The sequence below is a fragment of the Gymnoscopelus microlampas genome (assembly GCF_963454915.1).
Source record: "Gymnoscopelus microlampas genome assembly, chromosome: 12".
Classification (NCBI taxonomy): Eukaryota; Metazoa; Chordata; class Actinopteri; order Myctophiformes; family Myctophidae; genus Gymnoscopelus; species Gymnoscopelus microlampas.
Window position 1 is genome coordinate 16933306 of NC_139949.1, and position 72089 is coordinate 17005394.

A 72089-nucleotide genomic window follows, 5' to 3' on the forward strand; every position below is an offset into this window, starting at 1 on the left:
GAACCTTACGGGCTCCTTGTTGTGATGAATGGACGTTTGCTTTCCTCCAAGATACCAACTCAAGTCACGCAAATTGCATTATCAACAACCGGGTGCACATGCCAACGTGCACAGCAGTACATATCGTATCCGAAAACGACCGTATTGCATTTTACTGCCCTGTGTTCTTATCCTAATGATTTGAAGAGACAGTTTTATGGTTTCTGTATCAGCGCTATGAAGGAATGCAATAAGGTTGGAGAGGCTTCAACCTGAGCTCGTTACGATTATGGACGGAGCAGCTGAGATAATCTGATTCACAAAGCTTCTTTTTTCCTTCTCCTTTTTCCTTTTCCTACAACACAGAAGGGGGCACCTTTTTCTTATTTCTACACAACATATCTAATGTAGTATATAAATGACATAGTTCAATGTCTCGGCTAAATATGATATTATTTTCTGTTTTGATGAGGTATATTATGAAATGCTAAATATGAATCAATTAGACAGAGGATCCAGTGTGTAAACGCCCACAGAAGATCCAGTTTGTAATAAAAGCCCTTTTATCAAGCAAGGCCTTATTAACTTCTCTTTTTATTTTGAAAAATACAATAAAAGATGGTGAAAAGTGCCATGCTAACATGATAGCAATGTGCAATCGTGCAGTGATATTCATACAGAGACATCTATGTGCACATGATTTTATCTTACAGATGAGGACATTCAAAATGCAGCCGTCTTCAGGTCTGTCCGTGTGCCACACTAGAGGAGAACTAATGAAGAATATCGGTAAGTCCCTAATCTGCAACCACTGACATACCAGTGAACAAGAAACTCATAGAAAAAAATTAAACAAAAAGACATGTACTGTACTGTACTGTAAGTGGCTTTTGTAACTTTAATGTTGCATGTTTAACATCAGTCATACAGATCAAAGACACATTCATGCAATGTGTACTAATTGTACTGTGCATTTCTGGTACATTTATTTGGCATTTACTACAGAACGACAACCAAAATGGAAATGGGGCTTGATATAATGCTTATAGTGGCTACTGTATTTTCCTAGAAGTCCTATTTAAAGTGATCCTAATAGGTGAACCACCCTATACTGCCATGATCCAGCCAAATACTTTTTTTTTACCTAGTCTTGCTTGCTTCTTTCTAGTTTGGACCACAATAGCGGTGCCAGCCCTATAAGCGAGAATGTCGCTGACTGATTAAATTACACCGGTTGGCCTAACAACGAGCGAGCAGTGTAGAGCAATCATCCCTCCAGGCTATAGAAGGTAGTCTATCCTAGTAACCAACCTTTTCATTTGATATGAGTGTTGGTACGATGGGCTATAATTGAATGTTATACGTACAGGTAGCTTAAATGAAACTGGACTTCTTAGTGTTGACTAATTTATTACAAGTTTCATATAGGCCAGTTCATAGTCCAGGGCAGGCACAGTGCATGGACTCTGCTGTGGTCAGCATGGACTACAATGAAGCTACAGTAAAGCAGACCTCAGCTTCCGTCCGCTGCTTGGATATTTCCACATGAAGCTCCACTATCTTTCGTGTAAAGGCATGGCTCCTCATAAAGTTGTTTATTGACCTGCACTATTGCAAGGAAAACCTGTTTCAGCTGTTCTGTCTTTAGACTTGGCGAATATAACGAGCTATTGGCCATTTTAACTTGCAACTACTCAAAAATAGAGCAGTCAAAATAACGTATATATAATGTGAGAACGTGATTCCTGTCCTGAAAAATAATCCATTGCATTTGTCAACAAACTCCGAAAATTGGAGATGGAAATTGGCCAGTGAAAATGTTAGGGTGTTGCATCTTGCACAATACAACATTGCATGTTGTTCCTGTCTATTTACTCAGCAATATCTGGAACATATTCGAGCAAAACATGTTATTAATTCAACATTCATGTCATACAACTCCATTCGTGTTCTCACATCTCTCTTCCTCATTGACATCGCCGTTACCATACTGTAGTAAACCAACACTGCAGTAACACACACACACACACACACACACACACACACACACACACACACACACACACACACACACACACACACACTATTTTGCAGAATCAATACGTCTGCCAATATTTTATAAGCAGTTTGAAAAAATAACAGATCTACAAGCACGTCACGAAGCATTGTGAGCTTTTTAGATTAGTTATTTGTTGTACGAGAATTGCCTTAATCTCTGTAGCTATGTATTATTATGTAGTAGTATTATTGTGTACATTGCGATGGTGGTCAAACATGTTTGAGAATATGGGGGTAATCTGACATGTTCGCTGTCTTCCTTCCTGCCAGATTTCTCTCAGTAAGCAGGGTTTTACTTTGAAATGTACAGAGTGTGAGGCTCAGAGAGAGCCGGGTGAGAAGTTATGGCAGTGGCTCACGCTGCAGCAAGTATCAATGATTTATTTATAACATAATTGCGTTTCCTGACCCTCATCGGCCCAGCGGGGATCTTCCCGGTTCTCTTGATTATACCCACTCCAGCTTTGAGTAGATGGAGCGAAAAATGACTCGGCCCGTGGCCCTACATGTCAAAATGTTACTGTAGTATACACTTCTACTGGAATCTTAAATGAATAGAACACAAAACTTTATTTACATTGCTTGCGGTTTTCAAAACCAAAGTTACAAAGTGCTTCACAATTAAGGACAACACATCATTTATTTAACACAATAATTGACCAAATCACAATACATAAAACATGTGGTCCAAACAAAACATGAGGCACTGTAAAACAAAACAAATCAGAAAACACAAAGCGATAAGCTGAACTCAAATCAAACCAGAAATGTAAACTCTGATAACAGCTTACTCAGCTAGCCTTACGGCCGATCTACACCAGACTTTTCAAAGCGAGCGTATGCATGGCGCGTACTGCGTGTTTGTTTAGATGCAATTTATATCAATGATACCGGCTACACAAGGCGAGCGGATACGCGAGTCCCGCATACGCACTCTTTAAAATAGGACTGGATCTAAAAGTGTGCATGTGCCTACAGTATATGCGCGTGTGGGCGAAAATTCTCTGGTGTATATCGGCCGTTAAGCACTTTAATAGTTATGCTCATAAGATTCTTGTTCCGGTCCACGAGTGGAATAAAACAAAATGTCTACTGAACAAAGCTGAAATACATCACATAACCAACACTGAGACGTACTGAAGGCATAGAAATGCACATACCTGCTCAGGAGGGGCGAAATCCCAAAACGGCGGTGGCGCCCGCCGTGCCTCCGCCGCGCTTCTCGACCTGCTACCTACTGTATACTCCTATACAAAATCTACTTTAGAATGAATTCTAGTGAAGATTAACCCCATGAACCCTAGCATCCCTATCCTGGGCATGTCATAATAGGTGAACATTTGAAATAAAATATCTGCTGAAAGTAGCGAATGCCCACAACGTAAGACCTTTTGTTAAGCTCACAATTACCCCCCTAAGTCTGTCAATTCCCCCCATGAGAAGCATTTAAGGGGAGTTCTACCGATCTTGAAAAATGGTACCCACTGACTTTCTATTTAGTAAGCGTCCAATACTCTTGCCAAATACAAGAGAGAGAGACCGTGTCCCCTGAGCTCTAATGTGACAATGCTTTCTTATACTGCTTTTTTAATGCATTAGGAAGGATGGAGACAATGATAAGGGGAAAAGAAACACTATGCTTCAGACTAGGGGTCTTCAACGTTTTTCAGCCCAAGGACCCCTTAGCTGAGAGAATGATGAAGTATTTTCAGACATTTAACCACTTAAACCGTCAATACTTAGTAAACTTGACCTTTCACTCTGTCTGCTCATTTTTCCCTCTACACCAATCTACACTATATTTGGCCAAAGTTCTCCTCAGAATAGGGATGCTAGGGTTAATAGAAAAAAACAAGAAATGACACAGTCATATATTATATCAGGTCGCACTAGTAGTTTTCTTTCAGTGATCCAGCACTCCAAAAATGCATGGGGAATGCAAGGCAGACGATCCAGAACAAACGTCCAGACATAATGTGCTCATATTTTAATAAATGTAATTAGCCTTATGTGTGGTGAATGGTCTGAATACTTTGCACTGTCTACTATTAATTCTAATTTCACATACAAACGTGGGCTTAGAAAAAACGAAACATCTCTGTGCTTTATTGTCATAAATTTCACCCTTTCTACCATATGAAGCTAGTCATATTTACACAATCATAATCATTGATGTAATTCACATGTAGCCTAAACCCTATATTCTCAGTAAAAATGGGTCCATTTTTGGTTCCATTTATACACTCTCATGTCCGTTGTCAGAGACTGAGTACACGTTGTACCTATCCGTCTGTCTCTGTCCCTTCTATGTCCATTCAGTATCTGTCTGTTTGTGTCCCTTTTTTGGTGACCTTGCCTCAGGTGTCAGGATGGCCAGAAAAGCCATTGACAGTCACCAAACACATTTATTTTAAAACCCCTGACACATTGTCAACATCTAACATGCTTTCTACTTTGTCCTCAATGTATTGATTGCCCCTATGCTTCACTATGCCTCAGGGTTATAAGCCAATAAACTACTCTTGCCATCAAGCCTTTTCTTCAAAGGGAAAAGACAGCTGCTATTACCTCATGTCTGTAACATGCACGCACGCACACACACACACACACACACACACACACACACACACACACACACACACACACACACACACACACACACACACACACACACACACACACACACACACACACACACACACCGATATAGCCAACATACTCCCTTACCTCTCACCACAGTGAGGGTAATTAAACCTTAGACCATGCTTGTCACTGAACTTAGCTGTTATTGTAACGGACAGGACATTGGTGCAGTTAATTGTTCTAGCCACTCGAGGTTCAGAGAGAGAGAGAGAGAGAGAGGGAGAGAGGGAGAGAGAGAAAGAGAGAGAGACTGGTAATATCTCCCCAGAATCCAATGCAATCCACCTTCAATTACCCACCTGAATTACAACGAACAAACCTCAGTGCCTTCCATTGAATTTTGACCTGCCTGCAGTGAAAGAGTACTCATACAAGTAGGACGGCATCTGCATTCCTTTTACAATGCAAATATCTAGAATATTGATTGGTGCAGATGAGTTGGGAGTAAGCACCTAGCAGGGTTTCACTGCTCACAGTAGGTGGATGGGAGAAGTGGTCTATACAAAATAGCATAATTTGCATACAGGCTGTTATGGCTGTTCAATTGTCCTGAAAGCACAAAGAGTACATCTAATGGAACAGGTGTATGCAGTATACCATTGTATGTACTTATATTTTACTGTGGCTTTCAGATTTTTTTTTAAAATTAGGCCACCAAAGTGATGGAATCGAGTAGAATCGTTTTTGGTTTTCTTTTCCAGTTTAAAAAATACATGCATTCATGTTTAGATGTTCTGTAGCAAATGGCATAGTGGCAGCAATGAAAACAATATGTCACAATACTGTAAGGAAGATTAATTGAAAAACTAAACCAAATATCTACATGTTATTCAGAACCCAGAGACATTATGGTGCCTTAAATGTCCGCAATACAATGGAGCTAAATAGAATACAGACTCCAAATGGGTACTTAAAGGGGAAATCCACCCATTTTCAATATTTAACTATGTCATTAATATAGCATAAAGGAGTTGTGTGGAAATAAGAAAAAAGTTCCCCCCTTTCTGTGTTGCCTTGAACTGGAGGATTGATTGTGGGTTTAACATTGCAAATTACAACGTGATGACTCATCATGTTGTAATTTGCAATGTTAAACCCACAATCAATCCTCCAGTTCAAGGCAACACAGAAAGGGGGGAACTTTTTTCTTATTTCCACACAACTCCTTTATGCTATATTAATGACATAGTTAAATATTGAAAATGGGTGGATTTCCCCTTTAACTCATTCTGTGCCACAATCCGTCAAATCCGTCACGTGGCCTGACACCGCGTGCGCCACAATCGGTCAAATCCGTCATAACATTTTTTTTTTCAAAACATTTTTTTTTTCAAAATAAAAGTTTTTTTTTTTTTGGAAAAACATGTTCAGAACCCAATATATGATGATTTGAAGATTTGCTGCTCCATCCACTCCTTGTTTAACCTATAACTTAAAAAGGCTGTATCTCGCTTCCTAAGCACTTTTTTTTTACAATGAATTTTGGCTGTGGCACTCAGAGCCAAAATTCCATAAATAAGCTTGGCACTGAATGAGCAAAGAGTACGGATGAAATGGCACTATACTGCACATTCAGATCAGGGCCCTCAGTCGTCAACATTGCATAGAAAATGTTCTAGAAATTACTCCTATGTAAAGTAGAGAAGAATTTCCAATTATCAATTCATTATTTTTCATTGTCTCCGCCAGGCCCGGAGACTATGTTTTCACTATGTTTACAGGTGACCTAGGCGGCCGCCTAGCGGCAGTTTGGAGAGGCGGCAAAAAAAGTCAAAAAAAAAAAAAAAAGATAATAAATCGGTAAAATCAGAATTAAATAACATAACCTTAACCTAAACCTAACCCTAAAACCGAAATAAAGTAGCCAAAAACGTATCATAATCCGCCCAAAACCCGAAAAAAATTGGGACCGCCACATCAGAGGAATCTCGCCTAGAGCGCTTATCAGCCTAGAACCGGCCCTGGCTGTCCGTCCGTCCGTGTGTGTGTGTGTCTGTGACTAGCTAAGCTCTGGCACAGATGGACCGATCGTCGTCAAACTTTATTGTGTTTATTACGATCCCCATTAGCTGCTTTATAACAGCAGCTAATCTTCCTGGGGTACACACATCACATCAACCCAGATTACAAGACACTGACATTAACATTATGTCATTCAGACTATGTTCCCTACTACTGAACCTCCATTTCCTCAGATCCCAGAAACACTGTGATTGGAGAAATAATAATAAAACAAAAATAAAATGAAGTAAAATCTGCCATCAGTAGCATTCCTACCATACCAAACAAAAACAAGAAAAACCTAATCACCATCTTTGCATGAATACTTCCATAGGCCAAGGAAGACTGTGGTGTAGAAGGATAAAAGGAGAGGTCAACAAAGTATGTAGGGTTTATTTGGTTAACAGTTCCCCTGTTCCACCATAAAGTGTGGTGCATAAGCATGGTCAGTGTTATTCTAAAACGCAAACATTCTCGCAAGTACACACTTATAAATCCCATAGTTTGCTTGGACAAGGACATGATCGTACAAAGGGTTCACACACATTTGTGTTTGTACGGAACATTGATAAATGAGACCTTTGCATGTTATTCATCAACATGCAAAGATCTCTGAAACATATCACTGTGACATTGTAAATAAAGGTTAATGCCGTACAAAAATAAATTCTGCTTTTGCTGAATGTAGCGTGCCGCTAGCTAGCACGCCGCTAGCTAGTGCATTAGTGCCAGTAGTTTAATTTGCTGACTGTGGAGCCGATTCCCAAGAGCGCTCACAGATAATGCACAGAATGCACACAAAAGCCCTTTAAGATACATATTTACAAATAGTGCAAATAGTGTTCAATCAGACCGTTTCCTTCCAATAAAGTGAAATGAGTTCACGTTCTGTCATTTTTACTGGAGTACTTACTCCAGTGACCTCTAACTGCCCCTCCAACGTGCACGATTGCACACACACACACACACACACACACACACACACACACACACACACACACACACACACACACACACACACACACACACACACACACACACACACACACACGTTTGGAGATTTCAGATTGGAGTCGTGACCCGGGGACAACGCATGGCTTCGTGTGAGCCGTCATAGTTATGATTGTGTCCTCTTTTTTAATTGGTTTTAAATGAACGGCATCCATTTTAATTAGCTTCCCATATACGCCACTCACAACGTCTCGTTTTCCCTCCCAAATAGGTGTCTGTGGTTTTATCTCTTCTATGCTTTGCCTTTTAATGATTCTTTTTTTGTGTTAGTAATCTCCCTTTCACTTTAACGGTCTGATACAGGTGTGGTGCAGAGAGTTGTGTGCACTGTATGTGTCTGTGTGCCTTTAATGGAGGAATGGTGGGGAAATAACACGTTTGTTTGTAAGTTTTTACATGGCAAACATAATTAACGTTTCCACGCAGAAGTACAGAGTAGATAGATCCTTAAATATCTGCATGTTGCAGCTAATGAGTCCTCTTAAGGAGATGAGGAAATAGCGGTTCATCTGTCGCTGGCAGGGCTTAAACTGCTTTGCTCAGCACTCTAATGAGCCTTGCTTTTTTGTGAAGGTTTTGTTTGTATTGTATGACGGCAAAAACATCTGTTTTAGCGTGGTATAGGAGTTTTTGTTTGGTATTTTTTGTGTCCCTTTTGAAATGCCATTTGCTACGACCAATTCGATCAATTCACATAGATGTTTAATTAGTGTAACTCAGATACACCTGTTCTCTTAGACGACTTGTTTAATCAATTAGTTGATTGGTTTTATTATTATTAAAATATGAATCCCTATAGGCCTTTTTACGGAATTACCGTTAACAAACAGCCACACACCGCATTAACCCATTAAGACCGGGAACGCATCTGTGTGTCATTTTTGGATTTCTTTGGCTATTCAAAAATAGTAGATCTACAAGCTCATAGCGCGGCACCGAGTGCCGCGCTATGAGCTTGTAGATCTGCTATTTTTTTTTAATTGTGAAAATGTGTGCACATCTTGGAATAATATATATTCTTAAAGCGAACATTTGTAAAATATTTAGTTCCAGGGACCCCCAGAAGCAAAGATGTGAGTTACAAATTACAAAAAAAAATAATTGCGCAAATGTTCATGATTTAAAAAAAAAAAACAGATCTACAAGCTTGTATATCTGCTATTTTTGAATAGCCCAAAGAAATCTAAAAAATGTCACACGGATGCGTTCCCGGTCTTAAAGGGTTAAAAGGCAACCCGTGTGTGCTGCCTGAATGTCACGCACACCTTGCACAGTGGAGTGACTCACACAATGTGTGATGGTATCAAATAGCTTTGCCACAAGTAATACATTTAAATCAATCCTCGGCGAGCCTATTTGCAGCCTTGTGCATTATTCATCATGTTGCTATCATTTTTATTTAGCCTATTTAAGAATGTATTCCCGGTTTTCAGGAAAATCCCATCGGCCGTGCGCGCGCGCGCGCGTGTGTGTGTGTGTGCGTGCGAGTTTGCATGTGTGTTCAGGTGTAGATGGAAGTTCCTCGCTTGAGCACTTCAGTAAAGGCCTCACGCCACAGCGAATACGAGGAAATCATTGTGCTCCTGCATAAATGTAACATTACTGCATCCAATCCATTTGGAATCTAAATTACTCTGGGAGTTGTGAACCACGGCAATGCCATTGCACACACTGCATAATGACATGGAGATTGCATATTGAACATTGTGGCTTTGCTTTCCTCTGGTTCTGGCGCACTCCATTCTAACCAGACCCAACTTAAATCATTAATCATTCATTTAGTGACACATTAGAAGGGCGGTAAATTCTCTTACATGTTAGAACTTCAAAAGAAGCTCATTTGCATACAACCATCTATCATCTATTCTTTATTTAAAATCTTAGCAATTTGTTTCACTAAGATAATTTACCTTTTAAAATGGTAAATAGCACCTTTTATCCATTCCGAAGTGCTTTACAATGTGTGTTATACACACGCACGCGCAGTGTGTGCGCGCGCGCGCGCACACACACACACACACACACACACACACACACACACACACACACACACCCATAGTATGGATACAACCAGAAGCAGGAACCTTCTCGTTTACGACTATAGTATCTCATTTCTCCGTTCCCCTTTTTTTTAATTCTCTTTTGTGCTCTCTCTCTCTTTCTTTTGTTCTATCTCTTTCCTAGTTTGAGGGTCACAGACTTGTGCACTCGGCCGATAACTCCCACCACAGCCACAGTTGGCAAAATAAAATGCTATAAAAGCCAATGTTCGTGTTCTTGTCCCTTTTCATCATGCCTGCCTTTTTAGGACGTCGACACCTGCTGTACCAATTCTGCCAGTGTCAAACTTTCAAATCCATCAATTGCACTGCCGATAAACGTCAAAGTTTACCACACTCAGACTAGAGGCCTGTCTTTAACAGAAATATAGATAATAGACGTTTTAAATCATATCACTTCCGAATTGCTTTGACCTCATACAAAGAGACCACTCCCAGCTACTCTGGCCTTTTCTCAGTTACAGAAGACGTAGGCTGCAGCAACGCTCCTGTTTTCTGATCTAAAGGGGCGTGTTTAACATCTCCGGCGAGAACAGCCGTGTGATCCCATTGGTTCACCGATCTGTCCGTCAGCCCCCGCCCCGTCAACACAACATTACGAACGACGCCCACTGCACTCTGGTTGGTTGGGGAAATGAAACACTTCCTATATCGGTTACACCGACGCGCTGCTCCAGGCTTTTATTTTTTAGCAAAACTAAACAATAATAGCCTGGAGATCGAGGCTACAGAAGACGTTATTGATGAAAACATGTTAAAACTTGCATGAAAAGAAAAGGACTCGGGACAATAGATCACCAAACACAGTATACAACTAATGCAATCTTTCCAGAAGGTGATGGAAAGGTTGTGAAATATATTGGAATGTGATGTGACCTTTTGCTTTTTGAATGTCCCTGTAATCATACTGGTCTCTGGTGTTGACTTAATAAACAAACACACTGGTTATACAACAGTATGAAAGTGCATCACTGCAGTTCATGACGGAGTTGGACAGAAGTTTGATTGAATTTGAATTTTATTATTACATTTTGTCCATCCCAAAAATTGCTGCCTTTTTATTCTAGGCTGTTACAAGCCTTCCCTAAAACACCCTGGCCTACATTCTGCATGACTCAACTCTTCTCCTTCCTGGCTCCCAAGCTGTGGAATAAACTCCCTCTTCAGCCTCCACCTCACTCCCTAGCACTCCTCTCTCCTTGTATCCCTTCTTGTCATCAAAATATATATTTTTCCCCTGGAATCCTTGGATTATGCCACACCATTTTGCATTTTCTTCACAACACACGTTTTTGCTAGAATTGCTACTATACAGATGTTGTCCAAAGCTCACCCAAATTGGCGTGCACATTATCTCTGGAGTCCATTAAGACCTGAGGCGATTCTTTAAAAAAATCTAAATCATAACAGTTTTTGGAAAAAAATCTAAAACATTTTTTTTTTCAAGATTTTTCAAAAATTGCAGATCTACAAGCTCATAGCGCGGCACTCGGTGCCGCGCTATGAGCTTGTATATCTGCTATTTTTGAATAGCCAAAGAAATCCAAAGTGACACTGATGCGTTCAAGGTCTTAATGTGATTAAGATGTATGAGTCCGAAGTTTGCGGGAATGGCCGGTTTTGCACAAAATGCTACAAATTATGAACAGTGTCAGCTTGTCATGAAACTCCCAGTAGTCCAAGGAAGAACCTCCACCCCCACATTTTCCAACCTGCCTCATGGTAGCGCTATGCCAACCTGCTTCACATTTTTGCATATAACTCTCGTTGTTTAGATAGATGCTTGTTTTGTCGTTTTCCTGGTATCGTAGTTTCACCGGGGCACATTGTTCTCTTCCACTCTCCCTACGTGACTATTTAGTTTACCTTGTTTGTTGACTGTAGGGTTCATGCTTTCTCTGCTTTCTCTGATCGTGCACGTGTACGTTGTCAGTCGCTCTGGGTAAGAGCGTCTGCTCTTGATAAGTGCTAAATGCCTCAATGGCATTTGTAATTGTAATTCGACCGTAGCTTTCCACCTATCATCAACGACTGACAGCGTGTGACGGCAAGACATGAATTGTACAAGTAATACGAGGCTGCTTGAAAGTGTAATGGTTTTCCTTCAAATAGAAAAGAATCTGTAAGTGTGTGAGTCTTGATTGTTTACAGTGTTGGTATGAATGGAGTTCCTGTGAGCTAATTGTCCATGTACCAGTGGTCAAATACATGGTGTATGGATTGTAGCCGGCTACACGGATGACTAATCCTCACAAGGCTGTTTTCTGTAGCAATGGGCTTGTGAAGTTATCGATACAGCATGGCATACACATTCCCCATCGTCACGTCTCCTCCATAGCCTGACAGAGGCCTGATATATACTTTGACGTAGGCCTGTGTCGCTCGCCGCTGCAAGCTTGTAGATCGCCTGTTTTCGGCAAGCAACTGATTAAGCACGAAGCGGGCGGGTTCTCTGCGACTGTGAGACATATAGAAGACAAGCCGCCCAGTCGCCTACAAATGAGTCTGTGAGTCTCTGTTTTGGTGTCTGGGGCTTATCTCTCAAACCGCTTGACTAATCAGCGCCGTGTTTCTTGTGCACGCTGCCAGTATGCCAATGAAGTCTTTCCATAATGTTTTATATTTTGTCAAACATATAACTTTGTTCAAATGGCAGTCGGATCAATGAGAAACATACGTGAAATGAACAGAGTGTGACACGAGCACATTGTTTATTATCTTCAAGGAGACGCTGAACAAAGGAGAAGGATGAAGTAACAGAGAGATGGAACTGAAAAATATATAGAGAATTTCTGCTAGTGGTGTAACCATAGTTACTTTGGACACTGAAAGGAGTGCATGCGTGCGTGTAGCCTCAGTAGGAGGGCTGACACGATCATATCCCAGCAACAGTGACTTTCTGTGTTATTTCGGTTGTAATGTATCTGTCTGTCTGTCACTCACTCACTCACTCACTCACTCACTCACTCACTCACTCACTCACTCACTCACTCACTCACTCACTTTTGCTCAATCGGGTCGAATAGGAATCGTTATCCTGGAGATAATAAATCCAGTAGTATGTGTCATTTTCTTTCTTATCGCTCAGCTGTGGACTATTACAGCTACTTGTCTTGCCAACAACACCAGCAGCAGGAGACCATGGTTGTCTTCAGTGATCAAACGTGGACTGACACGGGCTCACTCTGAACGGTTTTTGTTTGTGTTGCTTTGTTTTTGTCTCGGCTCCTGTGTTCATGTGTTCCATGAGGTTGGGGAGAGGTGTATAGTCGGTGGCCTCGGGGTGTGTGGGAGGCAGGCCAGCATATGGCTGGTCACACAGTCTCACATCCCAAACTCAGCAGGAGGGAATCTGCTGTTAAGCGAGCCGGTAACTCTTGAGTTTCTAACATCACTACATCCACATCCAAGTGCTGCTGCTGCTGTTGTACCCTTTAGCGAGGCTTCTAATTGGCCACTGCACAGCCGCTGCTGTACTTTGGCTGGTGCTGTATAAGGCTGTGTGTGTGTGTGTGTGTGTGTGTGTGTGTGTGTGTGTGTGTGTGTGTGTGTGTGTGTGTGTGTGTGTGTGTGTGTGTGTGTGTGTGTGTGTGTGTGTGTGTGTGTGTGTGTGTGTGTGTGTGTGTGTGTGTGTGTGTGTGTGTGTGTGTGTGTGCGTGCGCGCGCGCGTGCGTGCGTGCGTGTTTTGACAATGACTTTGCTAGTGTTTGCAGGCAATCTGTCTCAGTAAATTCTATTCTATTTCCCAACTAGCCTTCACACTGACTGAACTTTTACTCTTGCTCTGCATATTAAACATGAATTTGCATTAGTTCATGGAGACCGCTCAACTCTGTGCTTTTGGTACTTAACTCTTTCACTGCCAGATATAAATAAATCACCCACTACCGGCGATGTTTGGTTTTCCTTTCACTGTGCTTCTGCGAGAAAACATGTTCAAGTCATCGGGACCCCCTGTTTGCTTGTCCAGGGAGAAAAAAAGAGAAAAAGATACAGCCGTTTCCCCAATTACGCTAAGCAGGAAGTTAATGGTGGTGGAGATCTTTCGATCACGTGATCTCGTGGATCTGTGTGACTTGACGATGAAAATGGTCATTCCTGTGTTAGCGTGGAAAACCACTGAAAACGAAAGAAGTCGTAAAAGTCGTCTTTGGCAGTCTGGGCCTTTGGGATTTTTTTTTGTAAAAGTTGTCCTTGGCAGCGAATGGGTTAAGGGTTTAGGTCAAAAATCTAGCTGCAGTGTTATGTTAAAAAACAAAATCCAAAGAATCATAATATAATCAAAACATAATGTTCAGTGCAGTGGTACTGTTCATCACTCTGTAGACCATTAATAGAATATTCTACCCTCACAAATATTAGTATCAGCAAGTTTAATCTACAGGGAGTTTTACATTTTCAGATTATGTCTCTCCAAAACTGAACATACTTTCAAGCTATTTTAGCTATTTTGTACGGCCAGAGGTGGAAGGAACTGGTGACAGAGTGGTCGTCTGTCATTGAAAATTAAATGAAAGGCAGACTGACCGACAGACAAACTGACTGATTAGCTACTTATGTGGCTGCCGCTAAAATGGCAGCATATTTTAGGTGGAAGGCTTATTGTTTGTCACAAATCCAGTGAATATGCTCCAGCACATCTATAAAACTATCCCTCCTAGCAAAAGATTAAATTGAAGTACCCTTGTCAAATCCATAAAGTCCCACTGTGCTTCAAATGTTATTACGACCACTCCACAGCCACAGTCTGGGACATTAGGTTTCAAATCCCCCGTCAGAGAGCTCACTTCAGTCCAGCGACTCTTAGGAAGGCCATAATAGCTTACAACTGCAGCACTACAACAAGATTTATTATTCATCATTTGTGGAATAGGAATGATAATTGAATGTAATGGAATTCAACTGAATGAAAAGAAAGCTATGGCACGGCAAGCGTACGGCTGTCTTTTCACTCCAAGATACATTTTGTGCTGAGGAGCGACAGCAATGTGCTGGAGAATTGTGCGCTAGTGTTCATTTTTATGAACAATACAAACAATGCGTACATAAGCGTGGGGCTGTATGCACTGTAAATTGGTTAATAAAAAGTTGATCAAGTTGGATGCAATAAGATTCGGATACAATAATGAGAGGAATAATATGAATTGTGCTCTTGGTTCTTGAAATGTACATAATTGCCCAGTGGGGGTGATTGTAAAATGTTTGTACTGTATAGCTCATTTGTAATGATCACTTGCATTTATCTTCCCTTGAGCCTTTTGATTAATACCAACTTTCAACTAAATTTACTGTTATGGCAAAACTTTGTTCATGAATCAAATTTCTCTTAGATCATTTACATCAGGGGTCTTCAACAGGGGGTCCGGGACCCCTAGGGGGTCCTCAGAGCTACTATAGGGGGTTCGCCAAATCTTTGTGCGATAGGATTTCTAGCAGATCTACAAGCAGATCTATAACAGATCTATAGCAGTTCTACAAGCCCACAATGTGTCGCTTCGCGACACATTGTGAGCTTGTAGATCGGCTATTTTCAAATGGCCAAAATGTATATAGGGCTGAAGTGTTTACTGTATGTTTTGTAATAATAATCAAAACCTACAAAGTAACTAATAATAACTCAAGTTCTCAAATGATTGTAATGGAGTAAAAGTATTGGAAATTGGAAATACTCAAGTAAAGTAAAAATACCTCAATATTGTACCTAAGTACAGTAGTTGAGTAAATGTACTGAGTTACTTTACACCACTGGACACGAATGCTGATAAACAGCTTACATTTGGGGAAAAGTGAAGAAGCAGCTCCCCACTCCCTGCATTTGCCAATGGTCAGTGCCCAGTGCCAGTGCATTTGTGTGACCGTCCATGCCCACTTCCATGCACCTTTGTTGGACACCAGCGTGAAAAGTTATCAGTTCTTCCTTGGACCACAACCAATGTTTCTACCACGTTTTTGTGCAAATCAGCTCATATTCCTGCTAACAGACAGGCAGATGGTTTGAAAACATTACCTCCTAAATGGAGGTAATTACCATAACATCCAGCTCTCCCTGCTCCCCTGCGGTACCTCCAACTGGCTTCCATATCCCACGTCAATCAAAAAAACTTCTCACGCAGCAGAGAAAAGTCCATTAAACTATCTGCATTCTCAGCCAAGTCACCATGCTTATCTTCAGTCCCAAAAGCAAATACACCTCAATACATTTAACAGTCGCCATATCTAATGGGCCCTGAGGGCCTTTAAGGTGTTTTCTGCACGTCATCAGTAACTCACCAGAGTATTTCGCCCCATACTGGTTTATTGAAGAGTTTGTTTAGAGGCTGTTCACAGTGAAGGTCAAGGTCAAATAACTGTGTCACTTTTTGGTTAAAAAATGTCCAGGGTCAAGGTCACAATGAATGTCAATGGCATAGCGTTGGCAGAGGTATGCACTGCACTCTACTCACTGAGTGTAGTCTGACTTTCTGGTCCCTGGAGGAGTAGGAATAGGCTCTATGCACAGCAGCCATATTGGGAATGAATTTGGCCCCTTCCTTGCTTCCTTCACAGGTGTTACCAATGATACTAATTAAGGCTCCGTTCCATTTAGTGTGGCATAGTGGTTGTCTTATTTTCAAGGACCCCCATAACTCTGAGAGTGTACAAATGGAACCAAATGGACCCTTACTGGTCCATTTGGTTCCATTTGTACACTCTCAGAGATACACACCCACCATAAGGGGTGTTTCTAGTGAGCCAACATGCACAATATCAGCACCTTGACCAGAATGGAACAGAGGAGCCTTCATTAGTATCATTGGTAACACCTGTGAAGGAAGTAAGAAGAGGCCTAATTTCTTTCCAATATGGCTGCTGTGCATAGAGCCTATTGCTTTTAGAGCTTCACCCGGCTGATGGCTGCTCAGATGGCTTAGGTGAGAACACAGGAAGGAGCAGTTAGGGGTTAAGTGTCTTGCACACAGGCACACTTTGACACATAGACTGGCTACCTTCCGATTAACACACAGCCTGTTCGAATCCCCAACTGGGTCATACCAAAGATCCAATGCCTCCCTATTTGGCACTCAGCATCAAGGGTTGGAATCGGGGGGTAAGTCCCTTCGACATACTAGTGTCATGTCCAGGGGGTGTGCTAGTACATAATGGCTTGGGGACGTAAATGAACATCAAGCCGCCTCACGCTACAGAAACAGGAGAAAGGCTCCCGCCCCATGGGCCACATGGCTCGGCGAGGCTTACTACTACATGTACAGTATAGTGATTGTGACACTATATGTATTAATGTTGGGACCCCTTCGAAAACTAGATGGTATATCTCTAGTACTACTACCAGTTGTGGGAAGTAACTAAGTACATTTACTTAAATACTGTACTTAAGTACAATTTTGAGGTATTGTATATATTATAATATTTCGACTATTTGAAAATAGACGATCTATGCGACGATCTAAGCTCACAATGCGCCGCGATGCGACGCATTGTAAGCTTGTAGATCGGCTATTTTCAAAAGATTGTTATACATTTGAAAACTTGAAATTGGACATTCTGCATAATGAGTACTTTTACTTTTGGTACTTTAAGTACATTTTGATGCCAATACTTGTGCGTTGTACTTTTAATAAAGTACATTTTGAATTACTTTTCTATATTGCAGTATTGATACTTTTACTTTAATAAAACCTTTGAGTACTTTTTCCACAGCTGACTACTACTGATATCACTGCTGTACTAGTGCCGCTAGTATTATCAATACAACTCTTCACCGGCGCACGTTCTTCATGCCTTATGCACACAGCACACACATGGATCTTTCAACCTTGCGACACTGAAATCATCACAGGTCATTTTTAGCATTTCATGCCCTATTAGCACTTTTTACAAGGTCAAGCTCGCAGCCTTTTGGCATTTTGAGCTGTGAGGACGCACATGCCCGCGTGGCACTGTCAATTTCCAACAGTTTAAATGTGCGAGAAGGGTCAGAAATAGCTACACGCCTGACATTGCTTTGGGCACTGAGGTTATAACACCAAGGTTGCCACAGTAGACAATAGCAATTACAGAAGGGAGTGATGTTCGGATGATGTGCCCTCTTTGTGACATGCGTGTTCGAGCATGTTGAATGTAGAGTGAGAGAATGTTTCACCACTTTCACCCTGGCGTTGTTGTTTTGGACATTTCTTTTCCAAAAAAGAAAAGTAAAAAGTTTTCCCTTTATATTGTGCGTGTCACGTTGGCCCTACCGTATATGCAGTCTGTTTCAGTATATCTCTGCTGTCCAGCACCAACCTGCTAACTCCAAAACGCTCATTTTTCAGGAAAAAAAATATATATATCAACTTTTCAGGAAATTAAGAAAAACGTATATTTTCAAAACAAAGCAGTACTGCCTCATCAAAGTTGGTATAGTGACTTTATATATTGTCAGATACTTCCATGTGTCATTATATTATCACCACTTTACCCAAATCCAGCTCAAATAGAATGAGGAGTTTTGTCACAGACGTAGTTTTTTTTACACAGACGTAAAGGGTGTTCAATAGTGTTGATTTATGAAAACAAACAAAAAAAGCTGAAAATGGAGTTAGCTGGTTGGTCCTGGACACCGACGATATGCTACCGGTATGCTGCTGATATATGTTGGCAATATGTCGCCGCACCAACGACATTTTCGACAAAGTGCGGTACAGATACTGAACATGGTCATTAACCCATTAAGACCTGGAACGCATCTGCGTCACTTTCGATTTCTTTGGCTATTCAAAAATAGCAGATCTACAAGCTCATAGCACGGCACCGAGTGCCGCGCTATGAGCTTGTAGATCTGCTATTTTTGACGAATCTTGGGAAAAAAAATGTGGGATTTACAAATGTTTTAAGAATCGCCTCAGGTCTTAACTCATTGAGTGCCATTAACGTGTTTCACGTGTTTTAGCGCTATGGTGCAACGTGCCATTAACGTGTTTCACGTGTTTTTGAAAAAATAAATACATTTGCAGCTCCATCCACTCCTTGTTTAACGTATAACTGAAAAAGGCTATATCTCGCTTCCTAAGCACTTTTTTTTTACTTTGAAAAAATAAAAAAATAAAAATCGTAATGGCCAGAAATAGATAATGATAATTTGGGCACTCAATGAGTTAATGGGTTAACAGGATTCTCATTCAGAATAGATATGGCATAATCTAAATGTTGGCAGTTTCAAAGATGAACTGTCAGTGGTTTTGGCATAATGCATGCTCAAACCTGCTGTGTGCCCACAGACTATTGTCATTGCGGGTAATACTCAGCGATGCAATCTGAATGGTGGAAGTGACAAGGCAATGGTAGCTGTTCAGTTCAAAGTGATGCTTGAAATATCATGCCTTACCTCCATCTTTCTGTCTGTCTGGGGCATGTGATGACAATGATTTACGGTTGTGTCTGTATATGAAAAAGCATAGGGCAATGGGGGAAGGGATTGGAATAACGGACAGTCAAATGAGAGTCTGTTATCCCCCCACTTTGAAAAGTAGTGTGGTATGTCGTCATCAACAAACATTACAGGACAAACATTACGTTTTAGTCTGACGTTATAGCCCGAAGGCCAATAATTCATTGTACAGATATAGCATAAATGGACCGTTATTCACTGGGGTCGCTCTGACTAAAATGATGCAATAGCGGACCTTTAGTATGTCCGCCTGGGCATGACTGTGTGAAGAACAATTTGATTGTCACACAGTCTAATGTTCACGTGCTGGTATGACTCGGCATGGAAATGTTTCACTTGCAATTGCACTAAAGCTTTTTCAGCAGCCCTGTCAGATATACTATCGATATGATTGTTGTCCTGAAAAGTAATCCATTTCATTTGTTGACAAACAATGGGAAAGTAGACCTTTTACAATTGGGCAAACTTGGAAATTGATCCAGGACACGAAACCGATAAGCCATCATGACTGAACTATGGAAAGGGTAAAGATCGCGGGCTGTCCATTAGAGGAAGGTGGGCAATGCAAGGCGGTGGGCAGTTTACAGTAGGCTTGTCTCTAAATGGACATAGCAATATTATAAACTTCACCAATTGGAACAAAACTACTTACTGAGGATGTTGGTGTGAATGAGCGATCTAATAACGGCATAGCTTGTGGATCTGAGATCACATGTGGACTGTATAGTGATTGATTGATTGATTGATTGATTGATTGATTGATTGATTGTTTGATTGACAGACTTTGGGATCTTTTTCAGATGGAACACTGTTCTGTTTCACAGTATGATCTGATGTCATTGTATTTACAGTTTTGAGAATGTTGACAATGCTTCCGAAAATGTGCCAAAGACACTTGAAATAACTAACACCATCTTCTCTCCAAAAGGTTAACATATTCTGCTTTAGCTTGTGCTCTAATATAGTCAAAAATCTGTCGCTCTCTCTATTTGTGTGCGTCAGTAGGAGCAAAAACTCTTCTCCGATGCGAATGAAACTACTTCACAGTGTTGTGTAACTACGTAATTTGCTGGGGGGAAAAAAATCTTCTGTACTCATCAATTATCAACTAGGATACAAGTTTGACATGGTGGCATTTCAGTGAGGAGCTGGCTTGTACAGCAGAGGGATAGGAGCATTGTTAATGACCAGTAGTAGATCCCAAACACCCAGTGGTGGAAAGTAACTAAGTACATTTACTTAAGTACTGTACTTAAGTACAATTTTGAGGTATTTGTACTTTACTTGAGTATTTCCAATTTCCAATACTTTTACTTCTACTCCACTACATCTCAGAGGCAAATATTGTACTTTTACTCCACTGCATTTAGTTGAAAACTTTAGTTACTAGTGACTTTTCAGATATAAACTATGATATAATGAAACATACATTAACCACTTCAGCCCTATTTTATACCTAGGCTATTTGAAAATAGCAGATCTACAAGCTCACAACGCGTCGCATCGCGACGCGTTGTGAGCTTGTAGATCGGCTATTTTCAAATATTTAGTACTTTCACTTTTGGTACTTTAAGTACATTTTGATGCCAATTCTTTTGGACTTTTACTGAAGTACATTTTTAATTCTGGACTTTTACTTGTAACGGAGTATTTTTTATAGTGCAGTATTGGTACTTTTCTTAAGTAAAGAATTTGAGTACTTTTTCCACCACTGCAAACACCGGACGAACAGCTTGTGTGCGATTTCCGCTCCATAGCCTCGCGGACGTGTATTACACAGAAAGACACACAGACAGGGGCGAATGCGCGATCCTCTGAGATAACTAGAAGTGTGCATTGAGCCATGAAATGCTACACTTGAGTGTCAGTTTTACATCATTAATGACCTCGTAAGTCTTGCGTTGCCTTTACATCATTATCTTACGCAATTTTATTTAATTTATTGATATAATATTTATGTTTGAAGCAGAGTGATAAGCACATCACATTCTCTGACATGCATGGTTATTTGAGATTGCGTCAACGAAAGGGAAACATGCAACGCTCGATGCAAAACAGTTTTGACCTTTATGTTTAACGTGTATGTTGACATTATGATTTTTAAAGCACGTTATGAATAAAAAAAGGACGTTTATGTATCTGACTGTGAAAAGCATAGCCATGTGCCGTAGTTAGAAACTTGAGGATGTGATACATTGATATGCCATCATTAAAATTGTGTTGCAGATTAAACTTGTACATAGATTTCATAGATAGCTTCACAGACTGATGACAGCACTATCACCATCAGTGTATGTTGGATTCATGCGTACTTCAGGCATTTAACCCGTAAACTAGACCTTTCACTTTGTACTTGGTCTGGTCTTTTTTTGTGTTATCCTTTTAGCCCTAAAAAAAAAATCATAAAATAATAACATGACCAGAGCTTCCGTGTTCAAAATGTTTGTTGGCCTTGTTTTTCATATGAACCACAAAGACAGACGGATAGCTCAGCTCCAAATATAATAGAGAGAGAGTGTGCGCGCGTGCGTGCGTGCGTGCGTGCGTGCGTGCGTGCGTGCGTGCGTGCGTGCGTGCGTGCGTGCGTGGGTGGGTGGGTGGGTGTCGGTGTGTGTGAGAGTGTGAGAGAGAGAGATCTCAAAGTTAACAGAGATCTGCACTCCCCCCTGCTGGCTGTCTTGTAGATCTGCTCGACTGGGTGAAAGGCAGCTAGAGAGAAAGAGGTAAAAATTGTGTGTTGAATTATATTCATCTCATTCACAATAGGCTATGGGCTTCATTTCAAACGTACTCAGTACATCGTGTGACCTCGAATTCACTTAATTCTCCATTTAGACGGTACGTCTAATTAAAGCGGAGATGTCAAAGGATGATATTGAAATAATTAAAACAAACAGAGTCTAAAAGCCCTGCTTGCACCTTCTAGAGCAGTGGTTCTCAATCCGTGGGTCCCACATGATTTTGGAGGGGTCCCCAGATGACAGTAAAGTGACAATTTAAGGACTCAAAAGTAAACTCAAGTAGACAAAGTCTTTAATACCTAAAAATAAACAAAAAGGCAAAGATAAAGAGCATTACTGCATCAAAAGTAATCAACAAACTATACTACAAAAACTGGCTTAATTAATTAAACATTGACTTAATTGTCAAATAATATAAGACACGCAAACATCTTGAAAATAGCAGATCTATTAGCTCAACGCGAGGCGTTGTGAGCTAATAGATCTGCTATTTTCACAATATTCATCTGTAGTCAAACTAAATGTATGCCTCAACTCCTACATTCCAATAAGTGCTTGTCAGGGTGGGGGGTCCCCGGTTCAAATATGATTCTTTTGGGGGGTCACGGCCTGAAAAGGTTGAGAACCACTGTTCTAGAGGCAGTGCTGCTCATACACCCACTTGGACTAAAGTGTACTGAACTGACAGAGTGCCATCCCTGTGCTCTCTATAGTGTAGCCAAAATAAAAAATACAATCCTGCAATCAATTAGAGGATGATGAGGTCTTGTGTACAAAGTTGAAACATTTTTGCCTGAGGGTGGCGCTAGAAAATGCTCCTCTTCCGGGGAGCATGAATGGGCTCTGCGAATTTCATGGCCCACCTATTAAATTAAGATAATTTGTTTGGGACCAGAAGTGCTAGACGGGCGGACCGGCATTGCTCAGAGCACTGCCATCTTTGATATCAATTTATGTCATTACATCACAGCGTCGTGGAAACATACTGCAGTGCAGAGCAAGTGAAATGGCTCGAGAGCAGCTTTCAAATGTGAACGTCTCATCCTTGCTTGATGAATAGATAAGAAGTTATTATGACAATGCGTTAACCCATTAAGTCCTGGAACGCGTCTGTGTCATTTTTTGATTTGAGCTAAAAAGCTGTATTTTACACTTTGGCTATTCAAAAATAGCAGATATACAAGCTCATAGCGCGGCACCGAGTGCCGCGCTATGAGCTTGTAGATCTGCTATTTTTGAAAAATCGTGAAAATGGGTGCAAATCTTTGAATATATATATTTTCAAAGTGAACATTTTTCGCTTTCACATTTTTTTATTTTTTTTTTATTCTTTGCTTCTGGGGGTCCCTGGAACAACATATTTTGAGATGGGGGTTGGCGGCGACCTCCAAAATACATATAATTTTGGAGGTCCTTGACATGAAAAAGTTTGACCACCACTGATATAGAAACATACATACGTTTTTCAGAAAACCGTTAGGATTTAGAAGACATTTTGTAGAATCGGAACCTCAGGCCTAAATGCGTTAAGAAATAATGATCCCCCTTTCACAGCCTATTGACCTTAGCGTGTATTCATGTGCCTGAAGGACATCTGGAAGATGCTTTCATCTTTTAGAACTCTCTTGCCGGAAGGGGGGAGTAAGTACTTGCCCCTGCAAGGTGACGGCTCCTTTCAGCGTTCTGTTCTCAAGGTGTTTGCGGTGGCAGTGTGTACTACTCTTAGGTAATACGTTTATTTAGTTCAAACGTATTGATTCAATTAGATCATGCAGCCTTGTCTTCTTTCGTTTTCCCGTGCCATCATCACCAGTATTTTCTAATTGAAAGGGAAGCCTGCCGTCTATCAGGCGCATTCTGTGATACACCGATAGTCGGGAATTGAGGCTATATGTAATTAGAGCAATTACACAGTTTTATAATAACATTACAAGGTTCAGAGCCATGGTAATATCATGCAGGGAGTGCTTTGAGACTGTCAGTGACATGGACTTCTATGCATTTCCAACAGTGTGGGCATGAATATCAATGGCCTCTGCTGACGAACTGCTAGGAGAGAGGGGGGCGCGGGGAGAAGGAATCTGAGCATTCCACTTGACACTTTGCTTCCATATTGCAATTTCCTTTTTGAGTTTTATCTGGAGGGAGTTGCCGCTTCGCCTTGATATTCTCTCTCTCTCTCGCTCGCTCGCTCGCTCGCTCTCTCTCTCTCTCTCTCTCTCTCTCTCTCTCTCTCTCTCGTCTATCTCTCTCTCTCTAGCGCTGTATGTCCTGGCTGGATTACTATGCAATTAACTGGTAAAGCATCATGCAAAGATCAGTCAGTCAGTAAGTCATATTGGCCTATTTATGTCACTTAACTCGGGGGATCCCAAACATTTCCATGCCAAGGACCGTCAATTAGCCATAGACTCTGGCTGCGGCCCACCCTGTTGTGAAATGGCTAAACAAAAAAAAATATATATCTGATCACACATGTTGCGTTGTGATCAGAAGAGAAGATTTGAGCAAAAATAAAAAATCTAAATTATCCCAAAAATCCCCCAAACATGGATAAAGTGGTTAAAATGATTGTGATGCTGTATTACCCAATTGAGGCCTGAGGTTCCGATTCTGCAAAATGTCTTCTAAATCCTAACAGTTTTCTGAAAAACGTATGTTTCTATATCAAACTTTTTCATGTCAAGGACCCTCAAAATGATATGAATTTGGCCGCAGACCCCCCATCTCAAAATATTTTGTACCCGGGACCCCCAGAAGCAAAGATTTGAGTTAATGTTTGCTTTAAAAGAATATATATATTCAAAGATTTGCACACATTTTCACGATTTTTCAAAAATAGCAGATCTACAAGCTCATAGCGCGGCACCGAGTGCCAAAGTGTAAAATAATGCTTTTTAGCTCAAATCAAAAAAGTGACACAGATGCTTCTTCAGGTCTTAATGGGTTAACACATTTTGCTGGGGACCCCCCTGGAACCCCTCCTGGGGGGTCCCCGTACCCCACTTTGAGAACCACTGCAGTGCACAGCCCAAAATTGCCTGAGTGCTGAAGCAGAGAGATAAAGGCCTACTTACTTGAGTAAAGTAAGAAAGTGCCAGAGGAGATGGACAAAAATGACAGGTGCATGTCCGTGTGACTGTAGGCCACATTTAATGGATAGAGTGAATTTCAAGCAACACTGTTCATTGCAGCCAACCAAAGAGTATGTCTGTAAGGGTTGAAAAGACTTAGGATAAATCATTTGATCAGAAAAGAGCAGATCCTCTTTGTTGTCGGGGAAAAACAAGCACCTGGCAGTGGCTACTCGTACGGCGAAACTACAGACCCCTTCCTTTTTCATGGAAAAAAACATACAGAAATACAAATACATCTTTTTGGACAGGAGCAAATCTATGGCGGCCTCCCAAATGAATCCTATGTATGGGAAACACAGACTAAGTTCCTGGGGGTGCATATTGCTGATGACCTCAAGTGGTCCACTAACACCTCAGTTCTCACCAAGAAAAGCCCATACTTATACTTCCTGCGGAGACTGAAAAAAGTGAATTCCCCTTCTTCTATTACATCATTCTTTAGAGGAACCTTTGATAGCATCCTGACGTACTGCATCACTGTCTGGTATAGGAACTGTATAGATGACGACAGTCCCTACAGAGGAGCAGCAGAGAAGATCACAGGTGTCCCTCTCCCCCATATCTGACAATTATGTACACAGACCGATAGGAATGCTCCGATGCATACCATTTTCTTCAGACCGAGTACGAGTACTTAATTTTGAGTATACTCGCCGATACCAAGTACCGATACGAGTACTTTTTGTTTTTGTTGAGTAACCATTTGTTTGACCCACTTTTACTCCAATTTACAACAATAATAAGACTGCTGGTGGCATTTGTATTTGAGAAGGACCCAGGGGTTGTAAGGAACGACCCACCTGCTGTCAAACAGAAAGCCTTTCTTGTTGAAGGTGTGGCCGTCAATGGGCCGCCTGTACTCCGGGTAGCCATGACCATGATGAGGCAGTCGAGTGGTGGCACAGAAGTTTTTGGGGAATTTCTTAGAACAGAGGCCATTGACCATGCAGGGGCTGTTGGGGTAGCCTGGACCACAGGGTCCATGGAGCATGGATTGACACACCAGCTGATGCAACTCTGGCTCCTTGTCCAGGTCAGGTATGTCTGCTCTAATGATGTGATCAATGTCATCTACAGTCAAAATCTCGTGTAGGAGTGCGTAGTAAAGTTTCCTGTTGTCTCTGTGTCGTTCTGTGTGCTCTGCGGGGGTAGGGGCTACGTGCAGTAGAGGGGGTAGGGGCTACGTGCAGTAGAGTTGCAAGGCAACAACACGTGGACGTGTGTGGCATTGGTAGCGTCGCTGAGGACACTGGCATTGGCCAGGGCATCCAGGTCCTTTATAGTGATGGCTGTGCCCCTGTCATTATGGTGATGTCAGATAGTGTCAGACATCTCCATATATGGAGCTGCCTATATCAGTTATGCCCAAATATGGGACCGTGATGGCTGTGCCCCTGTCATTATGGTGATGTCAGATAGTGTCAGACATCTCCATATATGGAGCTGCCTATATCAGTTATGCCCAAATATGTGGGTTCTCTGATGTCAGACCAAAATAAGCACCCGGAAGTGAATTTCGCGCTGGGGAAGAGATTTGCATAGTATTGGGGCATAATGCGTTTCATATTTATTGTACATCATGGAAGTAGAGTAACGGTATGGGAAGCAGCCGGTTCAGAGGCAGAATATTGAGGAATTTTGGGGTAAAATGTGGAGTTAGTTGGGCCATGTGTGTGCGTGGAGACCGCGCACACACACATGTGTAGCCCCATGAGTTTGGCCGTCAATTATAGGTGCAAGATACTGTTTATTTTATTCTTTTATACAGTTTCTTTAACTGTCAATTGAGCAGCACACCGGTACAGCCAAAACTGAATTGAGTTAAGTACAGTAAGGTCAAAAAGTTAAATAAATGCTTAGTTTTAGTATTTATTAATATATTTAATACATTAATTTACAAAAATAAAACAACTTTTAACCTGTAACTCTCACTGAGTTTTGGTGCAACCAAGGTCCACATAGAAATACATAAAAAATACTAAATAAACATGCTGTGCATTATAAATGGCATCAAACAGCCTGTGTGCTATCTAAAGACTCTAAAGGTCTCTTTTGGAAAGGTAAGTGGCAGGTTCTTTTTGATGAAAAGAGGCCTCTCTGTATTTTCAGCTGTGAGCCTATTTCTCTTTTCATCAAGAATATTTGAGGCTGAGCTAAAAAAGCTGTTCACTTTCCACACTACTGCATGGTGCTGAGAGGTATTTTTGCGTCAATTGGGCCAGAGTGGGATATCACACTTTGTGACCAAGCCAGTACTTGAGTGGTTTGTCTCCTCAAGGAATTGAGGCCTCTGTAAGGTACAGTATGTCTCTAGCTGGATGGCAGCTCGTTCGTTCGTCTGCAATTTCGTCAAACATACTGCTGCAGGGCTGATCCCTCCGTGGCCTTCTGACAGGTGGCTCCTCCATGTCCTCGTGGTCCCTCTGTTGTGCATCCAGACTAGACATTTTCTGAAGCTCCTGTATCACCATCTCCTTGGCCAGCCTGGCTGTGTTGGTGTCTGAGAAATACCGATCCTTATATCTACAAATCTGTCAAACCATTAGGCAACTACTTGGAGGCGTTTTTAGCGAGCAACAATACAATTGTATTGAGGAAAAGAAACAAAAAAAACTACTGTAGTATGCAATAATATCAGGTATATTTTTTTATTTTGTAAAATATGCTGCCTAGTGCCTACTGACTCTTTTAGGTTAACATTATGCAATTTTCCCTCCTTCAAACTTTATAGCCACATACATGTACTACCATTAAATTAAGTGGCAATTTTTTAAAAATGTTTGCATAAATATAAGACTATTAGTTACCTTGGATCGAGTATGCTTGCGATGCAGTAGAGTGGATTATCCTCCGTGTCCTTAAAGCGTTTCCTCACAGCTTGCGGTAAGGTTTCCTTCACTGTTCTCATTCCACGGCCCTCGTCTGTCTCTCTGGCCAGCAATCTCTGAAGCACTGTCACAGTGGGGATCACATCTACCGCTGATGCATCGGCGCAGCTCACCTGTCGGGTTAACTCTTCAAAGGGAGCCAGTACAGTGATAGTCTCCTCCAGTAGACTCCATTGGTTGGCAGTGAGTGCTACGTTTGAAGCATTTCGGCAAACGTATCGGCTATTACACGGCCTGCATTCGACCCACGACATTGTTTGGCCTGCAGCATGACACTCTGAAGGTTGAACTCACTGTCTAGCCACTGCACAGTTGGGCTGATGAGCGCCATTGGACTACTGCTCCAAATATCCGTGGTGAAACTAGTCGCCGACATGTCACAAATAAAGAAAAACATCACATGGATGCACCTGGGACGTATCATCAGTGTTGTAGCCTGGGGTCATCGGGTGTTTCGGGTCTCGCAACAACATACACCCTCGCCCAGGTGACCCAGCCAGGGTTGATCAAGCCCCGACTTACAGTCCTCTTAGGGAAAGACAGGGCCACTCAGTCCGCTTCTCCGGAACTACTCTGCCGTGACTGGGGAGAGGAGAGGCTCTGGCACGTGGAGGGACTAGGCTCTGTGGATGTAGCCTCGCGTGGCCAGACAATATCACACGACACACTGCGTGGATATTAGTCTGGTCCCTATCAACGATAGATTTTTTTCCAAGGGGCGGTTACAAAAAGATCCAAACAGACTCTATTGGTTACACTTAAACCAATCAGAGCAGTGCTTCCTTGTACGAACCAATCAGAGCAGTGCCTCCTTGTTGATAAGCCCGCCCACATTTGAATACTGGGCCCTGGTTGGTCCCGCACAACCTCTGCAGGAGAGAAACAAATTCTCTATGGAGGGGGGCCAGACCTAATCTGCCGAGGGCTAAAGTGCATGCAATTTTGCAAAGGCAGATTCGTCTGGAACCAGGCTACTGTGGATGGCCTCCTGGCCGGGCTCCTCCTTCGTCTCACCAGGTCCAGGACCTGAGCGTTGCACCAGACTCCCCCCGTTCCAAACATGTCCTTCTGGCGTGACGGTTTCTTGGGCCGTGATGGTACTGCAGGCTCCGCTTGCGGCTTGTTTGAATGGCCTTCCTAAAGGCCTCACCGTGGATTTGTTGGGCTTCTTCCTCACAAAAGACACAGGCTGGGGCGCTAACCCATACCGCTCCCGGACAACAAGCTGTGTATGTGTTCTTTCACAAAGTCGTGCATCTTAGGCAACATGGTTTCTATGATATAATGACGGCCTGGAACCTCATACCTGGGCTCCAAAATGTTAAGAAGCCGTTGAAATCCCACGTTATCCACAAGTGACAACGGTTGATCGTCAAGGGCAATGCATTGGGTAAGAACGTGTTATTTTTAATGCCTTGGGATTGTCTCTCGAGTTGACATTTTCTCTGGCTTTTGGAGTGTTTGTGTTAAAGTTGGCGGTTGAAGCCTGCTGCTGCTTGCACTGGCAGCCTTAAACTCTGTGTGCTCCGCCTTTTGTTTCTTTTCGAGATGTTTTATCAAGGTGCTACTGTAGCATTGTATGCACTGGGTTTCGTGGCTCCTCTCGATATTTCAGCGGAACATAGCTCGCATTATGCCATGCCTTTGTTGTCTTCTTGAACCCGAAAGTATTTCCAAACCGGCGACAACATGCTATTTTTGTCTCCGCCAGGCCGAAAAGGCATGGCGAGAGTATGTTTTGCCCCCTGTCCGCGTGTCTGTGTGTCCGTCGCGCCTTCTGTCTGTGACAGTGGTGGAAAGTAACTAAGTACATTTACTTAAGTACTGTACTTAAGTACAATTTTAAGGTATTTGTACTTTACTTGAGTATTTCCAATTTCTAATACTTTTACTTCGAGTCCACTACATCTCAGAGGCAAATATTGTACTTTTACTCCACTACATTTACTTGAAAACTTTAGTTACTAGTTACTTTTCAGATATAAACTATGATATGATAAAACACACATTAACCACTTTAGCCCTATTTCATACCTAGACTATTTGAATATAGCAGATCTACAAGCTCACAACGCGTCGCAACGCGACGTGTTGTGAGCTTGTAGATCGGCTATTTTCAAATATTTAGTACTTTTACTTTTGGTACTTTAAGTACATTTTGATGCCAATACTTTTGTACTTTTACTCAAGTACATTTAGAATTCTGGACTTTTACTTGTAACAGAGTATTTTTATATTGCAGTATTGGTACTTTTACTTAAGTAAAGAATTTAAGTACTTTTTCCACCACTGGTCTGTGATGAGCTGTCTGTGATCAGCCGATTGTGTTCTGGCTTGGATCAATGGAACTAACATAGTACACTTTAAGTTCCTATTTATCGGAATTTGATTAAAACAAAATACCTTGAGATTTGTGTACATTTTATAAAGCAGCAGTATGTAACGTTCCTCTTCTACCCCAGAATTTAACCCTTTTTCCTGCGCTGACATTTTTACCATTGAGCTACAGTAATAGAACCGGCCTGCTTGCTCAGGGGACAGATTTAATCTTGACCATCAGGTCAAACTCTTTGTCGGATCCTGTGTCTAGGTGAGACACGATCTAAATATCTCAATAGAAGAGCGGGGAGACAAAATGCAACCACCCTAATTGTATAAGTTATATTATATTAACATACTCTACTATACAGATTGGAAAAAAATCAATTGTATTCATAAAAAAAAGTGACATAGTGTGGCTTTAAATTAAATTATTATCATTAAACTCTTAGTGTTTTGCCAATTATTTGGGGGCCACCTTTCAATATCCTCATGGCCCACCAGTGGGCCCAGCTCACAGGTTGGGGATCGCTGGTGTAAGGACCTTAAATGTTGCCTGGTTATTAGATGGGGATATTTGGTCAGGGGTTCTTACCATATTCCAGTTATTCCTGCATGAGAGGACTTCCTGTTGGGATTGATCTGTGATGCAGCTTATTGGATTGCAGACAACGCGCACAAAGGTATGCGCCTGGATGAGCTGGACCTGGTGTGCTAATACCCCCCATGGACATGCATACATGCACACACACACATGAAAGCATGCACAAACACATTATGGGTGTTCCACGAGTGTGGATGGAACACTGGTCTCTTGTAACCCATTAAGACCTGAGGTGATTCTTAAAAATGTTTTCTAAATCCTAACCGTTTTTTGAAAAAAATCGAAAACATTTTTTTTCACGATTTTTCAAAAATAGCAGATCTACAAGCTCATAGCGCGGCACTCGGTGCCGCGCTATGAGCTTGTAGATCTGCTATTTTTGAATAGCCAAAGAAATCTAAAGTGACACAGATGCGTTCCAGGTCAAAGTAGAATTAGGCATACCTTTTATAGAATTGAAGTAGACTACTTCTTGTCTTTATTTCCGGATGCTAGGTGTTTTAATTGTGGCGTATTTTTATTTGTTGTCTTGTCTTGAATGTATGCATTGACCCGAGCAAAGCGATTGTCCCTTGTGGACAATACAGGACATCTAATCTACTCCCATACAAACACCATGGCAACCAGATGAGACAGGCTGGGACAGTAGCACAGCACATCTCAAAATAACATTCGGGCTGTGTGTGTGTGTGTGTGTGTGTGTGTGTGTGTGTGTGTGTGTGTGTGTGTGTGTGTGTGTGTGTGTGTGTGTGTGTGTGTGTGTGTGTGTGTGTGTGTGTGTGTGTGTGTGTGTGTGTGTGTGTCGCTGTCTGCGGTTAGTAAAAGAGGCACTCTTGTCACAAATAAACTCACCTGCTAGAATATCAGGGCTGTCAAAATGTGTGCATTAATCAAAAGTTTAGTTCCCTCTCCCCAATTGAGTCATTATGCCAATTCCCACAATATTAACAATGCGCTATGCTACAACCTGGCTGCTGTTACTGCTAACACCCACTGTTTGGTCTGGGGAGGGTGTAGTCAGCCACTCAGCGAGGAGTTTCACCATGAAACAGGCACGTATACACTGGGCCCTATTTGCCATGACCAGCGCTATGTGTAAGAACTTATTTTAACGTCTTGCGCTGGCATTATATCTTCAACTTATTATCATTATCTTCCCCACACGCAACTGCTTTGCGGTCTAGATTTTGGAGATACCACAGTGCCGACTTTGTGAGCTGAGTTTTTGGATTGATCTTCTTTATGCTGTGATTACAATTTTTTGTCTTCATATAATTGGTCCTCACTAATGCTCATTATAATATGGCACCTTTTTGGTCTACTCAGTCTGTGTCTAAGAGGAGGGCTGTGGACGGTTCAGAAACCCGTCTACCAGTGACATCATGGACGGGGAATCCAAGCTAACAGAAACTACACATCATTTAGTATTGAAGAGAAAAAAAAACGTCCTATTATGATGTCACTGGTAGACGGGTTTCTGAAGTGTCCACAGCCCTCCTATGAGACACAGACTGAGTAGAACGAAATGACACAATTTTATCAGGAGCATTAGAGAGGATCTATTATTTGAAGATAGGTTGAAAATGGGTGAAGTCATCCTTTAAGAGAAACTGGAAGGAAGCTGCATCTTCATCTACTTCATCTTGGCGCACGTTGGCACTGGGCGGTAAAGGTCAGTCAAGTATTTGTCAGGCATATACTGCAGTGCTCCATGATTTAACACTAAATGTTATTCATTGTCCTGATATTTCCTTATGATTGTATGCTGCTACTGTTGCTCTAACTTCAGGTAACCTAACCTTTGGACCAACCTCAGTCCATAGATTTCCGTGTCATGGTGTTTAAAAGGTGCTGGGATGAGAGTCAAATTCACAAATGCCAATGTCACAGTGTTATTTCTAAGTCATTAGAAAATAATGTGGAATATTTAGCTGATCCTTACACTGCATTCCATAAAACCTCCAATAATGACCAGCTCTCAAATGGTAACCGAGCGTTTTGAGTGAACAGTATATGCAAAAAAGACTTTCCCCCTGTGAAAACCGAGTAATTGTTTGTGTGTGTGTGTGTGTGTGTGTGTGTGTGTGTGTGTGTGTGTGTGTGTGTGTGTGTGTGTGTGTGTGTGTGTGTGTGTGTGTGTGTGTGTGTGTGTGTGTGTGTGTGTGTGTGTGTGTGTGTGTGTGTGTGTGTGTGTGTGTGTGTGTGTGTATCGTCTACACAGCAGTGATTATTAATGTACAACATTCATAATAATATTCATCAATTTAAACAGAAACAGCATTCTGGCTTACATTTTACATGCTGAATTGTTTAGTGTCTATAATACAAAACTCTGGGCTAAAACTGTCCCCTGCCTCTTCCGTATGAGATATTTTATAATTAAAACAACTGGTCTTTAACAACTGGAATCCCTGTTTTGACCATTGTAGAGCGGCTATTTTAGCTATTCAGCGTACGATGAAGTGTATAGGGCTTAAATGGTTGAAGAACAACAACAACATATTCCCACGACAGACAATCTTAGCAAACCAGCACAGTGAACACAAAAGATGAAAGGAACAGCAGAAGTGAAACCCTGACTAAATATTGCAGTAATTCTGAAGTACACTTGTTGGACTCTAGGCTACTCGGTCAACACTTGTAGTGATGAAACATTCATGGTTGGTGGGGCGTGTTTCAAACTGTGCTCCACTGAAGGAAAGGTCATTAAAGTCCATGCACAGGCTGCATGATGGATGAGAGGGCGAACGCTGACAGATGCTCTCCAGTGTCAGACCACGCCCTGGCAAAGGTTGGACAAAGTCATATATAAAAACAAATTGTACTTCTAGTTTATTAGGTTCTTCTCTTTAGCACGCGGAAAAGCCCAAAATAGTATGGCACAATAAGGATTTTTTTTTAATAAAAATGAAGATTTAAAAAAAAGATATTTAGTAAAACAAAAATGCCAGAGGTGTCATGAATATGCTGTATCAGCAAGCTGTGGATCTGTAGGACTGCAGCACAACACACAGTGGTGAAGAGTAACTAAGTATATGTACTCAAGTACTGTACTGAAGTACAATTTTGAGGTGTTTGTACTTTACTTGAGTATTTCCAATTTCCAATACTTTTACTTCTACTCCACTACATCTCAGAGGTAAATATTGTACTTTTACTCCACTACAATTATTTGAAAGCTTTAGTTACAGTACTAATTACTTTGTAGATTTTGATTATTATTACAAAACATACATCACTTCAGCCCTATATACATTTCGGCCATTTGAAAATAGCCGATCTACAAGCTCACAATGCGTCGCGAGCAGAAATCATCTGCTGCCAAAATGTAATCACACATTGAGGGGCCTCTAAACAATACAGAGCTCTCTATATGAATTGAATACACAGGACCACAATGGAAATGAGCCCTCGGGGCTTTTTGTGTTATCATTTTAGCATCATTGTATAATCGTACCACTGTATTTGCAAACTGCTAAAAAAGAAGTATTCAATCAATCAATCAAGCCAAAAGCAATTTCACTTCCACCCATAGGGGGGCGCTGCAAATTCTACAAATGTCACTGTTTGTTGCACCAGATTAAGTACAACATTAATGGTCTCCAATAGTTTGTGCCAGGGACCCTGATAAGAGAACATTTGTCAAAATGTGTCACGCTCACAGCGTGAATTGTGAGCTTGTACATTGGCTATTATAGACAGTGGTGGCTTATCCAACGGGCTTGAGGTGCTGAAGTACAGGGCACCAACCTGGGTGGGGGGGGGGGGCACCAAACGGCGTGAAGAAGAAAAAAAAACTGCGAAAATCGGCAAAATTTAGAATCAGGGCTTCGCGCAGATTCCAAACTTTGCAGGATTGGTTCATTTTGAACAAAATGCCTCAAAGCATGAACGCAGCATGCGATTTCCATGAAGTTTTCCACGTAGATTCCCACTTTGCCCAGGGAGACATTCCACTTGAAAACTTTCAAATCAGCCTCATGGTGGCGCTATAACAGGCCGATTTGCGTTTTTTACCTATAACTGCACCGATCTGCGTGAAACTTTGCACGCACACTCCCTAGAAGCCAACGAAAAAACATTTTTCACATATGCCTTTTAGAGCGCCACCAGGAGGCTGACTTTTGTAAAACGTTTTTTTTGCTCTTACTTCTGTCCAAAAATCACGCAAATCAGTACACAGTATCTCTATAGTCATGTGATCAAGATGGATGTGTCCGATATTTCATATTCCATCCTACTTGGCTAGCATTGGTTTCCAAAGCTTGCTGGATAGGTCCGTTTTGATTTCCTCAAATCATGAACGCAGTGTGCGATTTCCGTGAAATTTGGCACTCACATTCCCACTAGGCCGAGGAAGAAATGCCACCCTTTTCACATTGGCCTGTTATAGCGCCACCAGCTGGTCTAATTTAGCAAAACACATTTTTGGAACAAAATGCCTCAAATCATGAATGCAGTGTCTGATTGCCGTGACAGACCTAAGAATAAGTGGCACCCTTTTCATATTGCCCTATTATAGCACCACCAGGAGGCCATGATAACCTACCTGACCTGGCGGACACTTTTTCTAGTTTTCTATCAATTGCACACCCCATGAAGCATTGAATTCATAGAGATTGTTTTGTTTTTGTCGCATTCCTGAACCAATCATTTGATTACCGGCAGAAGATGCTTATGTATCCGGAAGGAGACTTAAAGGAGTCTCTTTGAGAAATACAACCGGTCAACAAATGATTGGCTCAGGACTGCGTTAAAAACGAAACAATCTCCATGTATTCAAGGCTTCATGGGGTGTGTAATTGATAGAAAATAAGCAATTTTTTGGGTGAACTACTCCTTTAATGAGGGAAAAAGACCATGGTTCACTGTTCAACTAGTTGTAATATATCCTATGCAAAACGGGCAATCTTGGCCTGTCCCTTTGCACATTAATTGGACATGGCCTTAGAATCCCTGGATAAAAGTTCTCTTTTTCAGAGCGACTATTTGTGTGTGGGCAAAGGGTGTTCATCATCTGCTCACAGACACTATGAAAAGACATGTCTGCCATTGGGCTTTGGACCCAGGACCTTTGCGTTAAAGGGCAGTCTAACAAAACCGTGGGTGTTCTTGTCACCTAACGAAGGTGAATTGTTTGTAAAAAAAGAGTTCACACTCATCATTACGTCGACATAACGAGATGTCCCGTGGCGAAGCGTATACCTTTGTGTGGCCACAGACGCCTTTGCTGCTACTTCTGTGTTCCTTAACCCATTAAGACCCGGAAAGCATTTGTGTAAAAAAGTAGCTCGTAGCGCGTGCCGCGCTACGAGCTTGTGGATCTGCTATTTTTTGGAAAGATTGTGAAAATGTGTGCAAATCTTTGAATATATATATTCAATGATGTTTTGTAAAATTTTAAAGAGAACATTTTTAACTCCAATCTTTGCTTCATGGGGGTCCCAGGAACTAAATATTTTGAAATGGGGGTCCGCGGCCAAATACATACAATCATTTTTGGGGGTCCTTGACATGAAAAGGTTTGAGGACCACTGATATAGAAACATGTTTTTTCAAAAAACTGGGATTTAGAAGACATCCCCAGAAGCAAAGATTTGAGTTACAAATGTTTGTGTTTTCATAATAGCAGATCTACAAGCTTATCTGATATTTTTGAATAGCCAAAGACATCTTAAAATGACACAGATGCGTTCCCTTTCCCGATCTTAAGGGGTTAAAGCAGTTCCGACATCCTCATTAGTCTTTCTATCACACGTGATGGTCTGCAACCTGCCCTATAGCTCTCTTCCAAAGTATTGTCCCCCCCCCACCTGGCCACCGCTGTCCTCATTAGCGGGTTTTCTTCTGGTCTTTAACGTGGCTCAACGGTTTCTTGTTCACCTTTTTTAACACGTTCCGCAAATCAGTCCTTTGACCAGTAGGCCTATAGATAAGATAAAGAGAGACATTATTAAGACCACGCAGGGGAAACCCAATGCTTTTGAAATCTGGCGAATGCGTACTCGCTCTACTTTAACCTGTACCTCTACCTTGCTGACACGTAGACCACACATCACATTAAAGGTATTGATCGGTGTAATTGCTAACCACCAGTCACCATGACGACAAACGTGCCTCCACCTTCCAGCCAGAAAGAACTCTGTTCTTTACAAACGAGACCATTATAACCTATGATTTTGACATTGATGAACCCTAACATTTCTATCTGGGATGTCCCTTTGGATTAGAGAAACTGAAAGCGAGAGAGGTAAGACCTTTTTCCAACCTCCTTGAGACGATACGGAATCAAAGAGATCAGAGAACATGCCAGACGACACAGTGTCAATACGGCATCCAATGCCAGCGGCAACACGTCCCCGACAGGCATGCTGACAGATTAGTGCGAGGACAGCTCAAGGTCATTAAACACAAACACACACACACACACACACACACACACACACACACACACACACACACACACACACACACACACACACACACACACACACACACACACACACACACACTCTGCAACACCTGCTCACACAAACACACTTGCACAGGCATGGACACAGCTGGACGCACACACAACAGCAAGCAGACACACACACACACTCGCGTGTACGCGAGCCACACACACACACACACGCCGCACACACACACACACACACACACACACACACACACACACACGCCGCACACACACACCACACACACACGTACGCGAGACACACACACATACGCTTGCGCGTACGCGAGCCACACACACACACACACACACACATATGCGAGACACACACACACACACACACACACACACACACACACACACACACACACACACACACACACACACACACACACACACACACACACACACACACACACGCGCTGTATATAAATTGTAATAACATATGGTAATCTTGACTGTCAAGGTTTCACACAAATGTGCGCTGTTGCTGTTGTTGTATGCAAAACAACCGGCACGTCTCATTGTTACACCATTTAAATTGGTTTCCATTGTGCAAATTCAATCGTAACGCGGATAGGCCGTCGAGAGAATGCAAATAGATGAGTCCTCATGCTCCGCAGCGCACGGAGCGCGCAGGGCAGGCGGCAGATAAAAGTTTATTATGTCACATTTGTACTTCATTATCCCTCGAAAATGCTCGCCCATGCATGTCGAAACATGCAGATCCACACAAATGGCATCGTGGACGCAGTCAATAATGAGGGAATATCCAAACGCCCTCTGCAACGGTTCCTTTCGATTTTTGTGTCGTGTGCGCGCGCGCGTGTGTGCGTGTGTGTGTGTGTGTGTGTGTGTGTGCGTCTGACACCGTCTGTGTGTTTGTGCGTGTGTGTGCGTGTCCCCAAGGCCCCGCGGTTTCGACGCGGTACAGTGCCCACGTGCGCATCCCATCCACCCACTACAATATCTCTAATTTGCATAACAGTGTAATTATAAGTAATGCTCCCCTGGCGGACCGCCCGCCACTGCCGAAATCCCGCCCCCGACGTTATGGCTGCAGCGGCGTTGAAATCGGCCCCTCCCCTCCTATCTGTTTTGGCCCAAAAAAAAAAGGTGGTTATTATTTCATCAGGTGAAGTGAATTGATGGCCGCTTTTGAAGTACGACTCTCGCCTCAAAAGCATTAATCACCAGGTAATTGGATTAGAAATCAGGGTCCCCTTTGTGTTCCATTATGGAGTGTCTTCCTCATCGCATCTCTCACAGCAAGTGCCAGGCCCCCCTGCTCTCTCCTCCAGCCCCCACCCCCACCCCCCCCCCCCCACCCCCCGATTGGTTTGAAAAAAAATTATATAATTAATGTGAGAAGGGAAGACTGTGTGTGTGTGTATATGTGTGCAGTGGTGAAAAAGTACTCCTAATTTTTTACTTGAGTAAAAATATCAATACATCAATGTAGAAATACTTTGTTACAAGTAAAAGGCCTGTGTTCAAAATATTACTTGAGTAAAAGTACAAAAGTTTTGGCATCAAAATATACTTTAAGTACCAAAAGTAAAAGTATTAACATGTTTGAAAATTGGCTTTGTTTTGATTGATTGATGTACTTTATTTAGTGAGAACATCAGTACATGGAAGTACAAATTCACAACAATACAAGGTCTACTAAACTGGGAGACTCATTAAGCACTGAGCTTGTTTAAGATGAGATCCCCATGCACACAAAGACACAGTAGATTGGCTATTTTCAAATAGCCTATGTATAAAATAGGGCTAAAGTGGTTAATGTATGTTTTATAACATCATAATTAACATCTGAAAAGCAACTAGTAACTAAAGCTGTCAAATAATTGTAGTGGAGTAAAAGTACTATATTTGCCTCTGAGATGTAGCGGAGTTGAAGTAAAAGTAAAGTACTTGAGTAAATGTATACTTAGTTACTTTACACCACTGCGTGCGTGCGTGCGAGACAGAGAAAGAGAGAGGGAGTGAATAGGCGGAGCTGACTAAATTGCACTTACAGTATACTTCTTGTATGAAGGAGGCTTGGTGTCCTCAACAGGTAAATTGACCCAGTCACTGTGATGATGAATTGGCTCAATTAACTCTCCCGGCATGGGACAGGGGTGAATACATGTGTAAGGAGACACCCCCTTGTTGGGGTAATTTCTCCAGCATCATCCCCGCATCTCTTCAAATCAAGAAACCGCTCATTTTTCATCCCGGGACGATTTTGCCCCACCACCCCCGCCCACCCGCCCCTTCTCTCTTCTTTGGCTTCTCTCTCCTGTACTTCTTTTTGCTTGCATCCTTGAGGCTGATTTTGGAGGGCTCGTTATCTGATTGGTGCCAGAGTAATTAATCTGGCTCTCAGCACCGGAGGTCGAGTGTGGACGTCGCCTTGTCGCCGTCGGAAATTATTAACAGCGAGGCTTTTCGGGTCATTGCTACTTCTCCTGCTAGTTTTCTCAGTCCTAACAGACAACTCTTACAACATTTAAACAGGCCTAGGCTGATTTTGTAGGGTTTTTGCGACGCGTTGTGAGCTTGTAGATTGGCTATTTTTTCAATTAGCCTAGGGATAAAACAGGGTTAAAGTGGTTAATATATGTTTTTATAATGTAATAATGGATCTGCAAAGTAACTAGTAACTAAAGTTTTCAAATAATTGTAGTGGAGCAAAAGTACAATATTAGCCTCTGAGACGTAGAGGTGTGCGCGCATGCATGCATGTGTGCGTGCGTGTAAGGGGCACATTTTGTCAGATGTCAACATCTTGACTCAAGACGTGATTTAACATGCCTTTTTGTTTTAGTATGACATCCAGATTAACTTTGGAGCTCCTCGGCGAAGCTCCATCTAAGTGTGGGCCTGCCTTCAGTGAACACTACAAGCTCTCTCTGCATCAACTGACGAGGAGTAATTGACGGCCCCGGTAATATGATATTCAGCACGTCTCCTCATTCTCAGAAAGTACCTTTCACCTCATCCTCGGGAAATCTCCTTTATATCACTTTCTGTCTACTCCTCATTCTGCATTCCGCGCGAGCTTTCGCATATTACTTTTTCATCACTCCATGAATGACCCAGAATAACAGTGACTCGCTCTATTATCATTCAACGTGAATGAAGATGAATGACGATGGAGACGAATCGAGGCTTGAAAGACCCGGGGAAAGATCTGCATGGGAGTGTTGGGGGGGGGGGGACTGAGGATTTCCACACGCTCCGCGCCGCAAGCGTACATAGTCAGGTTGCTTAGGACCAGATTTCACCACCATCACCATAAGTTTCATTTTGGACGGGGAGCCACGTCATCAAGATGGCAGAAGGCGGCCATCTTGTATTTCAAAGATGGCCACCATGGGAATATCAACAAGTGACTATTTCTGCCATGATTTGGACATTTGGTTCATTCTGGCAATATATCTGATACGAGTGGTGCGTCATAATCACCCGTTGCGGAGCTTCGTGAAACGTTTTAAACCACATTGTGTTGTACCACAAACTTAACTTAAACTGTCATTTACTTGACTAATTAGTAAATGATAAACACACAAAATGAGAAACACATGGCGTGGCTTCGATGTGGATCTCTGCCGTCATGGTGATGATGTCATATTGATGACATCACTCTTGCCCAATTATGGAGGGGACGGCATCCTGCACACATCGGTGTTGCTAGGCATGCATGGCAACCGATTATGTTGTGAGTGAGGTCAGACCAAAGCTCTGCTCGGATATATGAGGTGTGAAGTTACTTTAGACTTCCACTTCTAGACCAGAAGATGGTGTGTCCACACGTGTTGTGAGAGAAAGGTATACAGAACTTTGGTAGACAAAGAATACAGGGAGATAGAGAGGGCACATTTTCCAGCCTCAACAGAACCTACAACTCTGTTCCCATCACGGTCCATGTACAGCAGCAGCGCTGACCATGAACCGCCACTCCTGGGAGGAGTGTGGTCCCAATCCTCCCAGACTAAGCTCTCCTGTTCTGAGTGTACCTTCACGTCTCATCCGAGCCACGACGACCTCAACCGCCAAACGCTGAGGCATGGACATATCTGCTCAGAGGCCCCTCAGCAAATAGTCAGCTCTGTAACCAGCCAGAAACAAGGAGACACAGACCCACCAAAATCTCAAAGTCATCAACGGTTTACCGAGGTTTTAACTCAACCAGGAGATGTAAAGAAAAATCAGACAATTTACAAAGGAAAGAAAACTCACATCTGTAAACAGTGTCACAAAAGTTTCAGTGAGTCAGGTAGTCTGAACAGACACCAGCGTGTCCACACTGGAGAGAAACCTTTCCACTGTAAACAGTGTGACACGAGTTTCAATGACTTAGGTAATCTGAAGACACACCAGCGTATTCACACTGGAGAGAAACCTTTCCACTGTAAACTATGTGACAAGAGTTTCAGTGTCTTAAAGAGTCTTAAGACACACCAGCATATTCACACTGGAGAGAAACCTTTCCACTGTAAACTATGTGACAAGAGTTTCAGTGTCTTAAAGAGTCTTAAGACACACCAGCATATTCACACTGGAGAGAAACCTTTCCACTGTGAACAGTGTGACAAGAGTTTCAATCAGATAAGTAACCTGAAGACACACCAGCGTATTCACACTGGAGAGAAACCTTTCTACTGTAAACTATGTGACAAGAGTTTCAGTGTCTTAGATAGTCTTAAGACACACCAGCGTATTCACACTGGAGAGAAACCTTTCTACTGTAAACAGTGTGGCAAAAGTTTCAGTAGGTCAGATGGTCTTAAGACACACCAGCGTATTCACACTGGAGAAAAACCTTTCCACTGTGAACTATGTGACAAGAGTTTCAGTGTCTTACATAGTCTTACGAAACACCAGCGTATTCACACTGGAGAAAAACCTTTCTACTGTAAACTATGTGACAAGAGTTTCAGTGTCTTGGAGAGTCTTAAGACACACCAGCGTATTCACACTGGAGAAAAACCTTTCTACTGTAAACAGTGTAACAAGAGTTTCAGTGAGTTAGGTAGTCTGAGAAAACACCAGCGTATTCACACTGGAGAGAAACCTTTCCACTGTAAACTATGTGACAAGAGTTTCAATGACTTAGATAGTCTTAAGAAACACCAGCATTTGTTAAACATGTATAATGATGATCCATAATGATCTCACAGAGCATTCCCATCCACGCTGGAGGCTAATATAACCAAATCAGGCTGTTACTGCATGCTTACAGAGAGAGAGGAGCAACGATCCGATCGGAGGATACCATAATGCTTCATTTATGCACGTACCGCATGCTGCAGACCGCATGCTGCAGAAATACAAGGTTATCCAGTTTTAAAGGTGTCCTACCACTAACAAAGATGAAAATGATGTAAATATGCATTGCTTGAATGAACATATTTATTTGATCTTGGTACAAACACAAATCAAGTGGTATTCTCAATAGCTTAAAGGTTCTATGACATTCATTTTCACTTTTTTTTTTAATGTTTTTTTTTTGGGTTTTATGACCTCAATTACACCCAAAAAATCTAAACTTTGAACATTCAGTGGATTTTCTGTGGTCTGGGGTTTTCTGAATAATTAGGCTGAAAAGTAATCTGAGCTTGGCCCTTCGACAGTGAGGTCACTGTCGATTAATCCCGCCCACTCTCCTCCTCGCCCCTCCCCTCCCCTATCTTTTCCTTTGGGGGCGGAGCAGAGGCGATGATTGACAGGCAAAATCCCTCACCAGCGACACCCGCAGGCAAAGATTTCTTTTTTCATTGCAGTTGAAAAGGCTTTAGAAATGTGAGAGAAAAACACCTACCATGGATCAATGGAGTGGATTTTTTTGTTAAAACTTTCTATACACGTTTGAAGGACCATGACAAAGACTTTTAATGTGTGGTAAAACTGAACGTCATGAAACCTTTAAATGCATTCCTTGACACCAACATTAACCTTCTAAATGGCTTGGAAGCCGAGATATTGGCACTTATAGCTATTACATGGTGGCCATCTTTGAAATCCAAGATGGCCGCATTCCGCCATCTTGATGATGTGGCTCCTACCAAATATTTAAAGTTATGGTGATGGGGAGCATGTGGAAAGAATCTGGTGCTTTTGTTCGCTGTGTCCACATCTGGACCTAAGCGACCTGACTAATTGCCAGAATGAACAAAATGTTCAAATATTGGCAGAAATAATCACTTGCTGATATTCTCAATAGCTTTATCAAATTCCTTGACCCCAAAAATAAATATTTTGACACCAAGATTGAACTTCTAAGTGGCTTGGAAGCCGAGATATTGGCACTCATAGATAGGCCTATTACATGGTGGCCATCTTTGAAATCCAAGATGGTCGCCTTCTGCCATCTTGGTGACGTGGCTCCCCGTCCAAAATGAAACTGACTAACACCTATACCAGTGGTGGAAAAAGTACTCAGATATTTTATTTAAGTAAAAGTATCACTACTGCAATGTAGAAGTACTCTGTTACGAGTAAAAGTCCAGGATTCAAAAATGTACTTGAGTAAAAGTACAAAAGTGTTGGCATCAAAATGTACTTAAAGTACCAAAAGTAAAAGTACTGAAATGTTTGAAAATAGCAGATCTACAAGCTCACAACGTGTCGCAATGCGACGCGTTGTGAGCTTGTAGATCGGCTGTTTTCAAATAGCCTAGGCATAAAATAGGGCTAAAGTGATTAATGTATGTTCTATAATGTAGTGATTTATATCTGCAAAGTAACTAAAGTTTTCAAATAAATGTAGTGGAGTAAAAGTACCACAATTGCCTCTGAGATGTAGTGGAGTAGAAGTAACAGTACTGAAAATTGGAAATACTCCAGTAAAGTGAAAGTACCTCAAAATTGTACTTAAGCACAGTACTTGAGTAAATGTACTTAGTTACTTTACACCACTGATACCTACCTTATTGAGTGTGCGTCTGATAAGGAAATGAAAGCTGTAAAACTCGACAACAATTATGTTTTCCTGTGGCAGAAATCTAACTAATAATAATAAAGAAAAACATCACATTGATGCAACTGGGACGTATCATCAGTGTTGTAGCCTGGGTTCATCAGGTGTTCCGGGTCTCGTAACATACAACACACACCCTCGCCCAGGTGACCCAGCCAGGGTTGATCAAGCCTCGACTTACGTCCCAGTAGCTACCCACGGTCAGTCCTATAGGGAAAGACAGGGCCACTCAATCCGCTTCTCCGGAACTATACTCTGCCGGGACTCGGGGAGGCTCTGGCACGTGGAGGGACTAGGCTCTGTGGGTTGTCTCCTGCCCGGGCTCCTCCTTCGTCTCACCAGGTCCAGGACCTGAGCGCTGCACCAGATCAGGTGCACCACCCCGATCCAAACATGTCCTTCTGGCGTGATTCCCACTTGCGGATTGCTTGAATGGCCCCCCTAAAGGCCTCACCGTGGGTTTGTTGGGCTTCTTCCTCATGGAAGACACCGCCTGGGGGCGCTAACCCATACTGCTCCCGGGATGCCGTCTACATTCCGGCTGTCAACAGTCTCTCCTGTGGTCACCCAACTATTCCTGGTTGTCACATAGTCTATTCCTATGAGCCACTATAAATAGAATAACTAATGAAGAAAAACATCACATGGATGCAACTGGGACTGGGACGTATCTTTATAACAAAAGATAACATTGAAATGCAGATTATGCCCCCCCACACACACAACCGCATCATGATATTTGATGCACACAACCCCATTATGATATTTAGCTGCTTCATAGCCTGGAAACATTTAGAAATGCATCGACAGCTGAATCTGACCTTTTAACAAGTTTGTGGCAGCTCAGCAGGCTTCACTTTTCGTTGCCTCCAGCAGAGGGATGGTCCCCCACAGCACAGTGAAAGAGCCCTCATTACACAGCGAATTCATTACTGTCAGACCGTCCGAGACAAAACCCCCCTCTCCCACACACATACAGGGGACAGGGACAGGTCCTGGAAAAGCTGCAGTCAAGCTCAAATTAACCCATTCAAATCCGGGGACGCATCTGTGTCATTTTAGATTTCTTTGGCTATTCAAAAATAGTAGATATACACAAACGCGCTGTGAGCTTGTAGATCTGCTATTTATTTGTTTTAATCTTGAACGTCTGTGCAAATCTTTGAATATGTAATTTTTTTTAAAGCGAACGTTTTAACTCAAATCTTTGCTTCTGGGGATTCTACAAATGTCTTCTAAATCTAAAAACAGTTTTTTTTTGTTGCTATAATATCAGTGGTTCTTAAAACTTTTCCATGTCAAGGACCCCCAAAATGATATGTATTTGGCCGTGGACCCCCTTCTCAAAATATTTTGTTCCAGGGACCCTCAGAAGCAAAGATTTGAGGTACAAATGTACCTAAAAAAAAATAAAAATGCAGATCTACAAGCTCATAGCGCGGCACTCGGTGCCGCGCTATGAGCTTGTATATCTGCTATTTTTGAACAGCCAAATACATCTTAAAATGACACAGATGCGTTCCCGGTCTTAATGGCTTAAGCAAACTTTTAGTTCAACTTTCTCCAGGAGAAACGTGAAGAGCATTATTCTGACAGGGTTTGGACGAACCGACAGGGCCTTTGTCGTGAGAGGGAGACGCGGAAAAATGTTTCATTCCGATGTGAGATGCCCGTTTAGCAATTCCTGTCATCTGCTGAAAAGCAAAATGGCTGCTTCAATTGAGGAATATTTTGTGGCCAGCTCCATCAATAAGGTGTGACTGGAATCACATTTTGAATTTTATTCACAGCAGAAAAGAGGACATTATTAGATTTCTTTGGTGCTTTTTACAGCGTTCTCATAACGGGGATGAGGCTGGGGTTTTTCTATTTCATTTCCAACCTGGCCCAAGCTATTATCATAATTACCATGATTGATTATGACAAAAATGGTCTCTGCTTTTAATATAGAGTTTTGCATAATTCTATCATACCTTCAGTATCTCTCTTCCCTGCCTCCCTAATATTGTAAATGGGTACCCCGTGCATCAATTTATATGCTGAGAAATGTTGCAAAGCTAATGCAGTAATCATAGTCTTTACTTTTAACCCATCAAGACCGGGAAAGAATCTGTGTCTTTTTTAGATTTCATTGGCTATTCAAAAATAGCAGATCTACAAGCTCACCGAGTGCCGAGTGCCGCACTATGAGCTTGTAGAATTTTTGAAAAATTGTGAACATTTGAGCAAATCTTTGAATATATATATATCTCGAAAGCAAACATTTTTAACTCAAATCTTTGCTTCTGAGGGGATTCTGCTTAATGTCTTCTAATTCTAAATCCTAATTTTTTTATTTTTTTAAAAAATGTTGCTATAATCAGTGGTTCTCAAACTTTTTCATGTCAAGGACCCCCAAAATTATATGAATTTTGGCCGCGGACCCCCATCTCAAAATATTTTGTTCCAGGGACCCCCCCAGAAGTTGTAACAGAGTTAAAAAATATGCGCTACAGAAAAAAAAGATATTCAAAGATTTGCACACATTTTCACGTTTTTTCAAAAAAATTGCAGATCTACAAGCTCATAGCGCGGCACTCGGTGCCGCGCTATGAGCTTGTAGATCTGCTATTTTTGGGGCGGTGTAACCGCCCCCTATAAGTGAGTTTTGGACACTGACCAATCCTGCACCGTGATTGGCCAATAGTCTACAACGCAGTCTACACCCCTAACCCTTCCACAGTCAATGCAAATCTATACTTTTACAAAGTCAGCCAATCACATTACAGCTAGTGTCATCACCACTAGCTGTAATGTGATTGGCTGACTTTGCAAATTCAGGACTGTGATTGGCTAGCGAAACACATGACACATGTGCAGCCCTATGAATAGCAGTATGGACTTCTATCCAACAGAAAAAGTCATCTATCCTTTTTTTTAAGTGAGTCATGTTGTGATGACCACACACCGCCCACTTCACACTGGGTGTGATTTTATATAGCCAAAGAAATCTTAAAACGACACAGATGCGTTCCCGGTCTTAATGGGTTAATCTTTCAGCCTGTCGGCTTGGTCAAGTATAAACATTTTTCACAGGGAGCCGCTGCCAGGCTCTGCATTGGCAGTTTGCCACAGAGAGGCTGTAATGAAGATGGTAGCTATATCCAGACACCGGCCGCCACAATTTACAATTTAGCCGTTTAGCAGACGCTCTTATCCAGAGCGACTTGCAAAGTGCAAGATCAGAGTAAATGGCATGAACCCTAGTCCACAAATGACAGGGTAAATAGTCACTTAAATAGAGTGCAATGGAAAACGGTTAAGCGTTACAAAGTAACTAGGATATCTATCGAGTAAACATAAAACCTAGCATCTGTGTAAAAATATGCTATTTAGATAACATTCTTAGCATTTCTGCTAATCTAAATGGTATAACATCTGAACAAGTGACCAACCAATAACCATACAGCTACATAATATAATTAGTATCTATGAAAATGCCAGTTGTCCTGTGTGTGTGTGTGTGTGTGTGTGTGTGTGTGTGTGTGTGTGTGTGTGTGTGTGTGTGTGTGTGTGTGTGTGTGTGTGTGTGTGTGTGTGTGTGTGTGGGGGTATTTATACTTGGCTCCCTGAAAAAAATAATTAGATTTTCAAGCTCGCAAAAGCATAGTGAGATTGAAATCCCTTGTCGTCATATAACATAAATGAGGCTTCAGAGGGCCATTTCTTTCTCTCAAAACCCCACAATATGTCATTTGTGTAATTTGCCAAAGGCTTAATTTTGCCAAAGGCCTAATGTTTCTTTTCTTTTTTCTTTGTTGCTATTTGGAACCAGAATTACACAATACATCATTTAAATGATATTATTATCTCATATTTAACACAAAAAAAACACAGACTTGAAACTTAGACTAATAAATCTACAGAAGGGAGCCAAACTTAAATAGAACGGAAGCATCAATCAGGAGATTGGACGGGTAGCTTATTAGCATTTGAGCCACACTATCCCATACACTGTACTAAACAATAACATCCTTGATGTTCTCTCAACCCTTTTCATTTCAAGGACCCCCAGTTTGATATGCATTAGGCCACGGGCATACAATTTCTATCTCTGGGACCCCAAATCTACGATGTAAAATCCTCAGTGTTAGTTTAACTCTGAGAATGAACAGAATGGTGCCATTTGTATACCCTCTGAGTTAAAGTCCGGTAAGCGTCCATTTGTATATTATATATGTAGGCCTATACTGTATATGTATATCGAGAGAGAGAGAGATATAGATGTTATGAATAAAATATATTAATGTTCATTTTACCTGAGGTCTGAATGCAAAAGCAATTACCTCTAGATTGCTCCCAGATGTCAGCCCCTCCGTTGCGACTGATATCATGGAGCTGGTGACTAGGAGTGATTTGGTTTCTACAGTGTGTTGATGAGCCATATGTGAGCTGACAGTTGTGAGACACGGGCGCATTCGCCCCGGCGTCCCTCTCAGCGCCACACAGATGTCTGCAGCTGAATTGGGTGCTTGTTGACCCATTGAGACCTGGAACTGTCTCATTTTTAGATTTGAGCTAAAAAAGCATTATTTTACACTTTGGCTATTCAAAAATAGCAGATATACAAGCTCGTAGCGCGGCACCGAGTGCCGCGCTACGAGCTTGTAGATCTGCTATTTTTGAAAAATCGTGAAAATGTGTGCAAATCTTTGAATATATATATTTTTAAAGCGAACATTTTTAACTCAAATCTTTGCTTCTGGGGGTCCCTGGAACAAAATATTTTGATGGGGGTCCGCGGCCAAATACATATAATTTTGGGGGTCCTTGACATGAAAAAGATTGAGCACCACTGATATAGAAACATACGTTTTTCAGAAAACTGTTCAGATTTAGGAGACATGTAGAATCGGCTTCAGGTCTCAATTGGTTAATGTGTGTCATTGTACGCCACAAACGTGGGGGGGGGGGGGGGAGAACAAACAGCGCAGTTTATTGTTTGACAGTCATTTGGGGTTCGGTCGACGTAAAAACTCGGCTGCACGCTTTCCTGCACATCGCGCATGTTAATGTTAGCATTTTGTTTTTTCTGTAAAGATGGCCGTTCAAAGTGGGCTCCTATTCTGTTGTTATTATGGTTCTTCTGGGTAAATGTTGCAGTCGTCTTATACAGTATGGTGCTTTAATGTGGGTTCATTTTCTGCAATCGGGGCTGAGATGGGCGGCCGTTTAGCTTAGTGGGTAGAGATGCTGTCTGGTGATCAGGAGGTCACCGGCCTATGTGTTGACGCGTCCCTGAGCAAGACACTTGACCCCTATTAAGTACAATTTTGAGGTATTTGTACTTTACTTGAGTATTTCCAATTTCCAATCATTTTACTTCTACTCCACTACATCTCAGAGGCAATTATTGTACTTTTACGCCACTACAATTATAGTTACTTTATAGATTAACATACATTAACCACTTCGGCCCTATATACATTTCGGCCATTTGAAAATAGCCGATCTACTATTTTCAAAAGATTTTTACACATTTGAAAACGTGGAAATGGGACATTCGGCATAATGAGTACTTTTACTTTTGGTACTTTAACTACATTTTGTTTCCAATACTTTTGAACTTTTACTCAATTACATTTTGAATTCCGGACTTTTAGTTGTAACAGAGTATTTCTATATGGCAGTATTGATACTTCAAAACATTTGAGTACTTTTACCACCACTGGGTGGTGGACAGTTTCTGCTACCTTGGAGACATGCTGAACGCAGATGGGGGGGGGGGGGGAGGGGGCTAGCAGTGACTGCAAGGATACGAAGCGGATGGAAGAAATTCATGGAACTCATGCCTTTCTTTTTAACCCATTGAGACCTGGAACTGTCTCATTTTTGGATTTGAGCTAAAAAGCATTATTTTACACTTTGGGCTATTCAAAAATAGCAGATATACAAGCTCGTAGCGCGGCACCGAGTGCCGCGCTACGAGCTTGTAGATCTGCTATTTTTGAAAAATCGTGAAAATGTGTGAAAATCTTTTGAATATATATATTCTTTCAAAGCAAACATTAACTCAAATCTTTGCTTCTGGGGGGTCCCTGGAATAAAATATTTTGATGGGGGTCCGCGGCCAAATACATATAATTCTGGGGGTCCTTGACATAAAAAGATTGAACACCACTGATATAGAAACATACGTTTTTCAGAAAACTGTTGGGATTTAGGAGACATGTAGAATCGGCTTCAGGTCTCAATGGGTTAACATCCATCCCTTCAGATGAAGGGGCAAGTGCACTCGGCATGCGTCAGAAGTGGCAGGGAAGTGAGACATGAGGCCCAGAGGGTGAAGCAGACGAAGAGAAGCTGGACAGGGCGGAGATGAGGACGATTAGATGGACGAGGCGGTGTGTCACTGAGGGGGAATAAGACGAAGCGCAGAGCTGAGACAGAGGATGGGCACCGAGTACCAATTTTTTTGAAAAATCATGAACATTTTGGCAAATCTTTGAATATCGTATATTTTTTTGGCATTTGTAACTCAAACCTTTGCTTCAGGGGATTCTACAAATGTCTTCTAAATCTCTATAACAGTTTTTTTTTAAAGTGGTGCTCAAAACTTTTCCATGTCAAGGACCATCCAAAATATTTGGACCACGGACCCCCATCTCAAAATATGTTATTCCAGGGATCACCCAGAAGCACAGATCAGAGTTAAAAATGTTCACTTTGAAACATATATATATATATATATATATTCAAAGATTTGCACACATTTACATGATTTTTCTAAAATAGCAGATCTACAAGCTCGTAGCGCAGCACTCGGTGCCGTGCAACAAGCTTGTAGATCTGCTATTTTTGAATAGCCAAAGAAATCAAAAAATGACGCCGATTATTTCCCGGTCTTAATGGGTTAAAGGGGACAAGACCCACTGATGACCGGCCTAAGAACACCTGGCAGAAGACCGTGTTGGCTGACACGAAAGCTCTCTGCATCAACCAGGAGGTGGCCATGCAAGGACCGTTCCCGGGGGAAGAGAAAGTCATAGCGAGGATCCAGTCCAACCCAGCGGTGCCTGGAAAGAGGACTTTAAACCGATGATGATGAATAGCGAGTACATGATAGGTCCAGGGACCCACAGGGGTCCTTGAGGGGCTTCCAGGGAGTCCCCAGCCAAACGATAAACAGTTTAACCACCGTTGTCCTATCTACAAGCAATGTGACATGTTGTGAGCTTGTAGATCTGCTTTTTTTTTGTGTAAAATGTTGGCAAATTTTGGCAAATGTTCACCTATAATGACCCAATGACCACTGCAAAAAATAGAGACCATAATAAATCGAATCTAGCTGTGACATGAAAATGTTTGAGAACCACTGCGTTAAAGAACATAGGAATATTTTTTTTTATGTATGTATATCCTTCTCTTCTGACCAGACTAGGGCTAATTTCACAGGCTATAGGTAGTGCCATTTAAAGCATCCACTGTGCCCTTTAATGGCGTGGGGTAGGGCAGGCTCTGCAAAGTTATTTCCATTTAACCCATTTAGACCGGGAAAGAATCTGTGTAATTTTTTGATTTCTTTGGCTATTCAAAAATAGCAGATCTACAAGCTCATAGCGCGGCACCGAGTGCCGCGCTATGAGCTTGTAGATCTGCTATTTTTGAAAAATCGTGAAAATGTGTGCAAATCTTTGAATATATATATATATATATAAATATTTTTAAAGCAAACATTTGTAACTAAAATCGGCCACAGACCCCCATCTCAAAATATGTTGTTCCAGGGACCCCCCAGAAGCAAAGATTTGAGTTACAAATGTTCCCTTTAAAAAACATATATATTCAAATATTTGCACAAAATGGTCAAGAATTTTCAAAAATAGCAGATCTACGCTATGAGCTTGTAGATCTGCTGTTGAATAGCCCAAAGAAATATTCAAAAAGGATGGATAAAGCGGTCACACAGATGCGTGCCCCGGTTTGAATGGGTTAAAGTGCCCACTGTGCCCTTTTGATAGCACGGTGCAGGCTCTGCAAAGTTATTTCGAGTCTCTCCAAGCCGTGTGTGTTTCTCGCCAAAGAGAACAAGGTGTTTGTCTCAGAGGGTGAACGCTCTGTCCTCTTCGGATGGCGTGATAAAAAACACAGCTGTATACCTTGAGGGCTGAGCTCGTGCACCCACGGTTGGCGATTAGCGTTCTTAGTTGGCCCTTGCTTAGGCCAAACAAATCTCCTTCCCAAAGCCAATTAAACATAATTGGTCAATCTCAGGGTTCGATTAGCTGATACACTTCATCATATGACAATGTGACACAATGCGTTGTGAGCTTGTAGATCAGCTATTTTCACTATTTTGGAATAAAAGTAAATAAATACAAAAAATCTCTGAGAAATTTGCCCAAAATAGGGAACATTCAGTTTTTAATTGTTAAATTGTGTTATCAAACACGTATCAAACATATCAGACAGCCTACAGTACTGTACATTTCCCCCCCAAAAAATGCATAATATATAATTCCGTCTGACCAGAAGCAGGGATAAAATATCCTGACCAGCAATAAAAAATTAACTCCGGGCATCCCCCGGAGCAAAATGAACCCTGAAATTCTTTCCCTTTTCTCCAGGAAAAGGACCGTCTATCTCTGTGATTAACGATGAGGGCTTGTTTGGTGCCAAAGAAGGTGGCACGTCCACTGGATTTGCACTATTTTATCACGACACAGCACTGTTGTACGACAAAGTATAAATTAGGATTTAACCCATTAAGACCTGAAGGAGATTCTACAAATATCTTCTAAATCCCAACAGTTTTCTGAAAAAAACGTATGTTTCCATATCAGTGGTGCTCAAAGTTTTTCATGTCAAGGACTCCCAAAATGCTATGTATTTGGCCGCGGACCCCATCTCAAAATATTTTGTTCGAGGGACCCCCAGAAGCAAAGATTTGTGTAAAAATGATCGCTTTAAAAAATATGTATAAAAGATTTGCACACATTTTCACGATTTTTCAAAAATAGCAGATCTACAAGCTCGTAGCGCGGCACTCGGTGCCGCGCTATGAGCTTGTAGATCTGCTATTTTTGAATAGCCAAAGTGTAAAATAATGCTTTTTAGCTCAAATGAAAAAGTGACATAGATGCGTTCCAGGTCTTAAGTGGTTAATCAGACTAATCCATTTTGTCAATTCCATACAAGCCCCCCACCAATCACACAATAGCTTATTATAAAAGTGGAGGAAATAAAAAGGAAAATGTCAGGTAACCAAACAGCAGTATCAAATATACATAAGCTCTGGGCTCAATAAATAAATAGTACCTCAGTCTCTTGTGTGCGGAAGGTAGCTGCAGATATCAAATATGTATGAAGTGGGTGGTCCAAATGAACTGATGGTTGAACTATACCGTTTTTTTGGGGAAAACGAAACAAACAAAAACCTTCTCCATTATGTAATAATGATAATACACCACGATTATTATTTAGTAGGACTGTGGCACTGCCTCTGTAACTAGTTTGTCTCCACCAGGCCAAAGGCGTGGCTGAGACTATGTTTTGCACCCCGTCCGTGTGTGTGCCTGTGTGTGCGTGTGTGTGCGTGTGTCTGTCTGTCTGTCTGTCTGTCTGTCTGTCTGTCTGTCTGTCTGTCTGTCTGTCTGTCTAATCCCTGGCACCGTTGGCCCGATCAACGCAAAACTACGCACACACACTCTAGCTAAGTTAAAAACACTTCATTGGACAAAAACAAACTTTGTTTCGTGAGCATTTTGTCATAGGCCAATGCATTGTTTTAATCCTTCTTGTACTGTATTATTGCTCTTTTTTTTTTTTACTATTACATCCTGTTTTGTAATCTTGTTTATATTGTGTTCCATTGTACAGCACTTTGTAACATTGTTTCGAAAGGTGCTTTATAAATAAAATGTACTTACTTACTTACTTACACTCCCTGCATGCCAGAGCAGAACCTCTGGCCCAAATGTTTCAGATTGGCCTGTTATAGCGCCATCAGGAGGCAGATTTTTGCAAAAAAAAAATCCAAACATCACCCAAATCGGTACACAGTATCTGTAGTCATGTGGTCAAGACGGATCTGTCGGATTTTTCAGATTCCATCCTGATTGTCTAAGATTGGCATCTAAAGTTGCAGGAGTGGCTCGTTTGGAACAAAATGCCTCGATTCATAAACGCAGCGTTTGATTGCCATGACATTTTGCACGCAAATTCCCATTAGGTTGAGGAAGAAATGCCACCTTTTTCCCATTGGCCATTTTTGGATATTACTCCTACAGATGCCAAACAGCACGCAAATTGGTACACATTATCTCTATGGTCATGTGATCAAGACGGATCTGTCCGATTTTTCATATTCCATCCTGATTGGCAAATTCCAAACATTGCTGGCCCACAAAAACCCACCTGACCTGGCGGAGACCTGTCCCCCGAGGAGCACTTTTCCTAGTATTTATATCGGATATTATAACATAGTCAATCTACAAGCTCAAAACTAGTTAGCTAAGTTAGAAACATTTCTAAGTGTCGTGCCATCAAACCAAACTGCCAAACCAACTATAAAAGTACTGTATTATTGTGTTACCTGAGCCAGCAAAGTACAGTTTTCAAGGCAACCACTGGTGTGCAAGTGTCTCATTGTGTACATCAGGTATCTTTCTGTGGTGGAGAATATAATTGTGGTGTTGTTGCTGTCTGACTGCATTGCAGTCAACCTCTGAAACTCCAAAATATTTTATAAGTCTAGTGAGAGATAAGATGCATTGTGAAACGCTCTATTGTACCTCTGTTAACCCATTCAATCCGAGGGACGCATCTGTGTCATTTATTTTTCTTTGGCTATTCAAAAATAGCAGATATACAAGCTAATAGCGCGGCACTCGCTATGAGCATGTAGATCTAGTATTTTGTGAAAATCGTGATTTTTTTTGCAAATCTATGAATATATATATATATTCTACAAATGTCTTCTACATCCTAACCTTTAAAAAAAAATACATATGCTGCTTTGGTTCCCAAACTTTTTCATGTCAAGGACCCCAAATGATATGTATTTCAGGACCCCCCAGAAGCAAAGATTTGCGTAAAACATGTTCTCTTTTAAAAAAGATAGATTCAAAGATTTGCACTCATTTAAAAAAAAAAATAGCAGATCTACAAGTTCATAGCGTGGCACTCGCCGCCGCGCTATGAGCTTGTAGATCTGCTATTTTTTAATAGCCGAAGTGTAAAATATGGATAGAGCGGTTATGCGTTCCCGGTTTGAATGGGTTAAATGCAACTCTAAATCCCAGATTTAGTGAATAAACCTTGCTTTGCAGTAAGTATGAGTGACATTGTGTGTGTGTGTGTGTGTGTGTGTGTGTGTGTGTGTGTGTGTGTGTGTGTGTGTGTGTGTGTGTGTGTGTGTGTGTGTGTGTGTGTGTGTGTGTGTGTGTGTGTGTGCGTGCGTGCGTGCGTGCGTGCGTGCGCGCGCATTCACAGATCTGTGCACGTGTCTGTTCATTTGTGTAATACGATGAGTCAACATTGGCGGTTTGTGGATCTTTCACTAGTTGCATTGTGGGTCCAGAGAGATATTGATGACCTAGAAACAGAGATTCTGTTCATTGGCCTCAAAAGGAATTTTGGCTGTTGAGCTTTGCTACTCTCTGTGAACTCTGTGTGTGTGTGTGTGTGTGTGTGTGTGTGTGTGTGTGTGTGTGTCTGCGCGTGCGTGCACGTGGTGTCTGTGCACTCGCCTGTGCTGTATCTGTACGTTTGAAGTGTGCTCTCCTGGTGAAAGCTCAATAACATGCCAAGAAAAGAGACCAAATACAGTACCTGAAGCAAAACTGATGAGCGTGTTTATTTATTTAGTACAGTGACACCTGGCTTCACAGAAACTCTTTCCTTGTCACAGCAGGCTTTTTTGACGGATAAACACAGCTGAAGGTAATAACATTAATTGCGGGTGTCATGTTGGCAGACAGAAACGCCTAAATGAAACACACCCACAATTAATGTTATTACCTTCAGCTGTGTTTATCCGTCAAAATCCTGCTGAATCTCCACCGTTCAACCAAAAATACACCTTATCTTCCAATTGTTGAATTCCTTGAGCATTGGTTCTCAAAGTGGGGTCCTTGGGGGGGGTTCCTGGAGGTCCCAGGTCAGGAGAGGCTTATCGTCGTTATCTGCCGATAACGCCGGCGTCTGTCCCAGTTACAATGCGCTTTAGACCCCTGGGAGATGGATTGCTGAGGTGGAGCGCTACACCTTCCATCAGCTCCCAGTACTTACCGCACGGCTTGCTGCACCCAAGCCGTACGACGCATACCCTGAGTTGACTGTGCCCGGGATCGAACCCATGACCTTGTAATCCAAAGGCGAGAGAGCTCTACCAACTGAGCTACCCGGACAATATAAAGAGTCACAATCATTTCAACCACTTTAACCGTATTTTACACTTTAGCTATAGAGCGTGCCAACGCGTCGTCACCACGGGGGGGGGGGGGGGGGGGGGGAGGGGAGGGGGGGGAGGCGTGGCATAGTAGCGCAGACATGTTTGTTTTGGGCAATGTTAAGTTAACCTGGTTTATACCCCTCAAAGATGTCCGCTGCTGCCAAAAATCCTGAAGGGGGCGTCAACAAGTGGCTTGAAAAATAGCAGATATACAAGCTCATGAGCTCGTAGATCTCCGTAGGAGAGGAGGTCCCTGGCGCAAAATATTTTTTGAGATGGGGGTCCTCAGCCAAATATAATTGTGGGGGTCCTCGACTGTTCACACTGGCTTTGTTCAGACGGCAGGCGAATCCACACTGTTATTTCCAAGTGATCAGATCTTATTTTGTGTGTTCAGAGACATCGTCAACCTATCTGCACTGGTTGCTGTGGTGACAACGTAACAACGCATGAGTAATGCTTAACTTATACTCTGTCGCACGGCGGTGTAACTTGAGCTCCATGCAGCTTGTAGATCGGCTATTTTCGGCGAGCGACACCATTGTAGGACGAAGAATTTTGACAGCAAATTTTGATTTAGTTTTAGTCATAGTCTTTTGAATAACATTCCATTTAGTTTTAGTCATATTTTAGTCATCTGAAATGTTTAAGTTTTTGTCTACTTTTGGTTGCCTTGATGGCGTCGTAATACCTGATTTAACACTTGGTTGCATGCTGAAAATAGCCGATCTACAAGCTCACAACGCGTCGCAGCGCGACGCGTTGTGAGCTTGTAGATCTGCTATGCAACACCCGAGCACAACCAAACATAAAATGACTTGTCTTTGGATCTCTTCTCCACTAGTCCCTCTTTAACGTTTTAGTGTAGTTTTTATTTGTAGACAAAATTGTCAGTATACAGTATTTAGTCTTTTTAGTTTTAGTCATCGTAGTTTTTATTTAGTTTTCGTCTGTGAAAAAAGGTAGTCGACGAACGTTTTTCGTCATAGTTTTAGTTGACGTAATCAACACTGGCTGGTCATTATTAGAAATCATCAGACTTGAATCGCATTTCAAATCACCTCGGAATGTGTTTCAAATGTGATTAGCAAAAATCTGTTTCCATGTCTTTTCGTGCTCAGTCTCGATAAAACCAATCTCATGCCAATCTGGATAGACCAAAAAAATGGCATCTGGGGCTGCCAGTCTGAACATAGCCTCTGAAGCCCATGCGTTATTCATCGTGGCTCACTTTCTCCTGTGTGAATTTACTGGGGCAGACGGCGAGGGAGTTCCTCAGGGGTGGGACCGTGAATTGTGACAAACCCGGGAGAGGGGACACGGCTGCAGTCTGTTTGTCTTCTCTGCCACAGAAAGAATGATGCAGGCTATTATAGAAACCCAGTGGAGACTCCTCTGTGTATTCCTCTGTGAGCGATGAGTTCAACACCAAAGTCCCAGATCCTGAAGTTGTTCCTGAATATTGGAGCCTTATAGATTGGTACGGGTTATTTGAGTGTGTCTATCAGTCAAAATGTCACAGTCAGTCGATAGTGGACATACTGCAGCTAAAGTAAAAGTTTTTTTTCTTTTTTCAACTAAGTGTTAAATATATTCCCATGGTAATCATTGCCATAGTTAGTGTTTGTTCGGTAACGCGGGTCTCTCTTTAGTAAACAGAACATATATATTTTAAGGTCAGGATACTAATAGGCTCTATGCACAGCAGCTATTATCACTTCCTTCACAGGTGTTACCAATGATACTAATGAAGGCTCTGTTCCATTTAGTCTAGCACAGTGGTTTCCACAACCCCCATAACTCTGAGAGTGTACAAATGGAACCAAATGGACCCTTATGGGTCCATTTGGTTCCAGTTGTACACTCTCAGAGTTACACACCTGTAAGGGGCCATTTGGAAGCCCATGAGGGTCCCTGGACCCCAACTGTAGACCCACTGGTATAACAGAGTGTTTCCAGTGGGCCAACATGCACAATACCAGCACCCTGACTCTGTTTGACCAGAATGGAACAGAGCCTTCATTAGTATCATTGGTAACACCTGTGAATGTCTTCATAATATGGCTGCTGTGAATAGAGCCTATTAGAGCGATTCTCCTGAATGGATGAAATGTGTAACCTACCTAAAAACTTATTTTCATTTTTGATTAAAGAATTCAAGAGACGGGGGGAGACCTATCATAATATAGAGATTTCATCTTTTAACCATAATCTTTGTGTTTTAACAAAAACATATCACTTACAACATCTTATAATACGTTTAGGTAAGATGTGTAGATTGAATTGGTCTCTGCCTCCTTTCGCAGGAAACTAGACAAAAGAGTGGAATCAGATTAGCCAGAGGCAGGTTTTAAGCTCCTTAACGCAGCCTGTGTGATTTGTAAGCAGAAGATTTATCCGGGTTTTTCCTGCATAGAGGATTTGTTGGTGTCCAGAGAGGTTTTAGCCTCCCGCAAAGGAAAATCACAAAAATGATAAGAATTGAGAGTAAAATATGCATTCTTGCCATGGATGCATATTTGGGCACCAAGGACTGTTATTTGCCTATCAACAAATACATCACTATAGGATTGTAGCCAATTACCTGCCCCTTTGAATGGTTTATTGCCCCCCCCCCACCGCACCAATGTTATATATATATTTTTTTATTTCAATTATTATTAATTTTTTAACCATTTTGTTAATCGGGTTTCATTTACTCAAGCATAATATACGTTGTTGTTGATCAAATTTCAGAAATACCAGGAAAATGCATTGATGTCTGTCAAATAAGGTTACTGTACACAGGGACATTTAACCCATTAATACCTGGAACGCATCTGTGTCACTTTAGATTTCTTTGGCTATTCAAAAATAGCAGATATTCAAGCTCATATGCCGCGCTATGAGCTTATAGATCTGCAATTTTTGAAAAATCTTGAAAAAAAAGGTTTCGATTTTTTTCCCAAAAAAAAAAGGATTTAGAACACTTTTTTAAGAATGGCCTCAGATCTTAATGGGTTAACTGTTTGCGCATACTCATGGCACAGACAGATCGTGTACTCCCATGCGTATAGTCGCCCCCACAGGGCCATTGCTGTAAGCCAGGAAAAACCCTGTGCATGTTATATACTTTAGTCCTCCACAGAGTAATGCACCTGTCTCGTATTCATGACTGCAAGGAGCACAACATTTAATTTACAGTGGAACACACAGAGCTTGTTTTTCACTGCAGACAACGACAACCAGGTTACACAGGGAATGGAGGCAGGGCAGGGCAGGTCATCCCTCAGTGGAAATCACTGATTCAGACTGCAAAACAAACGGAATACAAATCTGGCAGTGGCTGTTTTACTTTGCAATTATTACACGCATTTAACCTGTGTGTTATCCCACAGCAAGGTCTCTTAAGTTTAAAACAATACAGTGTTAGTACTCAAGGTACATTACAGTAATGCGAAAATTGCCAATTCTACATTGCAAAATGTAGTCATTTTCCCACCACGGTTCTGTCAGTGGTGGAGTGTATACAGTATGCATCAGCATGCACCATCACACCAGTTAGCATGCTCATTAGCTTGGCCCCTTCCGCATCTGTGACATGTCACAGTAAAGAAGCTGCGCACACTAGTGATTTGATCTCTGCCTGCCAACCAAATGAGTCAGGCTGCAATACTGTGATCTCAGTGTATATATCTCCTCCAGAATCACCTACAACCTGTGTTTTGCGGATGACATTGATGAGCAAGCTGGAGAAGAAAAAGAACTTGGCAGCCTAGTTGAAAGGCTTGACGCCACCTCATGAGCCTATGGAATGGAAATCAATGCAGAAAAAAAACAAAGCTGATGACCAACAACAATGTGGCGTCGGCTCTGACATCAAAGTGAATGGGCAAGTACTTGGCAATCACTGTGTCTAGCTTCAAATACCTTGGAGCAATCGTGTCCGATTTAAGGATCTAAACCAGACGTCCTTGTCAGAATTGCACAAAGAACTAGCCTGGGATCCAGACTGATTGCTACGTTCGGCGTTCTCTTTTTCTCACTTCGCTTCAAAGTCTGGAAAGCCTCCTATCTCCGTGCACAAAAGCACAAAGCGTGACGGAACTCTCTCTCTATGGGTCTGGGGGGTACCAGTGTTTTCCAATGTAAAACTCAAGTCACTTCCTGACTTGCCTACGTATTTGAAACACGAGTCAAATAGGATCCTAGCCAGACTGAGCAGCGAAGTGAGAAAAAGACGGACTAGCGAATCAGTCTGGATTCCCGGCTAACAAAGAACTGCTGCCCTGGCAAAACTCAAGCCTACATGGAAAGACAAAAACATCAATCTTGCATCAAAAGCGAGACTACTCAATCTTCCTAAATGCTTGTGAATTGTATTGCAGAGCTGCAGAAGAGAATACAGGGCAGGGAGATGAGATGCTACATAAGACGCATGGGTATCTCCTACACCCAACATATGATATCACTAACAATGAAGTCCGACAAAAGATCAGCCAAACCACCGGACCACATGATGACCTGCTTACCACTGTTAAGAAGCGAAAACTGAGGTGGCATGGCCACATCACCAGATCCTCTGGTTTTGCAGGAGACGAGGCAGACAAAAGAAATAGAATGGACAATGGCAAGGCAATGAGAGTTATGGTACAGGATAGGAGGGAGGATAGAATATGACAATAATAAACCAGACAAATAATCGTAGTAGTAACTGTTTTAAGGTCTTACTGTGTGACAGTAATTTCAGTAGTCTTTTTTTGAAGGCACCTCTTTTAGCTCCATTGTCATTACAACATCTGTTTATGGTCTGTGATTCCTAGAATCCTGTTTGAAACAAATCCACAGAAGTATCCCTCCAAAACAAATTCTGAAGGGTCCTAGTGCGAGGTGGTTTTGAAAAGCAACAACGTTGCCAGAAGCCTGCATGATTTCACCTGAGTGTCGGGGGGAGACTGAAAATAGGGTTTAGAGAAGTTGTCAAAACACACACACACACACACACACACACACACACACACACACACACACACACACACACACACACACACACACACACACACACACACACACACACACACACACACACCACATTTATGTGGAATGGTTATTGTAGGAAGACATACCAGTGAAAGATTAGATCAAAAATAACTTTTGTTTAATTGAAAAAGTTACACAGTATGACTATAATGAGGACAATTTAATTAGTTTCAAGTTGGTCAAGAATATCTTTAAAGAAGCCTGGAAAGTCTGAATGCAAGAAATAGTGACTCGTTTCAATGAGCTTTCAATTGCTGCAGTGTTCCTCTGTCCCTCTTATCTTCCATGCACTTTTCATGCATTCTGTTCACTCTCTCTTCTATCTTTCTGCTCCCTTGTGGATTTCTGTCTTCCTTTCTTCCCACCCCTCTTTCTCTCTCTCTCTCCTTTGACAATTCTGTCGCTCTTTCTAACACGAAACTGCTGTCTTCTGCCGCTGCGAGATGGGCAGCGGAGGGGGCTGAGGTGCGGCTCCCCGATGACTGCGTCCCCTGTGGGGTTTCTTACAAGAGCCGTGCAAATGTCCTCTCGCATGCGCCTCGGTCATTATGGATGATTGTGTGATCTTATGGAAATGAGAGACATCCACTGCCACAACACCCATGTGAATGTTGGATTCCTTCCCTCACCCTCATTCCTTTCCGCTCTTATCTGTCTCATTGTTTTTGGCTTCCAAGGCTCTGTTCCGACTGGTAGCAAAGATTGTTTCTTATCAAGTCTGAGCAACAAAAAAATAAAAACATGCAATATGGAAACAGATTTTTGTTTGTCAGATTTGAACCACCACCTAGGTGGTTTTAACCCATTTAGACAGGAAAATAATCTGTGTTATTTTTTGATTTCTTTGGCTATTCAAAAATAGCAGATCTACAGAAGCTCATAGGAGCTACGAGCTTGTAGATCTGCAATTTCTTTGAAAAATCGTGAGATTTTGTGCAAATCTTTGAATATATCAATTTTTTAAAAGTGAACATTTTTAACTAAAATCTTTGCTTTTGGGGGATTCTACAAAATGTCTTCTAAATCCTAACAGTTTTTTGAAAAAACGTATGTTGCTATAATATCAGTGGTTCGCAAACTTTTTTCAGGTCAAGGACCACCCAAAATGATGTATTTTGCCACGGACCACCATCTCAAAATATTTTGTTCGCTTTAAAACAATATACATTATTCAAAGATTTGCAATCATCTTCACGATTTTTACAAAAAAATAGCAGATCTACAAGCTCATAGCGCGGCACTCGATGCAGCGCTTGTAGATCTGCTATTTGTAGATTTGTAGAGCTATTTGTAGAGCTTGTAGATCTGCTATTTTTGAATAGCCAAAGAAATCTTCAAATGACACAGATGCATTCCCAGTCTAAATGGGTTAAATACGATTCAAATTGACTTATAAAGATGCGTCTCAGTCTAGACACACTGATTGCACACATCATTATGCATCAGGCCTACTCACACCTACGGGATGCCATTACGTCGTTACCACAGCAACCAATGCAGATAGGTTGACGATGTCTCAATACACACATCTGATCTGATCGCTTTCAAATATCAGTGTGGACAGTCAGTACCAAAGATCACATTTGAGAAACAAATCAGATCAGCCTGCCGTCTGAACAAAGCACAAGAATAAGCAGTAGATATCGTTGCTGTAAACTTTTTTGTTTTTTTGGTAAACTAACGCCCTACTTCATTATACTACAGCGTCACTCAAAAGTAGCAGATCTGCAAGCTCGAAATGCGGTACAAAGCGACAAGATCTGCTACTTTTGCTACTTTTGCTATTTTTGAATTTGAATCCTGAAAAGTAACAGCTTTGGACATAATGATCGAGGTTTCCACCCGACGGAGACGATATAGAAGCTTTGTGTACTCGCTCATCTTAGAGCAAAAGTTGAATTTATTTGTTGGCAATGTCAGTCTGTCCAACCACTTGGTCCGTAACAAGATATCTTGAAAACTGCTGTATGTATTTATGTGCACTTTTGTGCTCCCCAGACGATGAATCCTACTGTCCACATAGCCATTCCTCTAATGACCAAATGATAAAAACCACTTGGGTCTTGTTTGGTATAAGGAGTACAGTCTCTAAGGGCCACTAGCAGGGCTTTTAGACAGTCTTGTTTTTATTTTTGCACTATTCCATCCTCTGTTGCTTTGGGAGTTTAAAAACTTTTTTTCCAGTGTGATATGCCCTAATACCCCAGTGCACAATCCCCAGTATGACAATCAGTCATACAATGGTATCACTGGGATCGATTTTGGATTCGGAACTTTGTTGTGGTTCCAGTTTATTGTATCCAGATACAGCACTGTACTCTTGTGGGGCCTGAAGGGATGCTTCATATGCTGTGCTGAAAATAATCGGCACAGTGTAGTGCAGTATTTCCCAACCTGGGGTCTGGGGGTGGTAGTTAGTCAGTTTTGAGGTCGTCAAAAGCTGTCATAATATCACTTCGAAGTCAGATGTAAAAAAGGAGGCTCCTGGTTTAAAATTCATGCCGTTATAGTGCATGGGGACCGGAACGATACAGGCCATGTGACTGCAGTTTATGCAGTAAGACAATATTTATTTTGGATATAGGAGGCACAGTCAGATGCCAGATAGCATCAAAGATGGAATAAGCCATGTTATTGCTTTGTCAAATTATTCTTGCAATCAAAGTGTTTTAGAGATGGTTGGTTTTGATTGTTATATACTAATTTTGTATTTGCAGCACAGTGGGTGTTGTAGCAAGGAGATACAATTGTGAGGCAAAATTGTTTACAGTATATTTTAAAAAATCACAGAAGTTAGATTGCACAATAACAGTGGTTGGATTACAAAGTCACAGGCGTTAGAAGAATACAAAGTGGGCTGATAAAAAGCAGAAAGCAGCAACAAACAATATGTTCTCTATCTGGACAAAACGGAATACGCAAAACTCAAGCAGACTTATCAGCCAGTGTCTAACAATCACTTCATACGTTTTTTCTGTCGCCACTGGGGACACACACAACCTATTCACAATTCACACTTTTTTGTTTCGTATTTTGCATATCATTTACTCCGTATCTACCATGAAAAGTGTACTAATAACCACCCTCTTAAAGCATTTAACTTTTTTTCTCTGAGAAACTCTACATATTTCTACAGACCTGACAGCATCCAGCACCCATATACTACATAAATAAATACCTAGACACATTTACCATAAGCCATCTTGTGTTTGCCTGCGAGGCACTGAGACTAGGGCTGTCACGATTATGACATTTTACTTGGCGATTAATTGTCGCTCAAATAATTGCGATTAACTTTTAATTGTATTTTCGTTGTTGAACATTGGAACATTATTAATCAAAACATTTCTGTAATCCTTAGGCTCCGTAAACAAAAGTTGCACAGGGCAGACATGACAAATAACTGCCCTGTACGTGAGTTTGGGGATAAGGTCAACATTCAGGATGTCTTCAGAGCTGTTGGGAGAATGCAACAGAACTTGCATCTTCAAAAAACAGAACCATACAAAGCAAATTTGAAAACAAAAAGTTAATCTAAGGAGCAACTGTGTACTTCAATCTGCAGTGTACTCCACAATGTAGACCCCCTACATTGTGGAGTCCCCCGGGGCTCGAGTCTTGGCCCTATCCTTTTTTCCCTTTCCCCCAACCTACGTACTCCCTTTAGGCGACATAATCCACAGATACGACATTCAATTCCATTGTTACGCCGACGACACACAGCTTTACTTACCAATAACTCCGGACAACAAAGACAGTGTGGCCATGCACCTCCGTAACTGTACAACCGACATCAAAAACTGGATGTTTAACAACTTCCTCCAGCTTAATGACAATACATCAGAGGTTTGAAAATCTGAGAGGCCACCTCGTGGTCAGATGCAGTATACATATCGAAGTGTCCCTGAGAAAAACCTGAGGGTTTTACAAGAGCGGCACAAATGTCCTCTCGCATGTGCCTCTGTCATTACAGATAATTGTGTTGTAATCTTATGCAAATGTCAGACGTTCACTGCAACACCGATTCAGACTGGCAGCTCGCCAGTTCGCTCGCTGGTCCTGGTCCGCCCAGTATACGTGCGGTCAAGTGTCCCTGAGCAAGACACTTAACCCCTCATCATGACCATCTGAGCAACCATCAGCTGGGTGAAGCTGAAACTGAATTTCCCCTGCAGGATTAGTAAAGGTCTATCTCTCAATGTTAGAAGGTTAACTTAAAAGACCACACACTGTCAGGTGAAATCAGCTCTTTCCCCTTTACCTTTTTCATTTTCCAGTCCATCTGTCTGGGTGGTACATGTTTACACGTTTAATAAGCAGTCTTCAAATAAATAATCTGATACCTTTTAGGCCTTTGCCCACAAAAATGGATGGTGCCTGTCTGTCTGACAGCCAGAGAGGCGTCTACTAACATTGAGGTGAAAGTGGTCAAAGAGATTAGTTTTTTATTCTGCCTTACTTACATTTCCGACATTGCATCATCACAGCCTTTGTCTGGCCTTGGGATGCATCATCTGTTTTGTAGCTTAATTTAGATGGTGGGAAGGTTGGAGGGACAGAGGCAAAGAGGCAGAAGAAAGTATGAGGTAACATATTGTCTGTTAACACGGTTAGCTTCTCTGGAGAGGCTTCTGTGGAAAACAAATAGCAACAAACTTACTTATAACATATCAAAAGTCCTTAGAAATCACAGTGGTGGAAATTATTGAAATGGTGAAATAGGTGATGAAGTTCCCCTGTTAAAAAAAAAAATAAGCATGTTTTCTTGTCTGATATCCACACAAACGGTTCAGCAATCAACCAGAAATTCTTCTTAAGCTTTCGAGTGACATTTCTGTATGTTATATATTTTTATGCACTCTGTCATATCTTGTGTGCGTTCCGGCCCACTAGCACTAGAGGAAAAGACATGGGGTCATGTTCCAGGGAGCATGAAGGGATACAGCAAAACCCATGGCAATACAACCAGTAGCTTTTGAGAAATCCTGTTTGGGACCAAAGTGTGAAAACAGACCAACCAATATTGTCATCCAATATAGTCATCCTTAGAGCCCTGCCACTAGCAAGGTTAACCACTTAAACCTTAAATATTCGTTGATCGGTGTCCCCCAGAGGTCGACACTAGGCCCCCTCATGTTTTCCTTCTACGAAAATAGCCAATCTACAAGCTCACAACGTGTCACAAGTATTATGCCAATTGCCTATTATGACACGACCAGAAAAGGGACACTACGGCTCATGTGGTTAAAAAGTACACGTCCATGAAAAGATCTTCTCAATTACAGTAACTTTATTTAGTTTATTTAGGTGGTCATATTCAATAGACATGGGATCTAAAGAGAGGCACAAAGTAACACATTATTCTGCTAATAATACACAAACAGGATTACTACCATAGATGTCAGTTTTTATAATCCTGAATCATCCCATTGTGCAAATGATATGGGTTGTCTAAGCTAAACAGGGGAAAATAAAGTGACGCAGCATGTTTGGTCCTGTGGTAATGCTCGGGCTTTTTATCCCATTTCTACATTCAGAAAATTAAAGGGGTATTATGTTAATGTCATGTTGGAAATGCATTAGCAGGAACTTAATGGGTCTGGGCTATCCCACCACCAGACAGCCGCAGTGACTGTAAATCCATTCTGTTCTACAAGTCAAATTATTTTGAACATGACTTGTGATGAAAACACCTTTCCCCAGAGATACATGCAGAGTTTGCAAACTAGGTAACAGTATAATGTACGTACACACACACACACACACACACACACACACACACACACACACACACACACACACACACACACACACACACACACACACACACACACACACACACACACACACACAAATGAAAATGCATTCTGCGCTGTAAAAACACACAGACACACATGTACCTCTGATAAGTTATATCAGTGGTTCTCAAACTTTTTCATGTCAAGGCAAATTGACACTTATTAGCCTGCGGACCCCCATTTCAAAAGATATGCCAAGGACCCCCATAAGAGAAGATTTTTTTTACGGCTCTAGCAGTGATTCTCAACCATTTTAATTTGAAGGACCCCCAGTTTGACATGCATTAGGCTACGGACCCCCATTTAATGGCATTTCTATCACTTGGACCGCAATCTATATTGTAAAATCTATGCCAATTTAACTCTGAGAGTGTACAAATGGAACCAAATGGACCCGTTAGGGTCCATTTGGTTCCATTTGTACACTCTCTGAGTTACAGACCCATAAGGGTCCATTTGGTGCCTAATCTATCATTTAGCTGGGGACCCCCTGGAACTCCCTCAAGGACCCCTGGGGGTCCCCGGACCCCACTTTGAGAACCAATGAGTTATATGAGTTGCCGAACTGCTTGGATGCTTTGCTGCGCTTCTGCCGTCAGAGCTCAGTGGCTGTAATATCTATTAAATAGATATGTTTGCGTGCATGCATGCAGCATGCGAGTGCATGTGTGAGCGTAAGTAGGCTAAATGGCTTATGGCTCAGATTCTGAGAATTGACATTATACTTTGTACCATTTATTGGCCACGTTTTCCCGAAGAGATCCTGCATATAGGGAGTTAACGTGCGGTCCTTACAAAGGCTCCGGTAAGAAGTAATCTAATTCATGGGTCATTCATTCATTATCCAAACGTTGTATTTGGACTGCTTCAGGACGTCTGCAGTGTATCTATCCATCTATCTGACAGTAGTCTATGCAGTGGTGGAAAAAGTACTCGCATTGTTTACTTAAGTAAAAGTACCAATTCTGCAATGTCGAAATACTCTGTTACAAGATAAGTCCAGAATCTAAAATCTACTTCAGTAAAAGTACAAAAGTATTGGTATCAAAATGTACTTACAGTACCAAAAGTAGAAAGTACTCATTATGCAGAATGTCCCCTTTCACAAGTTTTTAAATGTATAAAAATCTTTTGAAAATAGCAGATCTACAAGCTCACAATGCGTCGCATCGTAACGCATTGTGAGCTTGTAGATCGGCTATTTTCAAATGGCCGAAATGTATATAGGGCTAATGTACGTTTTGTAATAATAACCAAAATTTACAAAGTAACTAGTAACTAAAGTTTTCAAATAATTGTAGTGGAGTAAAAGTACAATATTTGTATCCGAGATGTAGTGGAATAGAAGTGAAATTATTGGAAATTGGAAATAGTCAAGTAAAGTACAAATACCTCAACATTTTACTTAAGTACAGTACTTCAGTAAATGTACTTAGTTACTTTACACCACTGAGTCTATGCCACCTACAGTACTACAATGGACCATCGATATGAATCCACACTTCTCATTCTACGCTGCTGTTCTATAATGGTAAAATGGTAAATGGTGCATTTATGTAGCGCTTTTATCCAAAGCGCTTTACATAGATTGTGCATTACATTCACCCATTCACACACACATAATGTTATGTCGCTTCAATTTGCTATCTATCTATCTACACCTGGATGTGAATTGCCCATGTTACCTCGTACTGCCCGCGGCGCTGCCTCTGTGATCCGGTGTATTTGAAGAAATAATCCAGTGTATACTTTGAGGTGAGGACATGAAGAATGCATAGGCCTACGCTTTTCAATCACAATTGTTTTGTCTGAAGATCCATACTACACGTCATGGTTTAAACTTGAACACATTGACTGCCTGAGATTAAAACATTGTTTTTCATCCCCATGCGAGCGTTTTTTTTACTTTATATTGACGATCTTTGGAGAGCCGCGGGAGCCGCGATGTGTACACGGAAGTAAGCAAAGGGTGTCTGGGGGCTGGAGGAGGGTCTCCTCTATCCACCGGAACGTCTTTTTTTTTTTTACCGCGATTGGCCATTTTTTTGCTATCGCCCGTTGAATAAGGCTCGTTTTCACAAAAAGAAAGAAGAAATCCGAGCTAGATGTGTTTTTCTACAAATCACAACATAGGAGTTTTTTGGGATGACGTCTAATCCGTCCATTCCTTCGCTCAGAGTCACGGGATCATTCCTAAGTTGTATTAGAGCGCCCCCTTGTGGAACACTTCGACACTAACTCTGGGGGAGCCTGGGATCGAACTGGGAATCTACCGGTTTGCAAGCGGCCACTCTACCTCCTGAGCCACTGCCGCCCTCTGAAGGTGACTTGGTTTCATTTTTGAGGGTTATATTTCAAACATTATAGCCCAAAAAAGGCTGTATAAGTATAAAAGGCCATATATCACTCTTGAAAGTGATTGCAGCTCCTACCTGGTCACTGGAGGGTATCTTCTGCATCAAAATGGCTTAGTTTCATTCTTGGGAGATGTATTTCAAACAGTATACACCAATCAGACCAATTTACCAGTGGTTATGCCTGTAAAAGGCCATATATATGTGCTATACAAAGCAGTTGTCCTCCTGCCAAAAAGTGTTTGCAGCTCCTACTTGGTAACTGGACGCTTTACCTGTTTCTGCCTCAAATTACTTGATTTCATTATTGAGTGTTATATTTCAAACATTATAGCCGAATCAAACCAATATTACAGTGGACATACTTATAAAAGGCCATATAAGCCACAATATGCATTATTACAGCTGCCAAAAAGTGATTGCAGCTTTTACTTGGCAACTGAATGCACGTGGCTGCCTCAAAATGGCTTGGTTTCATTCTTAAGTGTTGCATTTCAAATATTGTAGCCCAATCTATATTTAAAACATGTGGGAAGGGGGGTTGTACTTTTTTCGCCTATGACATGCCCAAAATAAGGACGCCATGCAGGTTGAAAGTTGTTACGGGAAAATGTGAAAATAGATGTGGCAAATCTCATGACAAGCTTGCAAACAGATGTCAGATGGGGTGTCATCCATTACTGCCTCGTCGCCAACCCCAGCGCGTCAGAGTGACACATGGACCATACAAGGAGCATGTATCACTTTTCTTGTGCTTTAACTAGGAGCCGGGTGAGGCGCCATACATGATTATAAAAGTGCGAAATACCACACCTCCACTTCCTCCCATTATAACCTGCATCAACTCACCTCTAATGCCCCAAGCTGTGAGCCCACGTTTAAATTTAACCTGTGAGCGTCTGGAATGGACGTTGCCATTGTGGAGACAACGGGGTGGACATTTCACACGGGTTTCCTGGCAAGCATGGGTTTTTATTTAGCAACTAATTGCTTCTCAGCCTCGTGGCTGTCAAGGCTCAACGGAGGGGCAAGGGGATGGAAAGCAAGAAAGCAGAGTAGGGCAGGAGTGAAGTCAGGATAAAAGGTGTGTGTGCGTGTGTGTGTGTGTGTGTGTGTGTGTGTGTGTGTGTGTGTGTGTGTGTGTGTGTGTGTGTGTGTGTGTGTGTGTGTGTGTGTGTGTGTGTGTGTGTGTGTGTGTGTGTGTGTGTGTGTGTGTGTGTCAGACAATTTTACCACATGAACCCCAGCACCCCTATTGTGGGCAGGTGAAATAGGTGAAAATAGTCAAACATTTGCCAAAAAATAGACAAACATTTGGTGAGTGAAAATAGACAAACATTTGCCAAAAAATAGACAAACATTTGGTGAAGATAGACAAAATATTGTCGAAAATAGCAGATATAGCAGCTAGCTTGTAAATAGTATAGTACAACAAGTATACAGGCTGGAAGTGGTTAAAGAAAGAGGGTGGAAAGAGATCTATGTATCAAGATATGTAGGTACAGTATCTACTGTACCTATACTGCTCTATCTATAATACGCTTAATCACTCCTCATCCATACACGCATGTAAACAGCGATATGATCAGTGACTTGTGATTCCGTCTGTCAGTCGCTCTGCCTTGCTGTACTGTGGGCTGCCCAGTGTCTTTTCTAAATTTCATTTCATTTCATTTCTAAAGGGAGCGGACTCTGTTGTGTGTCCTCTTAAGTAAGACATGGGTTTATCGCGGCGGGCTCGGAGTTACCCAGGCAACAGTGGAGAGAAATAAAAAGGTCCCTGTGCAAATTAATCAAATGGAAGCTTTTGTTTACATTCCTTCTCCCATCACCCATCCTCTCTCATCACTGTTATGCAGAAGGCGGTGGGCTGTGCAGAGTTCTCATTCCTTACCAAAAATCCCATACGGTCGGTCATTGTGGTTTTGTTTTTCCTTGCTCTGTTGTGGTATTATTGACTCCTACTCCTCAACCAATTACAATATTGTAATATTGTTCGAAAATACAGCACTGAGCGCACTGGCTAATACAAACTAATAGGCAAGTGTGCTCCGGTGCGTAATTTCCGAACGCACCCCTATATAACAAGACAAAATTGCAGTAAAATTGAAGATTATGCAAATTAAGATTGAGCATCGTGGACAATTAAATACTGTGTTTATATTTACAAGGTGCTAAGTGTACAGGTTG